The sequence below is a fragment of the Rhopalosiphum maidis genome, chromosome 1 (assembly GCF_003676215.2).
Source record: "Rhopalosiphum maidis isolate BTI-1 chromosome 1, ASM367621v3, whole genome shotgun sequence".
NCBI classification, from domain to species: domain Eukaryota; kingdom Metazoa; phylum Arthropoda; class Insecta; order Hemiptera; family Aphididae; genus Rhopalosiphum; species Rhopalosiphum maidis.
In genome coordinates, this window is record NC_040877.1 from 23,833,675 (window position 1) to 23,894,622 (window position 60,948).

The 60,948-nt window shown below is 28.4% G+C and overlaps 1 protein-coding gene across 1 annotated transcript; it reads right to left on the reverse strand.

Moving 5' to 3' along the window:
• Positions 1-16,150: 16,150 nt before the first annotated feature.
• LOC113549281 lies at positions 16,151-49,959 on the reverse strand. Its single transcript, XM_026950507.1, has 3 exons — positions 49,600-49,959; positions 38,431-38,644; positions 16,151-19,557 (listed from the first exon to the last, which is right to left on the reverse strand). Exons 2-3 carry the CDS (start codon positions 38,615-38,617, stop codon positions 18,089-18,091), a joined length of 1,656 nt encoding a protein of 551 aa, XP_026806308.1. The 5' UTR covers positions 38,618-38,644; positions 49,600-49,959; the 3' UTR covers positions 16,151-18,088.
• Between the last annotated feature and the right edge of the window lie 10,989 nt (positions 49,960-60,948).

Sequence of the window (60,948 nt, forward strand, 5' to 3'; positions counted from 1 at the left end):
ATGTTATTAATTTTGTGGTTACATTTTTTTGTCTTAGTACAACTCATTATGATTTTAAACAAGAATCGATTTTTAATTGTATTCGTTGATCAAGTGGATTCATAGATGATTTAACTAAACCATTAATATAGATATGTACTATTGAACATTTATTAAATATTATAGTTAATCTATTACTCTCTACGGAATAAAAGTACCTATACATTACAATAGATACATAAGATCATAGCAAGTTATCGCAGCTTAACTGCTCAGTATTTGCAGAGGTGTTTGGAATATCGGGGTGAAATGGAATTTTAAAATTTAAAATTTAATAATATGAAAAAATAGAATAACGTGGAATGGTTATGAATAAGGAATGTGATTTGTTGAAATATAATATGTAATTTAATTTAAGGTATTAAAATAATAATTAATAAAAATAAATTTGTTTTGATGTTTTCAGTTTATATAATTTTCATACGTACTATGATTATACGTATTATGCTTACAATATTTTATATAATATTACAATATAGTCATGTTATTGTTTTATGTTTGCTATTGTTCATGATTGGTAATAATGTTTTTGTTTTGTGAGTTGTGACAATAATAATTCATATTTTTCGTTCTATTTAATATAATATAGGTATTTGTAATAAATAAAGAAAACAATTTAATATAAAGAATTATGTAATATTCTGGTAATTTTTTTGTTTTTCTATTTTTAATTGTTACTTTACTAAAATTGGCACATGATTTTATATTTTGAATTACTGATGGGAATTATGGATGATAAATTTGAACAACAGAAATAATATTAGAATGAAAATAAAAGAATAAATAATATTGATTGGCGTTTAAGAAAGAATTTGAATGATGAAATCGAAAGAAACACTACATTTTACCGATCAGTCACACCCGCGGCCTAAAATCCGAGACTAAACAATTAAAAAAATATTAGCACATACGCACGTTTGTTTTATTTGTTTAAAAACGACAACCGTTGTAAATAAGTTCATGCATCCGTCGGCCGTCTGTACAATATTGTTAGTATTGCCACAGAACCATCTGGTTTATTCTGGAAGCTCGTGTAGTATATTATTATTAATATAATTAATTATTATACTATGTTTTAGACTCGCAGAAAATCTCTTGCCTGATGTATTCGGGCACGAATGCACGGCAATACGTAACCTGCAGGCGTCGGACAGAGGTGTTGTTGTTGTTGTTGTGATCTGTCTACGATATTTGTCGCCAAATTGGCCACGGAAGATATTACGAAAATTCTTTGGGGAAAAAAAATATATAAAAAAAAAAAAAAAACATTTGGGTCACCGAACGCTGCTGATCGCTATTTAGTTATAGTCCGTGGCCCGATGGTTTCGTCACGTACTTTTTCTCTCTCTCAGCAATAGGTATAATTATGCCGGCGAATCTAGTTTTTTTTTACGGGAAACTCGTTGTAAAAACGAGCGCACGCCTAAGTGTATTTTAATTTTTATCTTCACTGCAAGGTCGACGTATAATACAATTCCGCGAAACAAAAAAATTGTTATTTTAAAATCGATTGATCGGACCACTTTTGATTTCGTTCACACATTTTACGCTATCCATTGGCGTAAATAACGAAAACATGCGGTGAGACATGCTCCCCTTCCAATCGACGTCAAATTTCCCCATATTCCTCATTAAATTGATACTATATATTTTTCATTTCAGAATATAAATTAAATAATAATTATTAAAATAAAAACAATTATTCAAATTTATGTTTTTTATTTAATAAGTACCTATTAAGTTTTTTATTAGTGATTTAATATTTTAAACACGATAAGAAATATTAAAAACAAAAACCATTGAAAAAAATTATCATAATATTATCTAGAAAAAATGATTTAGCTTATATCATAATATATTATAGTCAATAGTCATTATACGAGTACATATTATATTATAGAGATTCTGTGTTGATATATATATATATAATACGAATTAAATGATTGGTCATATATCTAATAATAAAAAAATATCAATCCAAACCTACTAGAGCGGATAAATAATATTCATCACGGATGAGAAAATTGACTTTTGATTTCGTTCGAGAAAACCTTGCGCGTCCGCCATGATGATAATATAATATATTATTATCTGCGTAAATATGTTCGTAAGCGGTATAGGTAATTGTAAATTTGTAACCATTTATCTATTATACCTAAACTAAATTTACACTTCAGTTTTGGTAACGTTACTTATTAGTTTGAATTTCGCACACGCGATTTATTCACCATTGTAACACTCATTTTACACACTATACTTAAAGCAACCAAAAAGGTCAATTTACGCTGTATAGCTACTTACTGTTTTTGTTGTTATAATTATATATAGATGAAGTATTACCTCTAAAAAATTTTCACACTAGTTAATTTTGTAAACTTAATTATACTTATTTGTTAAAAAATTACCACTAAATTGAAAACTGTTTAGACAGAACAATAATATTGTGTATTACGATTTAAATAGTTAACATGTCTTGCAATGATTTACGTTATTCTAATTTTAAGTATATTGAAATTATCTTATAACTATATAATTTATTATTGTGTTAGTTGTGGTGGCCGCAATGGTGTAGTCCCCCTCTCCACCAACATTTTAAGAAAATTTAAAAATTATTTCTATGATCAATCAAAGTTCCTGTAAAAATCAAATAAATATTGTATTTTACTGAATTAGCGTAAGTGGAAAACAGTTAAATCAAAATCCAAATAATTAAATTCAATTGAAACATTAACAAAGTGTGACAACAATATATCTAAATATGTATAAAATCTTAAAGTTACTAGTAGATACTAAATTTACCTGTATCATCTGCTACAGTAACAGCATGCAGAAAGGAGTTTTTTTTTTTTATGAAGGCTAAAATCATATCTAGGAATACAACATCAAATCCACACTGTTCTGATTCTTCATAGAGATATTAATATTACAGATGATAGAATAATGGAAACATTTGCTTATAGTGGAAAAGCTCGAAGGTTGAAACTTTTGCTTTCATTTTTTAGCAGTTAATCTTATTTTGTCTGTTTAATAATGTTATTAAATATTAATTGTTAATTGAGACCTGTTAATTTTTTTTTATTGATCATGTATGTTAAATAGATTTTTGTTTAATTTTAGAAAATGTATATGTTATATTTCATAATTGAAATTAACTTTTACTACTTTTCCTCTTCATTTTAAAATTATTGTTTTTATAGTGCTATGAGATATAACATATTACGTAGGTGCGCGTAATTAAATTATATATGAGTAATTTTATTATTAAAATAACGTTAAAGATAAAAGAAACTATAGCATGATTAAGACAAGTATGACGTTATAAAATATAAATACAAATTTATATAGCCGTACAGGACCCAAGAGCAAACTGGAGAGAAATAGCTGAAAATAGAATAAGATGGAGGGAAATTTGTTTTACTACGGGATGGTCTTAAAGGCCAGAAAACAAAAAAAAAAAAAAAATTAGCCGTACAGGAGCCGAAATCTAAAAGGGGTAGTTTTCTCTTATTTTAGTATTTCTAGGATGTCATAGCTTTATAATATATTTGTATGTTTATAATTAAGTTACCTCTAGTATATCTAGAGGTCAGATAAGCTAAGAATTTTTTTAAGAATTTTCTTTCAGCCATATTTAATATTATTATATCAGTTGTCTCTTTTAAACTTATATTAACCACGAATTTCACCGTAGCCAAATAAATCTGTGGTAGTCGATTATTATAATATATGATTATACTTTTTTAATAGGATCAATTCGTATGATTATGATGGTTCATAATATATACGTGGATATGAGTAAAATAGGTATTACGTGTACGCTAAGAAAATATGTTACCGCAATAATTACATATTGGGTTATTATAATATTGTGGTAACCTCAACAGTCAACATTGATATTTGATAAGTGATATTGTAGTCAAATTAAAAAGTAACAATTATAATTTATAAGAAAAACGTTTATAAGCCATGTGGGAAAATAAAGTTAACGAACGTGAAAATTAAACAACAAAGTCCTAAAACAAGGATACGTTAAAAAAAGTTTTCTTTTTAAATATATGAAATATTTCAATTGATAACATTGATTAGAAATATTAATTCGTTGTAAACCACTATGTACTGTAACCGGTGTCTTCAGGCATATTTTACCCTGTCTATTATTATTATTTTTTATTTTATAGGTCTATTATTATATTATAATACGGCGATATTATGGTTGGTAGAAAATTCGTAGAAAAATTATCGACCTACCTGACCTCGGGATAAGCAGGATATATCTTTAGAGTATATAATATAATATTATACATTATAACGCCGTAGAACATAAAACATATATTATATAGGTGGTACGTAACTACGGCGACTCTAATGAAACATGTATATAGTATATGGACAGTAAATGGACGACAATCGATCGAAGCGATAAAATTAATATACGCCGAAATCGGTACCAATTACGCGTTGTATCGTAAAGAACTATAGAACATTATAATGCGCTGCGGCTTAGGTATATTATAATAATAATATATGATATAGTCGCAGTCACGGTCAGATGGTGCTCCGAGAACTGTGGAGATCCACAGGTTGGTCAGTCGGCTCAGCTGAGCGTTTCGCCGTAGATGAACAGAGGTTTTGTATGCAGGCACCTATATAACAAACAGTGCAGACAAAATCGGACTGGTATCCCGCAAATAATCTCAGCATGTGGTGGCGTTCGAGTGTGATGAATTTTATGTTTCCGATTTATAAGATGATATTATTACTATTATTATTATTATTATTGTTGTTGTTGTTGTTATTACGATGAACGATGAAATTATTGATGTACACGCGCGTGTTCGACCCCTTTTTCTTCAATAACGCAGTTATTCAAAATCTGATTTTTGAAATATACTTTTACATATTATATAAATAATTAAAAAGTTTTTTTGAGATATTATCTTAAATTATTTAAGGGGTGTCCTGTGGTGATGCAAACTTCTGTTTTTTAAATAAGAAATAATGAATCCCATTGTTAAATTGTAAATCATTTTGCAGATAATTTTTCTGAAAATATTAACGTAGTACAAGTACCTTGTTTTTAAGTTATTTAAGTTCGTGTATCAATCACCGAGTATAACAGATCCATGATAAATTATTCATTTAATCATTCATAATAGATTTGAAAGATGTTATTTGGAAGTTATGGTGATTTGAACATTTTTAGTGATTTTATTAATCTATCAACTATCAAAATGTATGTAAAAAAGGTCCGAGAATAATAATTACTGATTCAATATTAATTATTTTTTAAATTTTTTTAGAAACATTTTGAATAACTATTATCCTTAATATAACATTTTAACGACTGAGAAACTACTTGTTTGAAATTTGATTTTGTATTAGGTAGATCTACTAAATAATTCAGTATTAAAAAAGAGAGTTCTCATTTTAAAACAAGAAATTGGTATTACTGCAGGGCATTCCTTAAGTAGTACAAGAAATCTCAATAATTTTAAAATATAGTCTAAAAGTATATTTAAAATTTCCAAAAATCAAAACTTTAATAAATCTATTATTATAATTTATAGTAAAACCAGGGGCGAACATTCTAAGTGGATCACCCTGTATATGTATAAACATAAAATACTTGTATAATGTCTTGAAAAGACACTACTAGCTACTTACCCCACTTGAGATGCGTGTTCGGTACTACTGTTGGACTTTAAATCTAGAGGTTGTGGATAGATACTCGATAAAACATATGTTCTTTTTTTGGATGACGGTTGATCGATAAATGTACGAGTCCACTTATGAATATAGTATAAATATAATAAATAAGGTGCGTATTAATGGGACGGAGACGGGTGCCTGTGTTTCAGAAAGTGCTATATTAATATAGGTTCAAGTAGCCGTGATTTATCGTTTAACTTATATGATAAACTGTAGAAAGACGCAATGGACTATATTGTATAATATTAGGTAATATAATATATTATTGTCACATTTGCAAGGCTGTAATGATCCTCTACAACTGCAATTGACGAAAACAATATTAATTTATACCTTATTAAAATACAACTTGTGTATTTCACTAGTCTTTGATGATTAATCATAGTTTACTAATAAACATTTTTTCTTTTTATTGTTGTATTTTTAATATTATATTATTTTATCGTGTGAAATTTATTGTAATTTTTAATATATTATTTTTAAAGTAATCCTAGTTCCATTAATTGCATTATCCATTAGGAATTTATACTATAATAGGATTACACTTTAACTTTAAGTCTTTAACGTTTATGAAATTGTAAATCATTCTCCGTATACAGTACCCATATTATCCGAATTATCATTAGTGTAAGTGCTATTTAATATTGCATATTTTATTATTGATAAATAATAATAATATATATATTAATACATTTTAAATAATGAACACCTAATCTTATCATTATTATGTGTAGGTATTGTGCAAATATTTCAATAAAACAACAACAACAACAAAAACTAATTGTTTTTAAAATATCCTTTTCCATATAGTTCATTTCAATTTATATATAATTTGAAGTATGTACCGCTGAGTCATCGCAGATGTTTGCAGTTTTTGTTGTTTTATGTTCCGACTGAGAGAAAGAACTTTCACCAGTGTATGATATACTTGTCTTATTCGGCATAATATGTTGATACATTAATCCACTTCGTTTTTCCTCGACGTAAAATGCCACAGCGGGTGTCGCATTTTCGAGCCCACTATGCGGCTATGCCCAAATCCGGACCTGTCACACATAGGTACAATATTATAAGACAACATATTATTATATACATCTAACAAATAAGTTTTACGGATCAGTGTTAACCCGTTGTTGGTCACGTGGTAAGATGTTTTCTCACCTCAGTAGTCAGTATTATTTAAGTTACCACTGTCTACTCTATTCTATCGTTATATTTTTTTAAGCATTCATATTCCTCATCAGTTATCTGTAATATATAAAAAAATAATTGTACATTAACTGAAATTTTAATTAACTATCGATTATCAGTATTCATCTAACGTGGTCCGTATAATGAGAAAAATGTTTTTTGCGTGACTGACAAATAATAATAACAATAATAATACAATTAAACAATATATAAAATACATAATAAAAATAATATACAATTGATTTATTTACGTTTTATAAGTAAAGCTCGTATTGAAAGCAGAAAGTTATTTAATTAAACGAAAGAAAATGTATTAATATAAATGGGCGCTGATAAAATCACATGATTTTTAAAGATAATAAACTCTTCCAATGGTAAACTCTCCCGGGTCAGCATTATATTTACATGAAATACCTACCTATTGCATTATATAACTAAGTTATCATAAAATTAGAAGTTCAAGGTTGAGGTTTACTGCGTGAAATAGTGCAATTTATATACGTGATTTTTTTTAAATGTGTATGTTCATATTATCATAAACATTAAATTATAATGATACAAACTAAATTATTATAAACCCGAGAGAGTTTACCATCGGAAAAATGTACATATCATTTAAACTATGAGAATAATTTATACAATCACCCTTGTATACTTATACAAAGACGAAAAAAGTTTGTTTCGTTCAATTGTATTCTATAAATGAACAAAAATGGTTAAAATTTTACTTATATAATTATTATTATTTATTCTTACATATTTCTTAAAATTAATATTCAGACAACTGAAATAAGTCTGTTGAAAATAATCAATACATTTGTAGTCTATAGGTACTATTATCATAATTCGCCTTAATATAAAATTTTTAATACTCTGCTTTTATTCTAAAGGGATCCAATCTAGTAAAAAATGCTTATTTAAAAGATAGGTATAGCATATTTTTTATACAATACATTTAAATAAAAGTATAACTCATACCTTTAAAATTTTCTTTATTATAACCGACACGATATACCTAAATGCTCAATAATTTAATTATAATGTTTTGCAGATGAATTATCAGAGTATATGAGTTTTAAGAGTGATCGTAACTGAACAATTGCATAATAAATGTGTTTTAGTGATTTAAAACGTATGAAAACGATCGAGAGAAATTCTCATCATGTGATCATCGTGTTGGGTTAAGTATATTATCAAATATACAACTGTGTTACGTACATTGTACAGACTATATCTAGATAAATTTAATAACATGTACTCACGGTTTAGGATGGGCAGGAGAGTCGTCCAAATTCCATGTTGCAAAATGTATAGCTATAATATTATATACGCGGATTGTAAGAGATGTCAATGAAATTCCCATTACCGAGTTTCTATAACGAATAATTTGAATGACTCTGTGTATGCCACATATTATAATAACATGTACCCATATATTATTTATCTGCTATATATTTACGCACGCTCACGCTCATTTTTTTTTACCGTATTAATTATCATTATTTTGTGCGCGCCACATTACGATACACGGTCGCGGCGCGTATACGACTTGGCAGCGGCCGCGGGACACTCCTATATATCTATATGCATACAATATCATAATATTACTATCGTTATAATAATAATAATAATAATATAAAGGTACGTAAATCTCTCATTCACATATTACGATACATAGAGGTACATATTATCATATATGTATAAACAGTCATTGCTCATCGGGTTCCTCTCACCCGCCACGCACACACACACACACACACTTGTAGGCGTCAGCCACGTGTTAATTCACCGCCGTTCTCAATACCAATGTAATATAATAATAATAATATATACACGCGATGTATAGGTCATGAAATTATAGCTGCTATACGCGTATTTCAATAACCATAAGTCTGCGCGGATCAATAATAACCATCGTGCCTATCAATATATAATAGTCCTGGGTATTATATTAAGTATATATATTATTATAAACGTTCCACTATGTAATGTATACACAAGACTCGGGACAGTTCAAAATGCTTATGATGGAGAGGGATCGGAATTTTATTCAACACCAATTATGTTGAACATAATATTCAATGTTTTATTCAGCGTTATTATTTACCTCTTATTTTTTCACATAAATCAACTATCGTCCACCGAAAATGTTCGGATGTTAATATAAATTTCGAATTAATCACGGTCAGAAATCGGCGCACACCAGAGTTTAGTAGGTATATAAACTATTGAGCATATTAATGCGTTCATTAAATTATTACTATGTTTATATCGGTACACGAAGTTTTATCAATAAACGTTTCGCGTTTTAGATATATTATGATACCGGACGCGTTTATCCAATATAATCTATAAACTATTTATATATGTGCCACTGTGCCAGCAGGTCATTCTCTCCGTTCCTGTTCTCCAGTACCTATATTATAATACAAAGAAAATTAAATCTATATATTACTAAGGAATGTCCTGTATAAGAATATTGTTATATCATATATATGTACGATATTTTTTTAAACTCCCGTCGAGTGAAAGTCGACGAGGAGGCGTGCTTACTTGTATATTATCATATCGTTATCATTGGTAACAAAAATGCATATTAAAATATAATATCATCATTATTATACGTATATTATGATATAATATCAGTAGGTATATGTAATCGTCGGCTTCGCCGATTTCCGCATATTTAACGTCCCAGCTCCGTCTAAGCATCTGAACCCTTCTTCCTGTATATGGACCTATATCGTCATACATTGATATTATTATTGTTATTACACAATAATGGCGGAAGACCGTGTGCGTACTGCGTACGTGCGATCCACGGTACATAATATTATAACATTTTATCGTGATATTTAATGCAAGTATACAGACCGTGAAAACAATTTTATATACTTATTACATATTTTATTATATATGAGCAGGGAAAATACTATCGGCTTACTTGCACGAGTTATGTTTTACATAGGCGTGCATAGATATTCTTCTCATGGGTGCGGCTCCCATCCGGCTCACCTAATCGTAATTTTTGTTTTAGGTTATATATTCATAGGTTTGCAGCTGGAGGTTTTTGAAAAGAAAATTTGGAAACGCGCAGATTTAAGTAAAAAGCTATTTGAAATACATTTTTTCAAAATAATTTTTATTATAATATATTGCAAGTTTTGCTAAACGCAACAACTTTGTAATTAATTTTTAACAATGATTCTGGACTACATTGCTATAGGTACATTAACGTAGTGTAGGTAGTTCACATACACAATATAGTACCTAACCTATCTGCTAAACAATTATACGCACACGTATGATTCATTATTATTATCAATTTTTATCGCAGTGCTAAGCAAATTCATTGTTCGATTTTATCACGAGCACATTTTAAAAATCTATTACTACAATTGACGGTGATACGACGTTCCCGTAAATATATTTATCTATAAAAACATGTTCTGACTCATTAATCAATCATGGCCTAGCTGGAACCACTGAAACTATGAGTATACAATTGGGTTAGTGTAGTTTTATTTTATGACGTAAAGAACCACTATGAAAGATTTAAAAATGCATCCCCTAATGGGGTTAAAAAAAATATAAAAAGTCGTAATAAAAATAAAAAAGTTATTTCTCGGTCAGATTTTTCTCTAAACTTAGCATACGTAGTGCTATGTAATACAAATAATAAAATATCTTTTACCTTAAAAATATTTGCGCAGTTTACATTTAACGGAGTTTAAGGAGAGGTAAATCCACTGGAATTTAATTTGTCACGAGCAATGCCGCGCAAGATCGGCTAGTATGTTATTATATAATATAATATAAGTATATTATTTCAATAAATCCTCTATGGTATAGTACCTGCATCGCTGTTATTTTTATTGTTTAAGACTGAGATTGTATACTTGTTAAGTTTCCTTTGTGAACGAAGCTTAAGAGATGGGGATTTATATTCTTTATTTATACACTTAAGTACTTAACTTGGCTTTAATCAATTACTATTGCTGTCCTGGACTGCGGAAAAATGACTCCTAAGCCTGCCATACCCCCTAGTCGTAAGTATACCTGCTTAAACGCTCGCTCAACATTCAATCGTCCCAATTCCACGTTACTTTATCAAAAGTTAAAACTGCCTTTAAAGATCCTATGTCGTCATTGATTGTATATTGTATAATATAATTGCCATAGCTATTTAACAAACACAAACACACTCACTCACATCTACTATAGGCGTATAGAACAATATGACAAACAGCTTCAGTGTTATAAACGGCATGAAACGCGATTTTAGAAATTTTAGGTGCCGAATTACTATTGTCAATATATCTACCTAGGTGTTTGATAATAATTTATTATATAGTGCCTCTTTTAGTACTCATCGTCGGGTCACGACAGTTATCTAACTAGCGTTATTATTAATACAAATATTTGTCTTTCTACATCATACTATTCACACCGTGTTACGGGTATTAATGATATTATTTGTCAAGCACCCGCCCATATACCTAATAATACAATAAATTGTATAATATAATATATTATCACGTATATCAAGCACTTGAACGGCGTATAGAATATAATCCAACAATAACATATATACTATGGCCATATTATCTTAATTACATTAAACCATATACATAATGTTAAGTGTGCGTGTATGACACATCTAATGGCGATAAACTATAATGCTAATATGTTATAATACCTATTATATAAATCAACACATCACACGTGCACTATTCGCAACGTGCAATAAAAAAATAAATAGTAAATTTGCAACGAAGACTCGTGCAATTGAAATCACTTACCAGTTACCACAATATAGTATATAATATAGTGTTTAAATGCTATTCATGTATGTACGTTCGGCAATAGGTACGATATTAGTGGGTATCGTATTTTACTCGAAAACATAAGATCATATGAGTTGTTTTGAATTCTGAACGCAACGATGAATGCGTATTGGTTTAACAATGTTGTGTGGGTTTTTTGTTTTGGATGTGTCTGTAAACATATATCTTTTACCAGAAAAAATTCTCGAATCGTCAGTTATAATGAAGTTTTAATTTTTGTTAATAAAAGTTAAGAAATATCAATCAATTACATTTTTTTTTTTAAACGTTTAAGTTAAAATTTTGAAAAATATATTAAAATCGAGAAGATTTGTAAATTATCTTGATTACATATTTTACTTTGATACTTACTTACACCTGAAATGCGAAAATGGAAAGCAAACGAAAAAGTATTTGGAATTGTTAAAAAAAAATATGTGTTCTTCATAAAAACAATTAGATCAAGACATTGGGAAATTACTGGACATGTACTGAGGTTAGAGACACTCAGAAAAACTACATAATACAATTATAGAAGGCTTAATTGAAGGAAAGAGAACCGCAGGGTGTCCTCGTATATAGGACAAATATAAGTGATGAAATAATCAAAACTTTTAAGGAATTAAAATAAAAAGCGAGCAGCAATTGACTGGAATGGAGAATTGTAGTCGTAGCAAACAACCTTCGAGTTGAAAAAAATAAATATTTAATGTTAAATATTATAGGTATTATGCTTATGCGATGTTTTTGGCACACGATGAACGTACACCTATTGTACCTACTACTAATATAAAAAGTAAAAATAAATTACTTAAATTATTATATTGAATTATAAAATATCCTTAGGAATAGAGGCTATCATGAATGTCTCCATTTAGAAATGTGTTTTCGCATGCAATTATTTGTTAATCAATTTAAATTTAGTTTATAGATACATTAATTTGTAACCTACTCATTGGGCGTTGACGACATTGGGACACTCAAAACCTAACATTCTGCAGAGCATAGGTGTAATTTTGGCGAGTAGGGCTTAGCTTATTGATAAATATTTTTTATCAACACCACTAAAACCTAAACAATTGCAACAAACTAGTAAATTAAACATATTGTGATTATCTATTAACTATTTATACTTGACATTAAAATGTATGATTAATAAAGAGTATGTTAGTGATATATTTGTTTTCTCTCTCTGAACCACACGCACATAATATAGTAAATTTGCGTACAGAAAAACCAATATTGTTCTGTTATACCTTTAACGTGTTAAAGTGAATTGGTCTATTATTAAACTCATTAAAGATAAGTAAATTATCGTATATTAAGTATTTGTGTTACATTTCAATAAATTGTATGCAAGTTACGAATAGGTAGTAAAATATTACGATTTAAACATTTTCTTACTACAGTAAAATTGAAAATCGTAAAATGCCAATATAGGTATAAAACTACGAACACCATTAATTGATTATAATATTATAATAAAACTAACAACACGCGATTCTTCAATTGAACTTAATTTTTTTATGTAGAGCGTTTGTCAGAGATAGAGAGAAAACAAAATATAGTGGGTACATCGAAGGACTTCTGTCCTCTTATAATATAATAATATTACCGAAATTCGCAGTACCTTCTATTAGCGGTTATTTTCTTTTTGATTTTATCTAATAGGTACCTTGGCTAGCACTATTTATTTATCGTTTTTCATTTGTTCTATAATTTATTTCGTGTTAGATGGGTGTCACTTCTACATACCCTCTCGGAACGGGTGAAACACGATTGCCAATTTGATAATAGGCTTAACGTATATTGTGTTGCTTGAATTTTTTGCATAGAGTTCTTAGCACATATAATATGCTCACCAGAAAATTCACAGATTGATTTTTTGTTTGATATCGTTAAAATACTTGCGCTGCAATCATTATTTGTACTTAACCATTTTATAATCCCATTTTTTCGGTGTCGCCTAAATCGGTATTCATTCGCTTTGTGTATAATTAATTTTTTACCACGTTCTGATGGTATAATTTGACAGTTATCCATGGTTCATAGTTTATATAAAAAAAAAAACAAAAACATTTTACTATAACAATGATTAACACTATACTGTATAGTATTTAACAGAAACGATTTGTAACATACTACCTACATTTAACACGCTCAGAATTCCCATATTATAGAAGTATTATTTATAAATTTGACAACATACGTTCGCAGTACAGTCATGTCGTTTTCGGGGGTCCGTTGTTAAACTATAATCGTGTTATTAAAAAGGTCACCCCGATAAGAACCGTTCGCAGTCGTGCATTACCGCTCGAAACAATTCTGTAGTGTAACAATAACAACGTATCAATCAGGTGCACATAGTTATCTTGTAAGATACAAAATATTGTTTAATAAAGTAAGCTACCGGAGGGTGTATAGGTCTTTGCTCCCCATGGGTTGGCATAAAATGTTTAACCGTACGGAGTCACCCGAGAACAAATTTAGTTGCGCTTGTGCAGCATAATATATAGCGACTTCACCAGTTTGCGTTTTCTTTCATTCGGCGTTATTGTGTTTGCTGAGCAAGGTTCTTATACGTGGACTACAGAAGCAGGTATTTGCGAACGCCACTACAGTTGGCATAGTAATAATTCTATGGCGTTACGCGACAATATTTTATAGCCGCCGATTTTTCTATAATATGCACAATACTGCCCCAAGAAACTAAACACACAATATATAATTCGTTTTATCTGTGGGCGAATCGTCGCGTAACGACTTTCTCGAATATATGTATACAAAGTCTCGGAGGACAATATTTTCGGAATTTTCGAAATTTCGACCGCAGGGGATGAGTCTCGACTTCGTTTTTAAGTTGGGTTATCTTAGATTTTTAACTAAACAAATATTATAATAATATTTTAATTTTTAATTTAGAGTTTTAGCATAACAAATAAATTTTGTGAGGAAGTATAATTATAATTATTCACGTCACACGTCGTCTCACTCGTAATTTTTCAATAAGCATTAGCACGACGAGACACCTCATAGATATGTTTTTACTGCAGTGGCGCCAAAGAGCTCATTAGTTTTTGTACACGCAACAGCAGTGGCAGAAAACATCTTTGGGTATCTATACTCGGCCCAACCCCTATACCCAATATACTACGTGTCTGCGTCACGAAAAATTAGGACATTTACACACACGGATACACTTGTCGAAAATACTCTTCAACTAATGTATGATATTATAGTATTATAAAATAAAATTATACTTTATATAGGTTCCCACGAGAACTTTTCCCGCCATCACTGTACCAGACCTACTAAATATAAAATATTTTATATATTATGCTCAGTCCTATAGCATAGCTGAATCTGCACGTGTATAGGTATATATTACCAGATATTTCGGATTGTTTCCATTAGGATTCCGCGAATTTACAACGTCGGCCGACACGTGTATTTCGCAATTCATTTCCACGATGAATTGCACCCGAACGGATTCCAATTAATAAAATCATATATGTAAATTATTATTTTCATATACAAAATACACATAGCAATGGAGTACTTATCATCACGACGAGGATTGTATTATGTGCGAATAATATTATATTATAGTATATTATTATGCCCGCCGGATCTCGAGATGTTGAATATTACGCGTCATGTTTTAATATTGATTCGTTGCACCTAATAATATCTATTGCCAGCGTATTTTATTTTTTTAATGCATATCTACTTGAGTTCTTTTTTTTCTATAACAAATGCACAAAACAATATTTTTAAGACATATTATAATTCTTATCCCTAGAATAATATAATATAATTTTAGGCAGTTATAATTATTACACGAAATGGACGAACTTGTTATTCCGTCAGAGCGGCGCCGTGCGATTGCAAAACAATATCCTAGAGGTAGGTATACAACGAATACGCGCAAACCCACAAAGGTGTAGTTCATTACGATGTATTATTTCGTATTATTAGCCCTCCGACGTGTGTTTTGTCGGAAAAAATATGGTAATAATATTACGTTCGGAAATGCATATCATATAGCGTATCATGGTACGAAATCCATGCCCCAGTCGTAGTCATCGGGTTATTCGATATCGATCCATTGTCGAATCGTTGCGGTTTCCGAGACGATATTTTTTACGATATTATGCATAGTAATATTATTATTATAATTTTGCCTAGTATTAAATTTTAGCCCACAACGACAAACAACGACAGCCGGACGAGATAATAATAGCAATAATAGTATAACAATTGTCAACATGGACCGACGGCAAACGTCAAAAAGGATGATAAAATATTACAACCAACTTGTTCTTTTTTAATAACAATTTAATTTAACTATCAAAAAAAAAAAAAAAATAAAAAAATAATAATAAAATACAATACAATACAAATGCAAATAATAATGATGAGTTTTACAAAATAATAATCGTCATAAATATTACACGGTTACTCTATAGGTACACACACACACACATATACGTATTATAGGTAATACGTAATAATCTAACGTACAAATTGCATTTTGGTAGAATATAATATGATAAAACAAAAACATTAAATAATTATTTTTCAAGTTCATTAATGAACGCGATAATATTTCAAACAAGTCTAAATAATCAGATAATTTTCTTAATTAACATTGCGCAGCAATATAATAATATACTTACGTAACATATATATGTATTTATGTGATATCTACATTACCTAATAGTTTAACATTTCTATTTTCGTATTTATTCTATCTAGATACATCAGTACATCACATTTAATATTGAATTGGATTCAAACAATTTGTAATTATTTTATTATCTACGATACACCTGTAATACGTATTAAACGGCATTATTTTATTTTCAATTTAATACATATTATATTATTATATCACGACCGCGACAATCAGGTTGGTAAAAGTAGAATTCACACAACGAAATAGAACTTACCTAGTATATAAAATATTATATCTACGCTAATAGTATACTTGTACAAACGGAGTGTTAAGCAATTTTTGTTCGACTCTGATTTTCATTAAAATAAAAATCTACCATTAAAAAAGGCAATAGGAACGTCGGTTGACATTTTATAGTAATGAATTTTCGGAGAAAATAGAAAAAATATGAAACGCGTCGTTTGTCAAACTAAGTTGATTAAAATTGTTATATTTTCAAAAAATTTTAAGAGACGTATTTTGTTCGAACAGGTATAAAACAAAGTACATGATGATAAAATGTGAGCGTAATATAATTGATATATTATAATTTAATAGGTATGGGGTTGGGTCCACACCTCTATCTAAACAGAATCTACCACTCAATATAATATAATCAAAAGTCTAATTCGATAAATTATAGCTAGCACCTTATTTGGTATATACGATGTTTTACTTTCTCGTCCAAGACAATAAAATGTCAACTTGGACCTGGCTTGCAAAGGCCTAACTAAACAGTTTTGCTCTTGCTGTCCTGTTGCTCTATCCTTTTTTCCTCCTAACAACACACACACACATATACATATATACTTATACATAATATTAAACTATAAAACATATGATTTGCAACCTAAAAATACTAATCCCTAATAATACGATTGCTTGACTAGGTCGATTTGTGATATTTACACATAATAAAATATGAACGTACGTATAACGTACACACAACGTAATAATTATCTATGATACAATTATTGTTGTTGTTATTATTATTATTATAGTGTTATATAATAGCGTGACGTGCGGGAGCGAGTGGCAAACGATGACAAAAAGCCATGGTATATTAAATTTCAAACGAAAAAGATGAAATAAATACGTTATAACTGGTTGGTTTTTTTTTACAATGTTAAAAGTAATAGTAATAATAATAATGATGGAAAAAACAAGTTTTTGTCCGCAGGCAATGCTTTTCACGATGAGTTATCTGCAGTATTGTAACGATTATTTCTTCCACGCAAAAACAACTGCTATGACGACGACGGAGTTGCTTGTTCTCGCAGTAGGTATTTAAAATTTTTTTTTTCTACTAACGCTTTGCGCTCGTTCATTCTCGACGTCCTTGTTTCTTGTTCAGCTAACGCACGCCCACGCCGGGGTCACACACGTTTGGAATAGCAACAACAATAATAATAACAATAATAGTTGATATATACTATATAATAATATAATAATAAAACATTTCATGTCGTTATTATGTATCGTATCGTATTGGGGTGTATACACCAGACACACAGTGGCGATACACTACCGACGCGTTTAAAATGATAAAATCAATAATAAAATTTAAAAAAAAAGTCTTTTTCACATGGTATTAAGAGGGTGGTTTTTATGCGCCGACCCGTCGAGCAGAAGCGTTCCTGGCGACCACAGCATGATTGCTGCGTCTGTGCATTTCTTTTTCCTTGTCGACATGGTCAGCTACATCAGCAGGACAACGTGATGGCGGCGCCTCCACGTAACCACTCTCATCGCTGTCTTCCTCTGAAAGCGAGTCCAGGTCCATGGCGATCTTCTTGCACGCATCCGACCCACCGCTGGATATGCTCTGTAAGCTAGGTGTGGACTCGTCATCCGGATATCCGCAGTCTTTGTCCTCATCCAAGTCCTCCTCGTCCACGTCTAAATCATCATCACCATCGTCGTCTGGGCAACAGCCTTCAAACAACAGCTTTCGGTTTTTCACCAGGTTGTTGTAGGCGCCTAGCAACTCCGAGTCCGAGCTCATCCGTTTGAACTGATCACGACGTTTACCCACACCTCCACCTATGCTTTCGAATAGCCTCTTCCGATCCCGGACCAGGCTGTTATATTTGTAGCACACGTCTTCCGGACCTTGTGGACAGTCGACAATTACCTCGTTGTATTTGGGAAGCAGTTCATGCTGCTGTTGCTCGACACAAATCGTCGATGACGAAGAGGACGAAGTGGACTCTTGATCTACGGCTAGGACGTCTCGATAAGACGGTAGTGATTCAACCGAAGCACAATCTACGTCTTGAGATGGTTGTGCGTTATCATCGGTTAGTCCATCGTCCTCGAGCTGCAGGTTTTTGGCCAGGCGGTTTTCGATCTCGTCCACCATACCAGTGGCGTCGGTAGTGGCTTCGGTTGCGGAATTAGTAGCGGCGGCGACGGTGGCGGCAGTAATGGCTGCGGCAGTGGCAGCGGCTGTCTCCCTATAACCATGAAGTCCGCCCAACCGGTTGCGCAGCGTGCCGGTCCGCAACCGGTTCTCCGCCCGGCACCTCCTAAACGCCGCGCAGGAGTCGGTCGGTTCGTCATCCTCTTCCAAGCTCTCTTCGATGGACACGAGCCGCGGCGCCGACTTGGACCGCTCCAACGGTGGCCTGTAATTATGCGACCCGGTGGATAACAGGATTTTTCGCCGGGGCAGTGATGGGTTCTCGTACACGCTGTTGGCCAGTGATAGTCGGGCGTTCTGCCGGCTGATCTTGTCTCGCTTGAACTCACTGAGTGCTTGCGCTAGGCGTCCACGCAGTTGGCCTGCGATTTGCCTGGCTACAGACTCCTTGGTACACACGACTGCATGGCATCGGAGTTCCTGCTTGAGCTTGCGGCCCTCGTGCCTGTACACCCAACAGAATATGCGTGGGAACTGCGGTGACGCCAGGCAATAGGTGACCCGGTGGCTCCAGTACTCGGTTAGCCCGTGCTCCTTGGTAAACGCCTTCAGACCCGACTGCGTGATAGTCAGCTTCATGTGCACGTCCGGTTTCTGATTGCACGTGTAGTTTTTCCAAAGACTGCACAACGGCTTCTCCACGCACATTTCACCTAAAACGAAAAATATTAAAACATTAAATAAGGTTAAGAACAGAGGTTTGGAAGAACTATAACGACAATACGAATATATAGTTAATACAGTTTGTAATAGGTACAATAAACCACCGCAAACTGGATACCAAGTTTACGACTAAATACATAACATCGAATAATATCGCTTGAAATGTTCGTGAATATATCGATAGATGTAATATTGTATTATTATAATATTTTACTGGTAGACAATTGTAAACATTACCGGTGGACAGATAATATGTACACACGAAGACGATAAACTCAGTAGTTGTTATTTCTAGAGCTCTCAACATAATTATCATCACCCTTCGTTGTTCACGTATGTGTATAATACTATATAATATCATTAGTTAGTTACAATATTCTCATCACGCAAGTGTAGAACAGTTCGTTCGCGTGAAGTACTCTCAATTTGGCAACAGCCAACTTATATTATAATATTATTATTATGCGCGGACTTTTCCAAGCTAACGCATCCATTGTCGTGCAAACAGACAATAATATGTCATATCGCACACAGATCACGATTCCTAGTTTCTGCACACCCCTCCCGTACTTTTGTAGATCCTTACTAAGTAACTTGTTATTGCGAGCGCGTGCCAATACCGGTTCCGCAATCAGAACGTCGCATAAATACAGCGTAGGTGTGGTGTAGGCGGTGATTGCCATGGTGGTATAGGTAGTGACAGAGGTAGTGTATACGGATGACAACACTACAATAATATTTCGATTAAACATCCGTACTGGATTCGTAAAAAGAAATAATCAACGATGGCTTTCTGATTACTCAGAATGGTGCCTTGTGGCTGCAGAAACTTGAGAAGATTTTTCACCACATATAAATTATTATCATTTTTATTATTATAAAGACGCACACCCATTCATACACACCTGAATATAATTTTGGATGAAAACTGCTGAATAAAATAATGCGTAGTGATATAACTTTATAACAATGTTTAGAAAGATAATATTCTTATACATTTTGAACTCAAATATTATCAAGTTCATTTATGTTCTTGTATTATGACCTATACCTATTACTAATATCCTTCCTCCGCAGTTAACTAAGTTTGCGGGACCAATCATTTCTTACAAGGTCGTTGGAACATTTCGTTTGACAAAAATATAAATAAAGTTGGATAGATACCATACACTCTGCGCGGTAATTAAAAACAATTAATAGGCATTTCTATATCGGAATCCTATGACCTAATAATACTGTATATTATATTTTTCAATAAAAAGAAGGTTAAAGCGCCACAGGACACCGCCTTGAGACGACTAGTACAATGCGGCCAGCAACATATTCACCTATAAAACAACGTGTTCGGACACACAAATCAATGTAGTCACGGTTCACGGACAATATATTTCAAAGAAAATAGATGAATTTCAAGGTTTTGTGTCAAATGTACGTATTTTATATAGATTGTCACCACGATCGCGCGTACACACGTTCCGGTGTGTTCTTTCTGTGACATTATAGTGCAGCGTATCGACGACAACGACGATCGGGTTGGAACAAAGTTTTCCATTTCTTTAGTGTACACCGTATACGTACAATGTTTTTGACACGAACCAGCGGCGTGTACGGATGACAATCCTTTTTTCTTTATTATTTTCATTTAACAATGATTTATTCCACGACGCGACATCGGTGCGAGAGTCGCGTGACCCAGCCCACGTATCGGACACCGTTGTTATTATTTTAATGGACGATATTATACCTCTTATTGTTTTGACGTGAATACGACGAGTACCCGCAAAACGTTAAATTATTGTCCATATAGGTATGCCACACCCCCTAGAGACTCATAGTAGAGAAAATTACGTTCCAAATCCGTAGAATGTCTATAATGTAAAGGTACGATATTATTATACATACACTATAAACCTACCTAAAAGTATCTGAATACAACATGACATAATAAATTACTATAAGTATTGAACTCGGCACTCTTATTATGATTACTCGTAAAAGTTTTCGCGCCGACAGTTTCTATCACGGTCCAAAAATCGATTACATTATATTATGTATCCAAGACTAAGGTGAAGGTCAAGTATGCAATCAGAATATACTGAAAATGATGGTGTGTATAAATTAATGAGCGATAATGTGATTATGATGTACTATATATATGTATGTATGTATGTAAGTATATTATGTAAGATATAGAAACATAGATTTTGAAATAACATTAAACGTGTCTATCACACAATATATTTTGTTCATCGACAATACATAGCATTTTTATGTATGCATACATATCAAACCGTTGCATTAATTGCAGCTCGGTTATTTTAAAGTATATTACACACGTTGCATTGTTGGCATATTATATTATTGTGCATATATAATATAGTGTTGCATACTTCATATTTATTATTATTAATTATATTACACATCGATCTGTGGATGACATGGCCTGAACATTATTTCGCACAAACAAACATGAAAATAAATGGATATTTGTATTATCTTTTACATATTATTATAATCGGGACCATGAATTCCTTAGCGTGTATAAATATATGTATAGTAATACATATAATGTGTGCGTGCATTAGTATTTGAGTCGTGCGAAAATCAATCGGAATGCGATGTGAAAGTAACCGTATGCGCATGCCAACACTGCGTGCGAAGTCGCTCAAGGAAAATCGAGTTAATGTTAAAATAAAAAAATAAGCAATCCTGTCAAATAGGATGTCGGGTTCGAGGAGAGACAGGACACACACGAGGAAAAACACTGCAGTTCCATAAAACGCGCCTATTATTACGACATTACTCTTAAACGTTGACCATCCATCGCGGGAAAAAAGATAGGTAGGTACACGGTATGTAATTGGTTCCAGAACCTAGGAGTACTTGTTCGGATAATCTCAGTGAATATCGATACGCGAATTTTGTTTTTTCCACCATTAAAACACTTTTGTTATTTATCTTGCATATACAGTCACTTAATTAATAGTACATAACATTAAAACATACGCACTAAATAAATTATAAAACCAAACCAAAAATAAAAAGCGCCTTTGGTCTTAAAAATTGCACCAAAAATAAAACTGAAAGGAATAATATTGTATAGTTTGTGCCTATACATATGTATGTATGAACTCAATTACGTTATGTTATTAGTTTACTATATAAAAAATGACTACAACAACGTACGAGGGAAAAATAACTATAAGAAACAATAAATTAGGTCCCTCGGGGTTCACTGTACCTAGTTAATGAGACAAAGTCGCGTGTATGATACGAGTAGAACAGTTTCTTCATAGGTGATAGCAATACACACACACACACACACATACACTACAGTATCATATACTTATATATTAGAAGCAGCTACAATATAATATATATATATATATATATATAAGTGGGTCAACCGCATTGGAACATCTAAACGATCTCCGATGTTATTTCAGGTCAGCACAATATAATATTAAAAATTATATTATAAATGATTTAAAAAACATCTTATCCGACGTGCGCCAGGTCTAAAATCTAATAATAACATATCAAATCAACGAAAATAAATTACAAAACTCATATTAGCACAATATATTTGATAATGTATGATATGTATATGATAATTAGATTATCTTCATTAGTTCAGAGTACCTAATATATATATATATATTATTATTATACAGGCAACTGGTACTTTAAGTATACTTAAAGTATTAAGATGTACCTACGTGGCTATATATAGGTACATATAATAATATGATAAAATAAAAAGTATTGCTTAAATAAAATTATCCAACCTATCACCCTTTGTACACAAAAATAAATAATTAATACAATATTGATATAAATCCGTGTAATTTATGTACAATATGCATTTTAAATTAATTAATTTCATAATATAATATCATACTCTCACGATACATATTTACAATACACATCACGCTATGTATTATATTATAATAAAATATAGAAAGTCAGAAAGTGGATATTATTTAACAGGGCTGTCATTTAAAATAAACAATAATAATAACTCGGTATTAGGATGAAAACTCTATATAAATGTATTTATTTGAATCCTACTCGTCGTCTATTATAATAATATATATATATATAATAAGCACGATACCGATATTATAAGAAATTGTTAGGCAACAAAATTAACTCCATATATCGTCCATCCTGATGGGGATCCGCTTATGACAGACCGCGTTATCCGGCGTCGTTTACACCAAATACGCATATGTTATTGTATGTTTTCATGTTACTCTTCTCCGGTCGCGGGAGACCCGGAACTTTGTACGGCAGCATCATTTCCAAAACCGGTTCATGACTGCAGCAACATAATATTATAATGACGTGTGGCGAAGAAGGAACAACATACGAAACAAAAACGAGTGCGTAGAATACGAAAAAAAACCGTCCGGGTCATCACGCTAGGTATTGGGTGCCGACGAAGGAAAACGGAGTGAGATACGATGTGGGCAATTAAGATTTATTTTTTATTTCAGAAAAAAAAATAAACTATACCTGATCTTGTGTACCTCTTATTATAATGTATTAAACCATTCAGTGTACTACTGCGGTTCCGATCGATCCTACGTTAACGTAGTACATCATTATTATGTATTACGATTTGGATGGGAACTACGAGTACGTTTACGGATATACGTTTTTTCAAACACGCCAAAGAACTGTATTCAAAAGTGGAAGAATTTGACGTTTAAATCGATGCACAAGCTTAGATACGTAGCACACAAAGTTGTATAGGTACTTCAATAACTTCTTTCGACTAACATTATTATCATTTTGTCTTTGGTGTGTTTACCGCCAACGATAACTTATAATTTATATTTTTTTAAAGTAGAAACTTACATTTTCTTATACAATATATAAGTATTAATAGCATAAAAAAAAATTAATATTTACATTTTAAAGGAACTTTGAATAATTTTGTAAGGCCATTTAAATTGAACACTTCTTTCATAAAAAATAATATCGAAACGTTATTAGAATTACTGGGAAATTTGTTCTATTATATTATTTAACATGATAGTAGCTATTGCTATTGATCAGTTGCTGTGATAGAATGAAAAAAGCGATAACTGATAATTCGATTTTAACTTATCAGCTAATTCTAAAGCCGTATGCCCGTATGTTAGAATTTATATAAATATCAAACACACGAATAAAACCGGGAAATTTCCATTTTGATTGAAAATATAAGTGACCATTCTTTTTAAAACACCTAGTATAGAAACATTAGAAATATGAAAACTGTCAATTACTGCAGTGACGCACGACAACATTTACGAAGAGCAGACGATTTTAAATCCGATCGTCTAAAACTAAGGTTATGAATAAAAAAAAGTTATATTTATTCATTGAGGAATGTACTCAGTGAAGTTGGCCTAAAAACATTAAGCAATGGTAAATGACAAATGTACGCGTATAATACTCGTATACACATAGAAACGCGATAGTAAAACTGTTCCAGTTGAGTGTATCGGAACACTGCAGTCCTAATGATAGATGAACGTGTATTTTAAACGAGGATACACGGTACAATGGTTTTCCGGTGTAACGTATTCTGTGTTAGGCCTTATGACATTTTGAATAATAATTATATGTAAGGAAAACACAATTTTTACCTATATTATTCGAATATATAGGTATAGTTATTAATTATTAGTTATTATAATATTATACCCATTGACTGGGATTTAAAGCCACTCATAATTGAAGAACTTATGCGTATATTGTCACAGTGTGACCTAAATCCCGTTCAACGATACAAGGTAGCTGCAAGTAAATTTATTAATAATTCTGACTGATTTATGTTTTATGGTAATAAATTAGTATTAAAAACACGAATACCTAATATAAAATAAATAATATAATTCAATAATAGTTAGATAAAATATAATACTACGAACACAGACGCTATCCAACTATCTAAACACAAGTCAGAATAAATTCTATGAACTTTTTCAATTTGTTTTATTTATTTTTTCAATAAGTAGATATCGTTTTTTTGAATACTCATCGGTATAGGTTCCGAGTACCTATTATATAATTAAAATGTTTTTGTTTACGCAATATCTAATTTTATTAATGTAGGTATGTGAAAATTGCGTGTTACGAACCCCCCTCGTGAATACAATTTACTTTAATTACGTTAAAAGTATATCTATCATAATCGGGTATGTATCGGTGCGAGTATCTGTGTATCATTTACATAATATGAATTATCCACTATTTTTCCACCCCTAAACAACAGTGTTTACATACAGAGGTTTTTTATCTTTGCTGCAGCGTCTCGTCAAGTGAACCGGTTTCGCACGACATTCAAGTTACCTTACACGGTTAAACGGCCCCCGTGCAGTCTGAATCATTAAAGTGGACGACCTTGATCTCGTCGTTTGACTATAATAATATACACTTTCGCACACCGATGTCATTGTGGAAAATAGTAATGATCGTACAAAACTTTAACGAGGTGTTTTATACTTTAATCGGATACATTTCTATAAATCTAATCCAGACATATTACATATTATACATATCATATGGTCATAATATTTTATTATATTGTCTCTGTACCTACTGTAGAGAAATAATTTCGTTTTTTTATAATAATATATGCGAATACTTTAATAGGATGACGTTTTACAGGATAGCCCTAACGTTCCGGGCCAATGAGTAAATGGAGCGCGTTGTGCGTACGATGTATATTTTAATGGCGGTGCCTAATTAATATTTTGACCGTTAAAACGTCAGCTATGATGACCATATAATATACAGTATACAATATACATGTTACTACAATACGAAGATATGCGCCGTATTAAACTGTATAATTTATTCAATGGTATAGAGAATTAGTTTAAAAATGCATGACTGTACAAAGTTTATCTGGCTATAACCGTAAACGCTAACATTTAAAAAGGTTTTAAGAGTTGCGTCTAATATTATAATATTATTATGAATCGTATGTAAACACACCGCACTAACGCACGACCTCATGCACTAGTATTAGGATTATTTTTTTTTACTTTTTTAATGCGCTATTTTCGTTGTGGGCTTAAACATTGATTATTTTTGTTATTTCTAACACCCATGTAGCTGCTTGAACATAGTATTTAAAATAATCATTTTACACTACATAAGATTTTCTACACATAGTAACGCCGCACACTTATCACCAAATACACATCAAACACCCGTTCATTTTTAGAAAAATAATTTTTTTTTAATTGTTGTTTTTCTATCAACTGATCACGAATACAACACTTATAATATAATAATATATTTTCAATTATTTAGTCATCTACAGAAATGAATGTTTTCAAACGATACGTTTTATTTTTGTTTTTATTGATTGATATAATAATTATTTTACAACTGTTTTTACAGAAATTAATAATAATGATAGTACTCAATTTTATTTCATAATAAATTACGGTTAAAACCACTTATATGTATACCAATAGTAGAATTATAATTATAACAGTCTGAATTTAAGGTAGTATTATAAGTTTATATCATCGATTCTATAACGCACCATGTATACGTATTTTTTTAGAACTAATTGTATACCTATTGTACAACACATTAATTTTATTTTAAATTATAGATATTTATTTATTCACGCGTACATTACACAACATACGTGTAATAATGATTACAGGTTTGGCTGTAATTTAAAATCTGCGAATCGCCAACTATAGATGCTCAATACTTTCAAATATTATTATGATAGTAAAATTTTGTTTAAACGCAAGTCATTGCTGAACAGTTAGTATAGGTACGTAGTACATAGGTAGTACCACCAAGTATGATGAAGAATATAAATAATTATTTACATATGAATGAAAACAACATATTATAATAATACCTACGTTGAATAAATTTTATGAAGTGTAAATTTAAGTTGCACATTACATAGTGATATATAAGTATTATTAGATATATAATTGTGTTATTACATACGCATATACATTTAGTTAAACACCCCAGCAAACACGTCATACCTACTTATCTATTACAGATTTTCGTAACGATATTATTGCCGATTATGGGATATATATAAGTAATATAGTGCAAATATAGAGGAATACACTACAATATAATATTATTACAAGGCGAATGTGTATAAGCTGCAAGTCATTATTATAATAAATCGCGCAGGAATAATATTTACCGACCCATAATATGCTAAGCATACTAAGCACTTATAATAGTAGTGTACCTATAGTAATTATTTTTTTGTCTAAGAAAAGGACGACCGGTAGTCGCATAATTATATTATTATAATAATATAAACTATACAGAAGTACAAGCGTCGATGGAAGTCTGGGATCGCGGTTAACTAGAGTATGTTGACCTAAATCACCAAACGACAAATTAAGTGTTTACTGCTAAGTTCAGCTATTGGAGGTGGTGGTAGTGGTATGGTGGTCTCCATGACAGAAAAAGTGTAACAGACTCGTGGCCTATATTTGGCAAATGCTATCACCACCTATATAGAATTATATCATATACCTATATAAAGTTAACACTATCCATGTATACGATGAATATCATTTTAGGTGAACAGGTATGCAAATGTTTTCGGAACACAACATATTTTATACTATGTACTTCACAATAACTCCAATAATTAATAATGCCTGTACATTTTAACGCTAATTGCGTATTATTATTAAATATTTGTCCACACAAATTTTGAAATCGAGAAATAATGATGATAAAATAAATTCACAAGTGTCACACGATCATGAGCCATACATATTACGAACGATTAATCTTCGATACACCACTCTAATACTTTATATAACAAAACAATGACGTTAGTTTATACGTCAACACTGATTTAAATAATCAAAAATAATCCTTCTACTGTGTCAAGTGTCGTGACGTAAAACGATTATTGAGTCGATCATCCTTAACAAAAAAAAAAAAAAAAAAAAACAAATGCGTACTTTTGGTGCGTGGCTATCGCCTGTCGATATTACGTTGGATTGAGAGAAAGGAATTACAGAGAAATGTGTGAATCCGGTGTTGGAGTAATCGAAGGTCGAGAGGGTTATATAGATGTATGTACCTATACCTATTCTTAAGTGGAGAATCATTAAACCTATGATCTAATATTTAAGCCTTTCGAAAATGAGTTTTAATTGATACCTGCATATTGATCACCACTTGTACATTATAAATACGAAAACAAAACTAAATATATTATTTGAAACTAAATTCGACATCACACCACTGGTTAAATACCAAACGTAGTTGTAAGTGAGATAGGTACATTCATCAAGTATTTTTTCCGCACATAAGATATCTAAATCATTCTCTACACTGCTACAATGTAATACAGCATTGTAAATTTGTAACAGTATAGCATGATTACAATTTATAACTAGACTCATTAATAACGACATCCGGTACGTTCAAAAAATCATTGTCACCCTATATATGCGATGTTAACAATTTCATTAAAGAGGTACAAAATTAATTAATGACGAATTAAACTCAACGTTAGAACTGGAATTAACTAAAATTCAATTCCGCAAGAGGTCATGCCCTTATTTATGACAAATAATTTGAGTTACTAATTTAGATCTATATATATATATAGGTATCATGTATCACATCATAAAATATTCACCCACGTTATTATTTATGCAATTACTTAAATCAACTAGGATCAACTACCGTATACAAGATACATAAAATAAAAGGCAACAATAATAATTGCGTCGAGTAATAACCATAAATTACCGATCCATAAGACAATTTTAATATTTCGGACCTACGTAGGTATTGTTTAATAAAATGTTTATTTAACGATTATAATTAACGGTTAAATAGGAGCGACGATAAATTAATAGGTAGTACAAATATATCACGTGATCAAAAATAATCTAGTGTATTAGAATATTTCACTTAAGTATACATATTATAGTATTTATAATATTGATATCACATTATATAAGACTACTGAATACGAAAATATACGTAATAACAATTATTCAAAGTATTTTCAAGACTTCCATAGAATGATAGAATGACGTATATTATGAGGTTTTTGTTTTCATACGATTCGAGCGATAAAAATAATAATGCGTCGGATTACTTTATGCAATCATAACATTTGAGATTCTGCAAAACAAAACACAACCAGAAATGCATCTTTGTCTAGGTAGATACTCGTATCATTTCGTTCGACAGATTGTACACTGTTCATTGCTCATAACTATAAGTAGTACTCATGTACTGTATTTTTGAGGAGATAATGTAACACAATAAGAGTTGGAGTAGGTCTTCAATTAACTATTTTATCTTAATTGTTTTATAGCTTTACCCCCGATTAACTCAATTGTAATTTAATATTATACATTCTTATCTTTTGAGTGTTAATGACAAATCCAAGAAAATAAAGACAACACGTTTTAATGTAAGTATATACATATATTTTTAATTTAACTAATATCTTGACTGTAGTATAAGAAAAAAATACTTTACGGATATGCATCCATAATACTCGTTTTTTATATGTATAGCATTTTATGAACATATACTTAAATGTTATTGAATGTATAGAACTTTTCGAACTTACAAATATATAAGGCAGTAATAACATATCCAATTTAATGACGGCTTAATAACTGTCTAACAAATTATTATGTAGAAGGTCGCATCAATAGATAGTCCAGGAAAAACCACATCAAATGTGATCATGTAAATAAAAAATTTAGATGAATTTAATTCCTAATTGATAACTTTTTAATATGTTTTTTTCCATACAAAATTTGAGGGACATAGTAGTATATTATATTATATTAACATACATACAAATATAATAAGATGTATGGTTAGTCATACGTTCTTAATACCGACAGCGTATTTCTTATAATTTAATATGATTATATCAGAATAAACCATCAATAGGATAAATAAATATTAGTTTAAAAAATTTGGTAAATAGCTTAATATTTATTCTATAGTAGGTAGAAATATTAAAATATTAAAAATTACTTTTTAATTAAATTTCATATTAAAACTTACTCGCAAAGAAATGAAAAACAATATTAGAACAAATAATTATAGACATTGTATATTATAATCCAACTAGTAGGTACTTTAATAACTCTTTTTAACTGTTGACATTGGCTTTGCGTAAAAAAATTTGATCTCAAGGTTTTTTAAGTTTTATAATTATTTTAATGAGTACAATAAAATGTTTTTTCTAATTATTAAAACAATTATTTATTTTTCAGAAATATTAATCATTTGTATATTTTTAAAGTCATCTTTTCATATTTTTTTTAGAAAAATATAGATGATACGAATTAATGAGAAACTAAAACGCATAAATACAAATGTTCAATTATAAAGCGTGCAAAAAAAAAAAAAAAACAATAGATCATTGCATACGTAGTACACTGCTATTTCAATATTTTAGTTCTGAGAAGCACTACCAGTTGTACATAATTTTAAGTATTTTATTGACAATTAATATTTTTATTTAGATTTGTGTATTTTTTTTTAACTTTATTTTGAACTGTAACTGTCACTGAGATTGGTACATTTTAAATAAAACAATATTGTCCTGAAGCCATGAAAAACTACAAGTTTTAATTTAAATGAAAGCTAAAATATAACATTTCTTTCTGGATTAAATTTATCCTCGATGCTGATAATGTTTTAGGGAGACAATAATAATGATGCGTTCTTGCCACAGCTATAATTAAACAAACTATCTCAATAACAAGCATGTTTATTTAAAAACCTACAGAGTATTTAGGAAGCATTTTTCTGGAAGTATAAAAATCTATTGGTCATGCGAACTACAACGGTTCATTTTTTTTTCTCTGTAAAATGAAAATCGTAAACGGTTTATTTTATTTTATTCAAATTTTTTTCGACTTCATTTTTGCAGCACCACCGCTATTTCATAATACATGTAAATACTATAATAATATAATCGTCTATACCTAGTGCTCACCGTTGTTGCATTCAAGAACCACTGTAATTTCTTACATGCATATGGCATATTATATATTGTATATAATACACAAACAGTTTATTTTCTTTTTTATCTAGGCTTAAAAAATATGTTTTAGGAACCAATTGCTCTACTCGTCACACATTCCTGAAGAGCTACGGTTGGTGTTCGCTCGCGCACGCTCGTTTTTATTTTACGATGCAACACAAAACGAAGAACCTAGCGTAGTAAAGTCATGCTAGTACTACAACTATAAAATATCCATTTTTTTAGCAGTAGGAGTATCTACCAGCAGTAGTACATGTAATATTAATAGTGGTAGTGGAAGTAATAGTAATATTACTTATAAGTATAGGTAGTAGAAGTTGTCCTTTATTAGAAATCGAAAACTGGGAAGAGTACCATGTAGTGTCCGGAACAATGAGGGCCTCGGGAGTGATAACAAAAGCAATATTGACGGCATCATCAACGACTATCCGACATTATTATTATATTATTTTTATTATGTTTTTTATTATTATTATTATTATTATTACTATTATTATTATTATTATTTATATTAATCAACGATCGCATTGTTGTCGTCGTCGACTGTCCGTCATTGCGCGCGCATGTATTCCCGGTCATGAAGTGTTCGCGCGAAAAATTACCTAGGCGACGATACAATTATTGCAGTATGTCTGACTTTTTGTCACTCAATTAACTACTAATAACAATAACTATCCATATCATACATAACACTAAAAGTACACGAAAGTACGAAATTACTTTTATAGCGATGATGGTGTACTCCATCATCAACGGATACACGAACGTAGTGTTGTTATTATTGTTATTATTATTATTTGTATCGTGAAAATTCCTACAGGAGAAACAAGCCGACCAACTGACCTTCGACAACTATAATAATACATACAATAAAAAAACTGCGCTACTACTACACCACACCGTTCATCGACTATCAACTCTAACACTACTATTCTGAACACTGTTGATTATCAAAAGGAATAAGAGATAAGCAATATGGTAATTATTATTTTATCCCTGGAAAATGTACACCGAGGACAAACAGGAAAATTGTATACAAAGTAAAAAATAATAATAATGTAACACTAATTGTCCAAAATATAGGTGCACAGCAGTCAACGCCATTTATGGCTCGGATAGATGAGGAGTGCTGGTATAGGTAGGTACTTCTGAACTAGTGTACCTACTACCTAGTATAGTATGTATCACTGAGAATTTTCTAAACTTTATGACGATGTCGATTACCATCGAAATCAAAATCAAGGATATAGAAGCTGAATTATTATGCATAAAGTACATAATATATCTATATGTTTATGTAACATTAAACAATTATTTTTTAACATTCGTTATAACGTCATTAAATTGCATATTATATATATTAGGTATTAATACATTTAATAATTAAAAATGAAATCAAACATAGCCGTATATAAAGATATTATTGAGTATAGAAATTGATTCAAATTAATTTTCTATCTGTGTATACTTACAAAAAACGTATTTATTTGTATATATACGATATAATATTATGTCTGTGTACACAGAAAACATACAAAAAAATATCATAAAATTATGGTTAAGTATTGTTTATTTTCAAATGTATATTTTAATATAATAACAAATTATTCAGTAATTTTAACTTTTTTAATCAATTGTTTACAACAATATCAATCCAATGAAAAAACTAACTGAAAAAGTAAATATAACGGAATATCTGTGGTTTGCTTTAACTGTCAAAATATATTGAAGTTAACAGTGACTGGTATTCATTCAACAATAAAATAAAAAAATCATACATTGCAGTATAAAACATTCTACTCTATTTTATTTAATAAATGTTTGATCATTTAAATTGCACTAATGTGTATTAATTAAAAATAATAATGTATTAACCAATAATTGTTTTAAGATACTTTTAATAATTGTTAAATAATATTAATATTTAATATTACATTTTTTAATAATAACTTAAGCTACTATTAAGTTATACTTATAAAATATTTTTCTAAAAAAAAAATTAAAACATCTCAAACTGTATGTATTATATATCATATTTATTTAAAGACTAACTAAAAAATACTAAAAATATTGAAACTTTCAATACAGACAATTAACAGGTTAAATTATAATTATTTTTTTTACTTCAATAAAAATAAAAAATGATTTGGTATATCATACATACATGATTCAAAAAGATTGTTAAACAATTTTTAGATTAAAAATGATTATCAAAAGGAAATTCAAAAATTATTGAAGACAGTTAATATTAATAATGTATATGTACTTAAATGTTCGATAAATATATCTCATAACAATAAAGAATTGAAAAAAAAAAACGATCATTTTTGTATCATTAAAAATATCAGAAAACATCAAAAATTAAATATAATAACATATTAAAGCTTTAAAGCATCTAAGAATATCAATAACAAAACTGCAGAATATAAAAAGTATGATGAACATTACATTTACAACCTTGCTCTTTACAAATGACGCTCTTAAATACCTAATGATAGCTACTGATTAGAATGATCATTATTTTATAAACCATTACAGTATATAAGTAATAATCAAATCTAATACAATGTATAATATGTATAATGTTTATACAGAAACCGATTTATGGAGTAATAACATTAATGTGCTTTAAAAAATAAAAATAAATATATTATTGATAAACATGATTCATGAGATTAAAAAGTCTATAATTTTGTAAAATTTAAATTTAAAAAATACTATAATAATGTATGTACACAATATGTGTATATTAATATATTATAAACACACTGATAGGATACAACTAGCTTAAATATTAAACTTGAAAATATGAATAAATCGTCCAGACTAATTTTAAATTATTTATATTTTTACATTTTAATATTTCTATTAATGTCGAATTGTAGAATATTGTAATACGTTAAGCTTACAGCTTAAAAATCAACATACCATGTTTACATAATTATAAATGTTATAATAAACAGTAAATTCATTACAAAATCTTTCAAATAGTATAATTTTTAATTTTAAAGTCACTCTCAAATTAAATTTTTTTATTTAACTTATATTGTTGAACTATTCATAGTATCTATAGCTAACGCAGTAATTATTTGATAAATTATTACGAAAAATAAATAAACATTACTACATTTTAATTAAGTTAATAGTTTAGAAAATAAAGGTGTAAAAATAGTACGAACAACCCAGTGCGATGGATATAAAAATAAATACGAATAAACGAAGAAGAAAGAAAGAAAGAAAGAACAAAGAACAAACAATTAATTGTAGTTATTAAAATTGTCCAGACAACGTCTTTTCACAAACAAATGTTCTCGAGCCGTCGAGGTAATTTTTTTTGTTTTACCACCAGAGAAACACTTTTAAAACGCAACAGGCGTTGACCACGACGAGTGTTGCACTTATTAATAATTACTTTAGAACCCTTTAGAATTAAATATATCACGTGTGCAAACAGTGCCAATCTAAAGTCATTAACGTGTCTGCGTTCATTTTTTTTTTTTAATAAAATAATATCCGTAATGCTTTTATAAAAATTGAAATGTTAACAACCAACTACGAAAATAAGGAGCAATCGTATTAAATACTTCAGTTTTTCAGAATACTTTTTGTTAAAAAAAAATAACATAAATAATAATGTTTAATTTTAAACTAAGAGGTTTCATAATACAATTATTATTTATAGTACCTATTTATATTATAATATTTAAAAAGTAACTTATTATGTGCACAAAAAGATTTTATTTTTAATGAGCAGACTACAGTGTATAGGAGTAGCAATAAAAATCTGTTGGTGCTTTTTTTTTCACATAACGAACTTAAATAAAAAAAATATCTTTGAATTAGGTTTTATAAGACTTTATATTTGTTTATGGTATATTTTATGATATATGATTTAATTCTCTAGCACATGTTGAAAAATATTAATTTTACCACCTAATAACGAGATGATTTCTAAACATTAATTTATCGATATACGTACTTATTTTATATACCTAAATAATAAATATTAAATCTTTTACAAAGCAAAACATTCTACAACAGTTGTATAATAGGAGCATATTTTAACGTTTTTTAATTTATCCAACCAACAAAAATCTTAGCGTATGTTAATAATACAACCATGATAGATTTTCATTAAAAGCAACTAATATTTAAAACGATTTAATCAAAATTTTAAATTGCCATAAAATCTGTGATCATATTTCTACTACTGTCATAACATTTTATTCCATGCCATCCACACAAGGTTTTTTAAAAAAAATATTTTCTTTCTATAATTATTTAAATCAAGTGTCTTGACATGTCTACTTCTGTTTAAATTGATTAAATCTATTAAATACTATAAATCTTATTTATTTATATACTGTCATTACTCACTGTACACAGAGATAATGTCCAACGATTGTCATCATGAACACCTCGTCGAACCAGTAGGCAAATGGTCTAGATATATATCACGTAAAATTACTATATTATAGTATTATATACTATTCTACTCCATCCGTTAAATAAGTGGTAGTTATAACAAACATTGCAATAGGTGACTAGCGGTTCCAAAGGACAAAGAAGAGATAACTAATATTTCATAGATTATACTTTTATTTGTATACACTTATATTATATGAGATACCATATGGCATGATTATGATGATTGAAACATTACCATGTTTGGTAAATGCATTATGCATAAATAAAACAATATATTATATACTAATTAAAAAAAAAGTATTTATTAACGTGAGTAAAAATCATTAAAACTGTTAGGGACTGCGGCTAATTTGGCAAATTTTAAAACGAATTATTTATTTATTTATTTCAAAACTATAGGAATTATAGTTGGTGACCCCTGATACAAGTTAAATTGTAACAAAATAAAAGGAAAAATTAATATTTAATTTTAACGATAAATATGATATGATTTAAGATTTGAAGCGTCTGACAAGAGCATATTTCAAAACATAAAATTGTAATATTGCATTTATATAATATTATACCTATGTTATTAGATATTTTTTTAGCATTTATAGAAAAAAAACTATAAACCGACTTCTACAGCATCTCCACTTAACACAAATAATATAATAAGAAAACTAAAGTAAAATAATAAATAAGAAGTTTGTTGTTGTATTTTCTAATACGCAGTGATATAATATATAAATGAATAAAAAAAATGTGATTGGTGTCCAACGGTAAGCAAGATAATTCTTAGTTACGTGGTTGATTGTTAACTCGTTTTTTGGTAAACGTTACCAGAGCATCGGCGACATTACCGCGGAGATGTCAGATGATCGGAACAAATTAGCAGATTGCGAGAAATGCCGAGGCGGTAGGACGTAAAAAGAAGCAACTAGACTACGAAGATTAGACACGGTAAACGATTATTATTGTTATTAATACTATTACTATTATTTTACACGGTCAAATGAGGGTGGGTGGAGCTTCAACCTAGCGACATCAACGGTGAAGTGTCCACGCGGAAATATCTAATACATTATATTATATTACATATACATACTATAATGTAATCGCATACATATAATATTATAATGTCGTTCTGAACAATGTGGCAAATTTCCACAATGGAATGCAATAGAAGATAAATTTCTGAACGGTTGATAGGCGTAGCTAGGAGTAAATAAGAGAGAAAGAGAGGGTTTCAAAGGTGTGTCTGTCACTGTAACAAATCTACGTGTATGCATCCGCCTGCGTATAAGTTATATTATATATGTATCTACCTCTAAATATTATATTCTCAACGATAAGTACAGATGAGAATGAATAACACTTTTAAAATGATGTAGATATACAATATACATGGAAAAGAACCATATACATACTAAAATGGAAATAAAAAAAACCGACGATTTAAACTTATTCTATAACTCTGGTAATATAAGTTTCTGATTTATTATTAATATAATGTTTTTTTCTTGTAAAACGTATTTATTAACATACTAAAGACACAAATATGATTATGCACACTGTTTAGTTGGTGATATAAAAACTTCAGATTCAAATAATAAATGATCATAATAATATATTGTGTTAGGTTAATAACATTAGTATATTAAATTACTTATTCATTACAACATGCAATCCCAATTATCGAAAAATGCAAATAATATGCAAGTAATAGCTGTTTAGGTACACATATTATAAAGATATTATATTATATATTAAGGAATTATTTTATCAATTACTAATTAATACTTCAACTTAAATAGTTTTTATACGTATACACGAATAAGTATAAATTATATGAATTTTAAGTGAAAAAAATACTCATGTAAATTGATTAAAAATACAATTACTGCGTATTCATTGGTATAACATTTAAATCCATTTTTAATATAAAAAAGTGATTTTTTTCTTTTTTTATCGACATTGACAACTCAGTTAGTTTTTGTATGATTAATTGTTATATGATATCAGTAATTACATGACTTTTTTATATAAATCAGTACAGACGAGGTTGGTTTGTTTAACTAAATATTAAATAATACTAGGATAAATAATTAGAAAAATAATTTGATATTAATTAAAATAAAGTAAACGAGTAAGCCTATAAAATTTAGGTTCTTATACTTAGTTTAGAATCGATACATGACGTATTAACGAATGCGCCTCAGGCTTTTAATACGAGTTTACAATCTACCTCGCCTATAGTCGAACACGTTATAATTACTATACAAACACAGGACGTGGGAGTCATAATTTATACAGTATAGTCAAATGACGAAGGTATCCAGTTAAGGCAAAATTCTACAGCCGAAATCGTTTTAAAATACTAATAATTATTATAATATATAGTACATACCTTTGGCTATCCCAGTGAGGACGTTTCCCAAATAGACGACCTTGTAACATGGATCGTACTCAGTTATGGTCACAGATCGCCTTCGCCACAGCTTTCCCAAGCCCAGGGCACTTAAACTGATGCTTTTTTTGAAAGGCTTTCCTTTTCCGTTTGAAATGAGCTCTGGGTGCTGACTTTCGTGCTTCATTATGGCACAAGCATTAGATCGACAGAGCTATAAAATAAAATAAAACACAAATCCAGATTAGTTTTATTATACAGGTACAACGTTATTAAGGTCGTTAAAGAGTCAAACTACAATCCAGTCGTTAACCACTATTACCAATATAGCAATTAAGTGTAAAATAAGTATAAAAACAATTTTAAGAGATAATATAATCACAAATCTTTTAGATATTTATGAATAAATTATTCAAAAGGTGGCGACTTGCATACAATAAAAAAAATGAAATTTACGACAAGTGACAATTATACAGATTACCATAAATTTATCACACATAATACACAGGGAAGTATTACGTATGCACAATGATATTTAACAATAGATAGATTAAATTTAAACGTTGTCAATATTTAATATCAAATAAATATTGTTATGTTTAGAAAATCAACATAATTATTATTTAGGTATCTAGGCAGTTTAAAAGCTCAAATATTACTTTTTTTCCATATATTCAATAAAAAATATAGATTTTTTTTCTTATTTTGCTTTAAGCAATTTGAGATTATTGTTTAATATTATGAATTATATATAGAAATAACGTCATTTTTAACAACGATCATATTTCTATCGTTTATTATAATGACTTGCAAATCGAAAATAAATTACAATATATACATCAGGTTGTTTGAAGGTTGTTTAATTATCATCAAAATGCACAAAAAATTGAATACCTGCAGGTAATTATATAAAATTACATAGAGAGGAAGAATCTAATGTTTAACAATTGTATGTATACTGTATAGTAGTTACATATCTCTATTTGGATTACACTGTGTTACTTACAACTTTTTTTTACAAACTAAGTAAATACACATACTATTTATAATACGTATTTATTACATGTTAACAAACATACACAAATAATTGAAGTATGAAAACAATTACGAACAAAAAAAAATATAGATACAACAATGATAAATTATAAAGAAAGAGTAAAATTGTCAGTAAGGCAATATAATGCATAAAAGAGAAAAAATAGCACATTCGATTACAAGAAAGTTTTCAATTTTATTTACTTTGCAGACCGTGCAGCTCCATTATAGAACATCGTTACTTAAAATTAATTTTTTTAAACTCGTACAAAACCAACCATGTATAAATACGTCTAAATTATATTGTGTAAATTGAAAACTATCAAGTGTGTCTGTTGGTAAGAACTAAGAGCATCAAGTCATGAAACAAAATGGAATAACTTAAGAATAAAAAAAAATTATATTTTGTTATTATGTAAGTATGTGAAAAATTAAAATCAAAAAAAATTTGAAACTTGATTATTTTTTTTTTATTCTTTTCCAACCCACACACTTTTTGTTTTAAATTTTTAATATACCTACTAATCTGGAGTGTAGTTGTGCATAAGGGTACTCGAGCTTGGGACATTTACACTTTACAGACCGTTATACATGGTTTAGTCAAAGAAACAAAATCCACGAATGGTGTCAAGGCCAGTGTTTACTATGACAAAAATAAATTATAAAAAAAAACACGTGTTTATAGGTACACGCAGTTTGTAGTTTGTAACAGTACACAAGTCATAGTGAGCAACATACCACAATACATTCCGGTTACCTTGTGTGCTTAATATATTTTATTCGCAGGCCTCCTCACTGGTCCGTCGCGGGTTACCCAAAACGTTACATAGTATGTACCTACAGGTTTTCTATTAAAAACATTGGAAATCGTTTTATATCTATGCACAATATTTTGACCACTGTTCTTGGCAATTAAAATGGGTAAAAAACGAACGGTAGTTTTAAAATGTGTATCAATATCAACAACCATGAACTCTGACCAAGTGTGTATGGCAACCCAATGATACCTCTACCACAGTATTCTGTAGACCATTTCGACCATCCTAAAAAGCTTCCAACAAATAAAACACGACCTGTCAACAATAATAATAATATCGTAGTGTACTCGTGCAATAACTGCAATATCGATACGACGGGTTGTTTTAAACCAATTAGTATATCTATTAAATAGCGTTAATTCAAACTGTATACGTAATAGGCGCAACATAAGTCGACAAATTATACCAAGAAATACTTCAAAGATAACTTTCGTATATTGTGTAAATATTAAATTGCTATTATACTTTAACGACCTTTAGGGCATGTGTTAATCAATTATTTTGTGTAGTTTAATAGCAGATTCATAGGCAATACCTATAATATTATTTCCATTACAAATATTTTAAGTACTTAGTTAAGCAAAAAATTTAAAACGCCAAGTTTCGATGTAAAACACAAGACTGGGTAGACACCGTGAGGGATAAAAGGCATACGTGTTTAGTGTTTATACTATGCAAATTTTAATTTGTATGTTTTCTCGTAATAAACAGAATTTTTGTGAAAACTTGAAGAAATATGATGCGAACCATCACATGACATAACCTTTACAGTTTGTAAACGTTTTGCCATATCTGTACGAATGCCGTACGTATACACATATACGCAACAGGAATAGTGGATTCACGGTTATTACACACGCATTGGTATAATATATAATATTATATAGGTACCTTAACTCTTAAGCTGTACTCTACTGGTCGTTCGGAAACGTTTTGAAAGCGTTAATTTTTAATTTACGTACAAGCCGTGACACGCGGAACGCGTCTTACTTTAACTCACGCGTATATTAAACCCTTTTACTTTATAATTTTCAGTCACGGTTCATATAATAATTATAATCGTAAAACATACAAACAAATGTGTCAGACTCACTGACGACGACCCGGTTAACTATACCAAAAATACGCGTGCAATATCGTTAAAAAAAGCGCAAACATTCATACACACACACACACACACACACACACAAACAGATAGAAGTTGTTTCGTTCACCAACAGTTTAAATGATTTAACTTGAGCCGCGGGCTAAAACCGGAACCTAATGTTTTGACGTGCTATGGGATTCTATGATCAGTGTCTGCCGACCCGAATTTCATTTTTTTATTATTAAATGTATTTTATATTAGTGTATGCCTTCTTCTCACGGCAAAAACCATAGACCATGACCTCCATTTTTATATATAAAGAAGAAAAAACACATAGCACCTCAAACATAATAATACATATACGACATACGCACATATATATATATAATACGCATCAACGCCGTCACATTGAATATCACACAGAAACACGTCCACGGACAATATTATATTATTATCCTAATTACAATAAGGGGCGCCAGCAGACATAACTATGTACAATAATAATACCGCCGCTGTCGTTTTCTTACAGGTGGCACGCCAGCCACCACCAATCGAATAGGGTAGTGGGTGTTCTGCATCACGAACCGTTTCATTTCTAATAACATGCCTGAAATACCATTCTGATGACTATAGAATATAATTAAAAATACAATAAGTATCACAGAGGATACAAAGGCTGGGGATACTCGATCTATATTCTGATATGCGATTATAATAGAGGGACTTTTATATGACAACAATTTTAAATTACAGAATTACCGTTAAAACAATCTCACCCATCTACTGATTTGAAAATAATTTTAGAATTATATCATGCACGATGCCGAAGTAATAAGCTTGCGGACCACTGCTGTAACGGTTTCATACACAGAATAAACGATTATAGACGAAACGCATAATATTTCGAATATTAAGTCATTGCCAACGTCTCAGCCAATCTTTATTCACGCGCTCGTCGTCTTACAGATAGTGTTTTATGGGAAAAAATATCAGTCTACTATTAGAATAAAATTTAATTTTCTGTAGGTTTTACGCCAACGAATATTGATACTCATAGTATTATGTTCGTAAACCCTGTTCTACAGAGAGTACATACAGCAACGAGTGGGAAGAATGCGCTCAGAAACCTAAACGATTTACTCATTAAGGAAAGACGTGAATAATAATATTATGCAAGGAACCGGTTGTCACTGAAACGACACGGCCCCAACTATTATCGAAACTCCAACCCAAATGCCCGAGTCGGTACAGGTTAGGTTAGGAGTTTATTTACGTCGGTCAGTGACCGTGGTACGTCTGCAAATACTATATATTATACATAATATATATGTATATTGTATACTTATAATATTTCAAATACATCGATTATCTTCTAAACGTTTTTGATAATATACGTATATGATGGTACTCAATATTATTGTTTTTTTTTTCATTTAAATTTTTACTAACGTTAAGGGGTTTTAGTTAACGAGTTATTAAAAATTAAAATATGCATTATCTTAATAATTTATTTATCATCCTATAAAAATTTAAATTATTGCGATACAAGCATAAATATAGGTGTTAATAAGGTAATAGAGCAACAATTTTGCAAAAAAAAACAAGAAAAACAAACTAATTGCAATGATTAATTGCATATATTACTATTTATTACTTAATATTATAGTGTGAGAAAATCAGAATAAACCTATTTCGTTACGATATCACTTAAATAGATAATATATATATATATATATAGGTATTATACATATAAAACAATACTTTTAAAATCGATGTCAAAGTAAAATATATTGAGAGTTGTGAATTTAAAACAAATTTAATGTATAAAAAGTTTTAATTGGTAAAAATTAAAAATATAACACATTTTTAATATTAAATACCTACACGAATGAATACACTTATTACTATTTACTTTTATTAAACATTTTTTTTCTATGATACCTATGAGATATATAATAGTTTAATACATACATAATAATATAATTGTTAATTTTTATTCTAATATATATTATATAAATATTTTGATAAAATATTCAAAGTATTATAAATCATTTAGAAACATTGAATTTGTTCCAAGCAATCTCTATCAAACTAAATTAGCAATCATAGCTCGTAAAGCATAAAATCTTCGATAGAATTGTGATTACGGTCCTTGAGCTCTTTTAGAATGTGAAAGGTATCCGAATAATATTTTCTAGTATTGTACACATTGCATATTATAATATAGTATATCAACTTATAACATATGCAAGTTTTATTACTAGATATCATTGTTAAAGAAGATTTCCCATTTCTGTTTCATTCATAACTTATTATTTTGCATATTGAACAAGGATACCTATATTTTGTTGAAATAAAATTGGTTACTTAAGAATATAGTTAACATTATATAATTATAAATAATTGATACATACTGCTTAACAATTTATTAAAATAGAAATTTTTGTAATGATAATTAAAAAATTAAACATTAACTAAGACTTAAATATATAAATTTTAAATTATATTAAATTTAAACTTGAATGGTTTTGTGTAAAAACAGTTAAATAAGAACTTTGATAAGATTGTATATAAATAATCAATAAAAAAAATTGTATTATATATATATATATATGAATTCAACTAAAAAATCAAATTTGCTCTTAATATATTTTTATCTCTCTCCCTATAATAAAAATCTGTAAGGTTTAATACAATATTTTGATTTTAAAATTAATGCTTATAAATACACGAATGTATTTTAAAAGATTATACTTAAAATTTAATTTATAATATGTGAACGTAATAATAATAAGTTATAACAATACACGAATAATAAGTTAAAACATCCAGCAGTGAAAACACTTATCACTTGAATTTTTTTTTTTTGAGTTAATATCTCTTTTTTAAAATACATCTAAAATATAATGTATAAATTTGATCCTCTGGTCAATGCACCTCGAGGCGAATCGTAGAAGATGGATATCGTGACCAGACAAAAAACGATATAGTTGTCAAATTGGAGCATAGCCAAAGATAAGTGTAGACACGTTCCATTAAAATATTTTTGTCATCGGTTATTGTAACTATTTTATTATATTTTGGCCTTATTGTTGTGATTTCGATATTTTTCTCTTTTGCAATATGTTTTGTTATTTGGAGTACTGTTGACGGAAGTTTTCCAAATAATAGTGAGAGACTAAAACATTTGCTTTTTTTAGTTAATTTTCAACACTAGTCCTTGAATGCATTATTTTGTATTCGATTAAATCAACATGATAAAATCTAAAAGAAAAACTTTCTCCACGTAGTATTTCCTACATATTATATTATATTATACGTCCAATGAAACCGCATTATTGTATTAACTTAACTTATGAGATGATTATGAAAGTAATGAAGACACACGTCGCAGTAATACATAACAGTGTTTTTTTCTATTACTATTAGGCTACTATAGAAAAAAAAAACATTAAGATAAAAGTTACTATGCGTAATAAAAAATTTAATTTTTTTTTTTTAATTTTTAGCCAATATTTTTTACAATAGTTTAAATATAATTATATTTATCAAATTAAGTGAAATTAAAATAACAGCAGATATTATAATGTTCAAAATGACGAAAAAAACTTATTAATGTATAGATGATTGCTTGGAAAAAAAGTATATAAATTAAATTTTCAAATTGACATTTAATACTGCAACGAGTAGGTATCTCTTGACTAAATTTTGTAACTATATATACATATATAATATATGTATAACAAAATAAGAAATAACTAAGCACTAATTGCGATTGATAAAATGATATAACCATTAAACGCAAACGGTAATTCAATTTTTTTGTCATTATTTATGTTGCAGTCCAGTAAGCTGACAAGAATCAGTAATGTTGACATTTGTATATGTCACCTCTTTATAGTAATTTTATTCGATCAAATATGATATTATACTAAAGTATTATAAGGTATATACAGATATAAAAAATACTATATCAAAATTTTAGATATACGAAAATAATTCTGTAATCGTGAATATTGATACACAACGTATAATATGTCAACTGTTGTTGAATAAAGGTTATAAACAAACGGATAAATAAACATAACCATTTTCCAATACATGTGTGAGTTCTTTATTTTTATTAAGCCCCATTGATTTCAATATTTTTATATTTACTTTCCACCTAAAAATACAAGAAAACTCCTAGATGAAAAACAAAAATAAATTCTTAGAATAAATTTCACACGTAACTTGGACCACTCGAAAACTAAATTGACGTCAGGTTTCTAGTTACCAGATAAGTTCCTGATTTTATTAATCTTGATATTATAATATATTCACGACGCAATTGTATCATCAGAACAAGGTCACTACGTTGACTTTGTGTTAATTATTATTATATTTAATTAAGGTACGAACCCGCCGGGAACACGAATGGTGCAATAGGGGTATTATTGCACTATGCCAAGTATATTTCTTTTCGTACACCCTTGTACTTATCTGTTCATATGTTTTAATTTACGTTTAACAAATATTGCAATCCAAATATATAACATCCATAATATTAATAATGTGAAAGACTAGTAAAAGTGACATGTTATCAAAAATTACAATCACATTTACTATGTATCTATAGGCGAAATAATAAAAATATCGCGTTTGATAAATCGTTACTTTCTGATAATAAATTATGTTTCAGAGCTTAGACAATTATTTTCATAGCCAATAAAACAGTTTAAACACATAAAGTTATTTTTTTTTTTGCATTTTTTGTGCTGTCTATATATTGTGATTGTAAATTTTAAATTTAATCATTTGTTTTATATATTTTATAGAAATGGATATTTTTTTAACCCCCTTGCATTGCTTTAAATAATAAAAAAAATAATATGAATTAGTGATGTATTGTACATAATAAGAAAAATATAGTTGTATCTTAGATAAGTATCTAAGATACAACTATATTTAGTAAGTACTAAATTTTTTTCAGGTAATTATTTCATTCTAAGGTTATGGACGTATTTTACCTACTATCTAATTAAATGATTTTATATAATTTTTATGAAATATATATTATAATCAAATAAACTAATTTCATATCAAATTGAGCTTTTAATAATGATAAAAAATGTACCTATGTACCTATGTATTACATTAAACTAACTTTTATTTTGGTAATAATGATAATATTTTAACCTAACCATAATTGCATTTTTACGAGATTATTATTGTTTTGTTTGCATCTTTGCCATCTTTAACAAATGTAATCATTGAATGCTATTACATAACAATAATTAACAACTGAATTATTACAGTCGTGCTCACTGGATTGTCTACGCAAATGTAAATATATATTCTTACGAGAAAACCACTCGACCCACTGATCACTGGTGCAGTACAAGTTCTATCGAATCCAGCCTTACAGGTCGAGTGTTTTATGTGCACGAAAACACGTTTTTAAAGTTTATAGAATCGTACAATGTGTCGCAACTATTATCAAGATATAATATTGTTTAATATTTTGATTACATTTAAATTGTGTTTTTGTGTAAGTACAAATTGATTAACTTGCAAACAGTACGTTATTCTTCTTACGAATGATATGGTCTTTGAATCTTCCAGGAAGTTGTGGTGCGGAAAGTGAAATTATTATCATTTGCCAGCCACAATATCACAAAATTAACATTTAGAAAAAGAATTACTAACGAATAAAAAATTATAGTATAATATGATTATTTATATTTTATATCCTTGATGTAATAATTAAAAATTATATGGATTACTATTAATAGTACCTAATAATAATACTATATAATAATATAATAATACATATAGTATTTCTATAGACATGACTATTTCTCTGCTATTACCCAATAGCAAACATTTACAGTAATATGAGAGTTGTTTGGTGAGAACTCAATATATACCGGCGACAGAATATATTACATATATATATGAAAATTGTCATCTTTTATTAAACAACAATTACTGTTATACAGATTTAAAAATTTTATACGAAGACGCGTTATGACCTCTACCGTTTTAAGGAACTGCTGGGAGACGAGCATTTTGTATATTATACGGTATTTATTACATATATAAAATTATACTTAATGCATCTTTATCGCGATGGACGAGATCAGTAAGATTTCTCAACAAAAAGTAGCCGCAACCACCATAATTTATTATACACATATACAATTCAGCCTTGCAGGTGACTTTTAATTTCACTGTATAATGTATTTATTTATTTAAAGAATGTGAAAATGCAAATAAATGAAACGTAAAAAAATCATAGTTGTCCAACCAGATTGCAAATATGGATAATATCACCTTTATTTTGTACTAAAAATATTATATTTTACACGATAGAGAAAAAAACTTAATTCAAATGAAATTTTTCGTATTTTTGATAAACTATTATGTGACCCCTTTCCGAAAAAAAAAATATACATTTTAATCTATTTCAGTATACGGTACTCGTTTAATCATCAAATATAAGTGCACGAGAGAAGATCTATGAGTCAAGTACCGTACCGCTACGAGCTTAATCAATGGTATAATTATTATAAACGTCAACCGCATAGACGTAGGATTAAATAAATCCATATTAAAACTACTTCGACTTATACGAATTATAGAATGTTTAGAAAAAATAATAATAATAATAATTGTTTAATTAAACATTATTTATATTCAGAAGTCAAAAATAAAAACGATACCTAATAAATATAAAATTAAACTCGAAATAAATTAAGTTGAACGATTAAATCCAAAAAAAAATCGTAATCTTTTACAAACATTATATTAACAATAGATTATATCAATATTAGTGGTGTAGTTAGAGCTTCCAAAGTGCTACAGTCCTTCCCTAAATTTCAGGAAAATTTAATAATACTTTCAGTGTTCTGTGAGCATCATAGGCGTGCGCACGGAGGGTTCCGGATGTGCCTGAGCACCCTCGACATGTATTTGGGGCCCCAAAATGTAGGTCGTATAGCATATATATAGGTCCATATTTTAACTAATGTTACTAGAATAAAAATGTTATTTTTTCTAAAATAAGTGGTAAAAAAAAATTATATTTCGGGATAAAAAAAAGTAATCTAACGTAAAATATTTTAAATTTGCACGGTAAAACTTATTATTATACATTTATAACAGCTAGATGTTATTGACTACAAAAGTAAAAATAATAAATAAATATTGCAGTTATCTTAAAAATAGATTATAGATCCAGCTATATTTAATGAAATATTATATAACTTAGTACTAGTAGATACCACTGATTAATATGTGATAATATAATTTAAGTAATGTTTAATCGTGCATTATAATTTATTAAAATATGTACATGTTTTGTTAAGAGAGAACCCAAAAATATTGTAGGCACCCCCCGAAATTCACCAGTGCGCGGTCTGCGCACGCCTATGGTGAACATACATAATACAAAAGATTTGTATCCAAATTTTAATTTGTATAAAAGTTACTGCAAAAATCTAAAATTGTATTTACCCAAGGCATCTACAAACCAACTTTCTAAGGGATCTTAGTTAAGTCTCCTTTGTATGGCTATTAATACAACAAATTATTGGTAAAATCCCAACTACACCAACTAACTAATATAGGTACTTTATAATATTAAAGTTTGCGTTTTAAAACGATTAGTTAAACATTTATTTGAGTATTGTGTTATGCTTTTAAACACGCACACACACACACACACAAATACATACACATCACTCAAGCATATAATAGTTAAATAAAATAGACACATTGCTACGACTCATGATAGGGAGTAACGAAGAAAAGACTGACTCTTTACTCTTTACATAAGAGACAACCCCAAAACCCGAACGGAATGTTACCTATTGTATTCACCTGACCGGGTGTAGGGTGGACTAGCTGTGGTTATGCTCCCCCCACCAACACTAACAAACACACCAGACGAACCTGTTTCATTATTATTTTTTTTATATACATATAACCACACGAGGTGTGGTAGTATCATATTATTTAGTCGTCCCGTCGTACATCCGAAACGGCATATTATACTAATATTAAACAGACGTATATAACGATGCGTCCGTTGAGTTAGTTGAAAATAATTTATGAACGGGTGATTAGGTACATCCAGATCACGGTTTTACATAGTTAAGTGGACAGAGATATAGCAATAATGAAACGAAAAACAAAATAAATTCGAAAATCATAATCATGTAAGTAAATTGGCCTTTGGGTACTCACCAAAATATCACGTTAATAAATTATTTCTTTATCGGGCGTCGTATCTTCGATATCTATACAGATACAGTACGTTAGTCCGAACGGCACTAGACTCACAAGATACCAGTATTATCGTGAAATCCGTATATCTACGATTACATGACGTTTTGTCTAAAATAAATTGACGAGACCGAAAAAAATTATGATAATATATCGTTTGAAATTCACACGATGCGCACTGAATGTTAAAAATATAGTCACAATAGTAATAATCACAATAACGGCGTACCGGCGATTTTTTTTCGTATAACAATTGTTATTCGAATTATTTTTAAGAGCGAACGACAACAAACAACGACGTTTATCCGTTAGCTATTGGTGCACTGACTCTGTGGTGGTTTCGATGAAGTCGCACGGCTGGCACGGCGGCTTTTCACCGGACAACCAATTACCAACTGTGCAGCGATAGTGGGACCGCGCAGTGCGTACCAACTGCTATACGGCAACGACGCGAAGCGACTGTTACCAAGCGCATAAAGGTAACTTACCTACGTCCTACAGGTACGCCAAAACCATACAGGTTCTTTATCCGACAGTACACATCCCTTTGTAACAATTTTTATCATGTTAACAATTTTTAATAAGTATAATATAATATTTTTATTTTGAAATGCATATTTTTTTAATAATATTTTATATTAAGCATAATATAATATACTTCGAGTACTTTATAACAGTGGTCGGCAACCATTATGGACTTTGAGACCACTTCACGAATTAAAAAGTTTGCGGGACAGACAAAAAAAAATTATATTCTTAAATTACTTATTATGAAAAAAAATATTAAAACTACAACTTTAAAATCATAAAATGTATAAAAAAAAAATGTTGTAGTTTTAGAATTTAAAGCCGACCGTATACAATAGCTGCGAGGACCTGCACTGGTTGCCGACTACTGCATCATAACACTGACTGAGAAATTAGAATAGGTACTGGAGATTTCATATGATAATTATTTCGAGGGCGGAAATCATTTTATTATATTATTCGTAAAACGTATAGGCAAATATGGTAATCATTATATATATAATAATACAATAATAGGAAACAATAAATTGATTTTATAATATTATACAATAAATTATTACATCACGTCAGTACAGAAGTATTAAATGTTAAAATTAAAACTATTAGATACATTATACTGCACGTATATATTAAGTTACTATTATATTACATTCGTTTGATTATTATAAAATTTATAGCACATGTAAATATGTAACGCTGAGAGGTCTCCAAACTGTTTTTAGAGGGGTAATGATGTTAATTAATCAATAAAATATAATCAAATTTTAACCATAATTACTTTTTATTTTATGGGCAAAATGTATTCATTTTTATTATAATATTGAATATAAATAAATAGTTATTAGTTATAACGTATTAGTTTATTTTTAATAGAAAATAATAATTACAAAATATGTTACGTTAAACAGTATGCTAATAGTTATATGTTTAATAATTTTAAATATTAATAGGAGTAATTTTTATTAATGATTATGTAATTTTCAAATAATATTTTCAAAATCTAGCTTTGAGAAATGGAATTAAATGTTTTAAAATCATCCATTATTCTGTATTTCTGTAATATATATACCGTTTATATACCATAGAATTCATCCAAAATTTCCATGTGAATAGATTTATCTAAGTTTATCTAGATGAACGATCGATTCATGAATAGGTACATAATTTCAAATCAATACAACATACCTTCAGAACAAACAGAGCTTTAATCATATAAGTATTAGATGCCAAATGAACATTTCTATCAATTATAGGTTAATTAATTAATAATTATTCCTATTCTAAAACCTCCTGCCAAAAAATACTTAATTTTAACAATGTATTCTTTTGCTTTTTTATTATTATCAGTTATCCTATACTTCGATAGCAGGGTTCATTAGTTTATTATAATATACTATTTTATATAATTATAAAACTTCATAGTAATAAAAAATAAATTTATAACTTTATTTTATATTGTAGTATTAAATATATTTTTCTATTTCGGTAGGTAGTAGATATTCCTGAGAAATGAGATAACGTCTTCTGGTTGGTAATTATTTGTAGTTCTCTGCTAACCTATTTTGAAAAATATAGTAATAGTTTGTTAATATGAATAAAATTGCTGATTAAGTTAAACGCTCTAATAAAAAAAAATAATATAAAATGAACCATTCTGTAGTCATCACAAAACTCTATTTATTATATTATTTTATATTTTAAGTACTATGCAAAGTTACACATCACTATTATAAAAATGCATTCCTAAAATTTATATTATTCAAAAAAACTTGTAATATGGATAATCGTACATTATAATATACATATTTACGTTCTATTAAAATATATACATGTAATGGAAGCTATAAAAAAGATCGCCTATTAAACGCTTAAGTATAAGGAAAATGTTTCATGCTATTTCATATACACAACTTAACAACAATAAAAATTTTTACTCGATAGAATTATTATCAACAAATTTAATTTACAACTTGAGCAGATAAAATTATGTAAATTTTAAATGCGTAATTGAAGTACAAAGATTGGTTTATGATTCGTAAAATTAAATCATATGTTATAAAAAAAATAATAGGGTTGATTTATTGTTGATATATGATTATAATATAAACATTTTAACAAACTACAAAAATAAGTAATTAGATGTTATACTAGTCTATATAGTTATAACTTTATAAGGAAACAAAACTTGAAATTTAAACAAAATTTAATAACATTTAAACGTCAAATAAAATTTGTTGTCATTATTTTGTAATTCAAAAGTATTATTCTTGGGGACTTGAAACTTGTAATATTTATAAAATATATAGATTAATTTTAATTTATACCTTTGCTCTATTTAGAAAAATAACCTACGGTAAGTAATTATAGTGAATATATTCACTCAAAAGTTATAAGAAATAGAACAGAATATTATATAAATAATATACTATAGGTATTTTAATAAATAATTTTATTTAACGCCCAAACTCTTAAACAAATTCGAATAAAATTTGGTTCAACTAAATAGAATATATCCTTAAATAACATGGATGACTATTTTCAATAATTTATTTTACATTGATTTTATAATACTAAAGGTTAAACTTATCATATGTTAGAAGTATGTATGTTTATTTTATTTGTACGAGTAAATACAAATGTGATAATTAATTTGGATGAATAAATATATAAAAGTCAAATACAAAAATTTAATTATCTATTTATAAAGTTGAAGAAATTTATCTTTTATTTATTTTTTCAACTATCAATAACAACTGTCAATATAAAATACCGGTTATTTGCAAACTATTTCTACAGAGCAAAAGTTTTATAGATTTTACGTAAAAAGTTGAATATTTTTAAGTTTTCCTTTTCAAATGTTGATAACTTTAAAAACGGTAAGATAAACTAAGTAGGTTTTTTAAGCTGGTGAACAAAAATAATTATTTTTATTATAGTACAGTTTTCGACCGCTATTTTTTTCAAATATTAATGATTAGCGAGTGCCAAAATGAAATGGACAGATTACAGCTATAGTAAAATATAATACATGCGATGTTTTCAAAAAAATTAAATTCAACTTAATAAATTATTAATAACATTATAAACATTCGTATATTAAAATATATTTGGTTATATAAAGTGATTGAAAGTCTCCACTTAAAATCGTTGTTTGTATGCAATGTTTTTTTTATAGAATTCAAATTTAATATATCCATTACTGTAGAATATACTCAATAGCAAAGTACGCTGGACATCTACTGACTTTCCAATTTTCATTTTTCACTTAAAACTAAATGTATATTATCAAATTGTCTTGTTGTTATTTAACTGTAGTTCAGAAAATATTGCGATAAGTACTAAAGTAGTTAAACTTTAAATTTTCTTGTATTTTATAAAGGTACGCGATAAAATTTTACAATAATGTGTACCTCTTTAGACCATATTATGTAGATTATGTTTTTTTTTAAATAAAAGTTTCATTATTTTATTAATTTATTGTTATTTCTGAAATAATTAGTATTACAATATGATGATACATTAATTTATTTGTATTATTAACAGACGTGGTTTACGTATTTTAGTTTTTGTTAAAAGTCCATTGGAATTTCAGAAGCAGCTAAATGTATGTCATTATTGTCATTTGTCGCAAGAATACAATAAAATAATCTTTTATTCCTTTCTTTTATGAATAGCAAAAAGTTAAATCCTATTATTTTGTTCAATGACAACAAAACAAAAAATCTTCACCATACAATCCATTGTCAATGAATTTATTACAGGGTAGTGACCAAGTAAAATCATATTAATTATATTATTATATTGTCTGTTTTATCAATCGTTAATATGACCTATAATTAGACATTGATAACTATCTAAGTGAATTATAGAAATATTGTCTTATATATGAAGCTTTGGTATTTTTATTATTGTTATTAACAATGTTTTATACATATTACATCAAAGTATGAGTATTTTTATTTCTTTTATTTTCAATCATTAAATTATTTATCGCAGGTACCTATGTCTATTAATATTATACGGTTATGTCTGTTCATATTTCAATATAAAAATACAATTATTTACCTGTATCACGTATTAGCGAATATAATATTTTCCTTTCACTTTTAAATTGATAACCGGTATGAACTAAATAAATATAATTAAATATTTAAATGTAATATGATAAATAATGAGTAATAACTCTAACATAGCACACATAATATTCACTAATGTTTGTACAAGGTAGCTAAATATCAAAAAAAAAAAAAAAAAAATGGTTGAAGAACTGACAATTATAATTCATAATTACAATAAATGTTCTTGAATTAGTCATATTAATATAAATATAATTAAATACATGATTTTAGGAAACCACTGCATTTAAGGTTACTGAAATAATTGCTCAAATTAAATACACAGATACAAGAGACTAAAGAAAGGGACCTAATTCTTATAATTTTTAATAATTTCAGATTATTGTTCTTTACATTATTTGTATCATCTGTAGAATAAATTTATACATGCAAATTCGCCTGTTTTGTATTGTATAAAATGAAAAAATTAAATAAGCAGAAAGTGAAAATTGTTTTTACTATAAATACAAAATGCGTTTATTATATAATATATAACTTAAGCACAACAATTACTCTCAAATATTAGATATAGCACTTTACATCAAGCATATTTTTTGATTAGAAATTGTATTAACAAAATTACTCGAACTTAGCTATTATGGAGTATTATGGATCATCATTTAGGTAGGTATATGATAATAAATTCAGTACAACAGACATTTTATATTTTCATTAATATTTTTCAAGTAATATATTAGTGTATATTACAAAAAACAAATAACTAAATACATTTTAACTCATATATTAAAAAAATAAAATTGAAATACCAAAAAAATATTAATTTTGTGGAAAAAATACACTGTAACACTTAGGTGTACGTTTCGCAATTAAGACGCAGCGTAGTAATAACTATTTATTTTATATTTGTTATCATAATTATTATTATTAAAAAAAGCTTAGATATTGAAACAACAATTATAGCTATACGATTTTTAAAATTGTAATTTGTTTAACAAAAAAAAAATTGAGCTAATTATTGAGATGTATTAAATATAGTTAGAAAGTATGAGTAAATTTACAGGACTAATGGGCATGAAACTTTACTTTTTATGAATATATATATAATATAGGCAAGTATGCTACGAAGTTCACACATTTTGCTATTTCGAAAATTATATATTCTAATGCGTAATCAAATGATGCCTATAATAGGGCAAATACTTAATAAATAGGCACATTAAAATTAAATTATAATAAAATATAATATCAAACAGTATAATATTATTTTAAAGTCGACACTACATGATTTTAATGTTTTTAAATTAATCAGGAAATAAGATTGTATATTAATTATATTTGATGACTATATAATATCACAAACATCGACAATATAACTTTAAAGTAATTGACATTTACGTGTTTGACTTGTATGTGATAATGAACTCTAAAAGTTGTAATGCTAAATACTAATTACTAATAGATACCGACTGTTATGTATTATTATTATCATCGCTGATAAAATGTCAACACTTTAAATCACTGTGAATTCACTATGTAAAGTGGGAAAATTGTACTTATAAGTGTCCACTTGATTAATGAAAATAAAGCTGTAATATACAATATTCATTTCCTAGATATTACTTATCATTAAGTCAATAAATAGTTTCTTATTTGGAATCTCGTGGAAGGTAATATTTTTTTATGGCTATAGAACTAAATAGAGTTCGGAACCAGTATTTAAAGGGTAACGATTATAATAACCTAACTAATGTACGTTACTATGATTAATTATATATGAAACTGTTTTGATATTGTATTTATTTACTATTAAAAAATATATATGGTATACAATAATAGAATGGTTTTTTTATTTCATACAATCTTTATAACGTAAATGCCAAATTGTCGACGTTCTAGTTTTGAAACGTTTTTGTAACTCAATGATCGAATGTCACTCATGATTAAGACTTTAATTCAATAGGTAGTAGCTAGCTACTATATGTAATATAATGTTAATTACGATTATTTACAATTGCAAAAATTACTTTATCAATTATAATCTTATGTAATTTCAAATGCCTAATAAACGCCAATTTCTAAAAATGTTGTGTGGGTCTTCGGCTTTTAGTCGTAATCTAAGAACCTATTTAATATTTAGTTTTTATTTAGGTGCTATCACATTTTTTACTTTATCAAAAATATTAGTATATTTTTATTCTAGAGAAATATTTATTAACCAAAACAACTATTTTTATAAGTTAAAATGTTTCAAATGTATAAAATATGTAATTGTGCATCGAACTATCTATACTTACATAAATATTTTATTATTATAACTGTCTATCATACATACGTCATTCTGAGGACTTTATTTTATTTATATTAATTTCACGCTTAACTACTTATACTTCTCTGTAATAATTTTAATCCTAGTTAATACAGCAGCTTACACAAACTATACGTCATATAATTCTAGGATATTCTACGTAACTATATTATATACGTACTTTTAATAGAGTTTTAATCACGGTTGTGTCTGTGTGCGGTTTTGATATTTCCGTTTTGTTTATTCGTTTTCTGAATAGGTTAGGTATATCCACTCTACCATAAAGAAACAACCAAAATTAAAAAGTTACATCACGTAGTTACGTTACGTTGTCTATTTACTATACTTATCTTCTCATATTTACCTCCCACTCAGTGTATATACTGATTATAATAATGTATTTCAATTATATATTTAAAATCATACTGAACTATGAATATATTTCGTAAGAGTGACGTTTCCTAGTAAAGCACAAAAAATCGTATAATCGTGTCTTATTAAAAAGCAATACTTATTTTAATTGTCAGTTCAGTATGAAAAAATAATTTAAAAAAAAAAGTATTATATTTCAAAGACTAAATGTACAATTTATAATATTACGAACTGCCGAGTAATTTATTTCGTATTTACAAATACGTATGATTATGATTATTGAGCATTCATGACCTAATATATACCAAGTTCAGAGTTATATTTATTATTTAATAATATTTGTATAATATAAGTTAAAACAACGTACATAATTTTACCTTTTTATTATTTTAAATAGGTGGGTTGTTATAAATTGTAATATAATATGTAAACGCAGTGCATTAACACATCTTGCTCTGCTGGCCAAGTCAATGTACCCCGTAAAACGCTTGTCAAGCTATATTTTAGAGTCTCACTGTTTACTAACTTCGTAGAAAATGATAAATATAATAATAATGTGTAAAAATTATAAATATTGCACAATATTTTGAAGCATTACAATAATGAATCAGTAAACTGTTTTAATCATTTGTGTTTGGATAGATTAATCAGAATAGTCATTTATATTATATTGATGGTGCTTACAAAAATAATATGTGTATACGTATAGCGTAGTGCCTTGCCACCTTATAAAATATTTCTAACATATTTTAAATTCCGTGTACAAAAACTGCTAATTATCAATATAAATGTGTAATTTAAGTTTAATATGTTGCAGTATTAGCACTACAAATTAAAAAATATGAAATTGCACAGTAAATATTATGAAAATTGCATTTTCATAATGATATTATCAGTAATTAAATAATATCATAGTGTATAACAATTGCATACAATTTATGCAACACAAACACGAAGAAATCATTTAAACGATCAAGATATTACAAATTCTAATAAGTAATTTTAGCTTCCGCAGCATCATATAATATTATATTAAATTTGTTAAAAAAAACATATCAATACATTGGTAGGTATAAGAAAAAAACAAATACCTACCTATACTGAGTATATTGTAATTTTTGTACTCTATTGCAACAGTGATAGCAAGCTGTCCGTGTCATTATCGACATTGCAATACAATTAAACACAATATATTATTTTCAATAATACAATTATTATTGTTTACATTTAGATATCATATTTAATCGTTGTTAATGGTATTATAAATCCGTTTCCGTTGTTTAAGGTACGTGATGTTAAAGGTCCTTACTAGTTTTCGGTGAGATTAAAAATACAAATTTAACTAAGACATTTATATTGTTTACCGTTATAACAAATGTGTTTTACGAAGTATCAATGTATCATTACGCCATGTGGTAAATTCGTAAAATAGATACATTTACTTTTAATAACACAAATAAAATACAATCATTAATGAATTATTATTCTCACAAGTTTTTAATCGACAACAGCTAGGTTCATTTGAAATCCAGTTCCGTGTCAGACATTAATGAGTCGACATTAAAAAAAATATCGATACAATAAACAAGTTTGAATTGCGTTATAGCGAACTGCGAAGTACATTAGTACATAATTATTTTAAATTTTTAAACATGTACTTATATTATATAATATATACATAAGATTGTATAATAAAAACAACGAATTAGGACATTATACGGTTATAGGATGTACCTTAAAAATAATGATATAATCCCAGTCTCTAAGGTTATTATTTCGTAAGTTAACTTTACCGAAAAAAACCTAAATATATTATATATTTTTTTAAATTTTGTACTTTACTTTTAATATTTCTTGGGAGATTTGTTTAATTTTAATATTACTGAATATTAATGAATTGAAAAATTGTTATCTAGGTACTAAAGTGTCAAAATTGATAATCCTATAGACGAAATTATAATATTAGTTTATTTAAAACTGTTTATCATTTTATTATCATAAACAAAATAATATAATGTTAAATGCAGACAAGACTAAAAATGTTTTGACAAACTATAGCTCAAATCGTTTAATTTATAATCTAATTAATGGTATAAAAATAACGTATTATTATGATAAAACACAACTGTAAACAAAAATATTTTTTATTGTACACATGTAAACATTGTTGAAGACGTCATATTATTATTAGGTATTATTTATTATTCTATTCCGTAGTCAAATGAGTGATTTTGATGAATACTAGTGCGTTATCAATGAACAAAATATTTTAGCTACATTATACAGTGTTTGGGAGCAAAACCTACGAACCCTTATTAAAAATAAATTATACATATATATATATTATGAACATAATTTTAGTAACATTGGTACATAAATAGAATTTTAAAAATTATTAAAAAAATTGAATTATGAGTATTGTTTTAGTTAAAGACTCTTTTTTTAAAATTAAAATTAAAAAGTGTCCTTTTACACATTTTTTACTTAGAAAAAAATTATTGCACGAGTAATATACAATTATTTATACATAATAATTTAAAATATACTTATCATATTTTTACCTTTGTTATATTTGATGATACATAAGATTATTTTTTTTCTTACGTCGATATTTGACTATACGAGATGATGTGAAGTCTAATGAAATATAAAAATAATCTAAGTAACTGTCTGAATGGTCTTGTGACTTGCCAGAATATAATATTGTTATACCTAGTGAGTATGTGTTATTTTTTTGAATTGTTATTCATTGTTTGTTATAAATGTATAATGTACAAGTTATTTTTACAAATTTTCAGATCATTCTGATATTATAACGTTCGTATTAAGTTCCCATTGATACTTCGACCTCAAATAATAACATACCTAAATCGTGTTTTAAAATGATCGATGAATCGCATCTTAATTCAATCAATTCATCCATATTCTCTATATTCTATCTAAAGGATGGAATGTCTTTTAAAGATATTCATTTACGTATTATACAAAAGTTTGATTTAATTGTTCAAAAAATGTGAATTGGTAGTTTACATATTATTATTATTATAAAAAACTATGACAAATATCCAAAATCTAAAAATAGAATTAAGATTTCAGCAAACTTGAGGACTTATACTTAATAGTAAATAAAAAATAACAATTATAATAGTAAAATATATAAAAAAAATGGAAATTTAATTTAGATTCCACAGTTATTTTTGCCCTTTCAGTGAATATAGCTTTTACGTATTTTACTAAATTTTATAATTTTAGGTTTATACTTGTTAGTTGTTCTAGATGAATTTATTTCGAGTGAAAAAGTATTTTACGACGATATAATCAAAGGATTAATACTGCTGTAGCTTGTAAATTGCAAGTGTTGATGTTTATTTTTTTAAAAAAATATTTATAGATATATGTTATATTAGACTCATAATTAACCACAGACGAATGGCCACAAAGACGATTTTCAGGAAATGTATAATATTAATTGTTGTGTACTGCACTAATATATCTAATATATCATATACAGTGCTGTCGGAATGAATCCTTTGTATACACTATGCAGTGAGAGTTAGTGATGGTATGGACTGGACGAGGTAATAGTGAAGGGTGTAATGGGATTTATGAGAGTTTATTTTTGCACTATTTATTTGCAGATAGTATTCCTTAGGTATTGCCAGAAACATTTATTTTTATAACGTACCTACTTGTGTTATAAGTGAATTTATAACAGTACAATATTATCATATTGTATTGTATTGTATTGCTGTCGAAATTCGAAAGTGTCAATAGTTTTATTGTTATTATAACTTTTAGTTTTATCAGCAAAACAATACAATTGTATACTATTATAGAACCATATAATAAACACATGTGAGAGACGAAGCGTTAAAAAATTAACATAATATTGTATTCAATTCATTTAGAATAATTTTAATTATTCCTATGATAAAATGTATTCTATCCATATCATATTATAATCACAAACAGAATTTCGATTATCGTGTCGATTGCATTATAGGTTAATATTTATTCGAAAAACTATTG

Coding starts and splice junctions, on each gene's coding strand:
- LOC113549281 (XM_026950507.1), bottom strand. CDS start 38,617: ATGAAGCACGAAAGTCAGCACCCAGAGCTCATTTCAAACGGAAAAGGA. Junction 19,558..38,430: donor CCTCACTGGGATAGCCAAAG/GTATGTACTATA, acceptor TTTTCGTTTTAG/GTGAAATGTGCGTGGAGAAG.